General features: G+C 37.2%; 1 protein-coding gene across 1 annotated transcript; it reads left to right on the top strand.

Moving 5' to 3' along the window:
- Positions 1-36,763: 36,763 nt before the first annotated feature.
- On the top strand, positions 36,764-71,496 carry LOC149187319 (F-box/kelch-repeat protein At1g80440-like). Its single transcript, XM_089409619.1, has 3 exons — positions 36,764-36,824; positions 70,158-70,286; positions 70,381-71,496. The coding sequence occupies exons 1-3, from the start codon at positions 36,764-36,766 to the stop codon at positions 71,469-71,471; spliced, it is 1,281 nt and encodes a 426-aa protein (XP_089265745.1). The 3' UTR covers positions 71,472-71,496.
- Positions 71,497-72,089: the final 593 nt, after the last annotated feature.

Here is a 72,089-nt window from a genome sequence, read left to right as displayed (position 1 = left end):
AAGGCTCTTGAGAAACCAATCTAGATAAACATGGTCTTCAAAAGGTGGGGCACAACATGTGCTCCTCCTTCAACGACATTCTTGAACATGGTCAGAAAGGCGAGTAGCGGAGGATTGACGGAATGTGGTCAAACGCTCATTACCAGTGTCGTACTAGAGAGGTAACTACAAATATCATAAGAATTCTTTAGCAAGCGTCTCGAAAATGGAATGTCAGGCAGAGGACTAGTCTACATACCATTTTGTAGCATCTCCAGTGAGCGTGCATTGGAAGAGATGAAGATGAATGGAGTCATCGGTTATGGAGTTGGATGAACACCACATGTGGAAGGATCAGACATGGTTAGTAGGATCCTCTCCAGCAATACCCTCAAACTTTGGGATGTCTGAGGGAATCTTAGTCGGCATAGAGGGCCAATCAACATCATGGTGTATGTGGTCATTTATTAACTGGCTAAGATCTAGTAGAGTTAACCCAGCCATAAAGGGGAGCATGGCAGCTACCTGAACGGTTCCAGAGATCGTTCCACCTGATGTGACCATTGGTATATTACTTGAGCTACCACCAGATTGGGTTCATGCACCAGCTGTGGGTCCAAACATGGTGACGATATGTGGTGAAGGAGGTTTAGAATTAGAGGAGGAATCATAAGGACTAGGAGAAGAGTTAGGATTGGGACTCGGAGGGTTATGAACTCGAACCCAATGGGAGGAGTAATACGCCCAAGCGAAAATTGGTGTTGAAGACCTAATAGTCTCCGCGACACATGCCTTGGTGGCACAATGGTGGAAGGACACACGAAACACGTAAATGGTGAAGGGAGATCAACACCATATCTTTTGTCTCTGATGCAATGAGAAAAATTTATTATGTTAAGTCTTGGCTTGGCAGTGTAAACCAAGAGCCCTTCGCTTAAGGTGTGCTTATGTGTGAAAGTATCTTAATTGATTAAGCCTATATTGTGTTTCTAAAAAAGAAAAAATCTTGCTGCAAATAAACTAAAATAAATAATTGAAAATAAATAGCAAAAGAATTAACTAAACCCCACCCAAACTGGGTTTGCAAACACTGTACTAATTAGTCGCTAAACTGATGGAAAATACACTAAAACGGTCAAGATATCTGAATGTCAGTGTGACTAGGATAAAGTGACTCCAAGCTGCTGGAAAGTGGTGCAGCAACAAGAAAAAACCAGAGGGGAAGATCGCTGCAAAAAGATAGGGAGATGGGTGAAACTCCTATGGCAACCGATGGGACCCTTAGGGAATGACCAAACAAGTTTGAATGTGAAACTATGGATGGTAGGAACCTATCTTATCATATCTAAAACAAAAGGTTATACATCTAGAAAATGTGGCTCAAAGTGTTGTGGAAACTTAGACTTCTCACTCAGCTAAACTCCTCCTAAAAGGGGGAAGTGTACTAGAATCCATAAGGGAGTTTAAATTCAACTTCAACGAGTAAAATAGAATGGATCAAGGTCTAAGCAGGATGAGACAGAGGTCAAACACCTATCAGAAAGCTCTCAGCAAAACTCAGAAACAGATTTGAGGAAAACTCTAAAACCCAGAAATCACAGGTTCTGACTTGTTTTTTGATGAAATCACACATTTTGGGCAGAAAGCTGCTTTCTAGAGCCTAGATCACACCTTTTGGGCTAAAAACTGTGATTTCTACTCTGAGACTTTGGGTCTGCAAATTTCAGAAAAAAATGTTGCCTTTGTTGTAGCTGGTTCCTGTGACCTGCGGAAACGACCAAAAATCTTGCGGAAGTTAGAAATTTATCAGATCTAGGGTTAAAATACTAGGAAACATTAATAGAATTTAAAAAAGAAGAAACCCTAAGCAGAAAACCAAAGGTCAACCAGGTTTGTAGATCTGAAGTATAAAACCCAGTTTAGTTGCCAATTTGTTGTAGTGTTTTCTTCTGAACGATGTATGAAAAGAACCCACTTAAGATCATGGATGACAAACGATCTCAACAATAGAAGTGACTGCTAAACATTGTAGATCTCCAGCTATTGATAGAAACAAAACCTGCCAAAATTCTGATCTATGCTACAATCATACTTAAACAGTGAAATAAAGAGTAATAACTTCAAAACATCCAATGGAAACCAGATATGTAAATAATGATTTTATTATAACACCTTTGCAGGAAACAAAAAATATTTTACCAGTCCCCCTCTATGGGATGGGTTCTTGGGTATCCTGAAACACTTTCAGCTTCTGTAGAGTCTCTCTCCTCTATAATGCATAAACCCAACAAAGATATGGTGTGCGACAATGAAAATAATTAGAATTACAACAGTGAGTGCAACAATGAAAATAATCAAAAGTGAATAATGAATGGAAAACCCTCATATTTATAACAAAATATTGAGTTATCCTCGAATAATGAGCAATAATAAAATATTATTGATCTCATTCTTGGAATTACCACTTGGAATACTTTGTTATATTTGTTTAGGAGGGAAAAAGTATTTAAACTTTTATTTAGAAATAATAAATAAATAAATAATTTATTTATTATCTCAATGAATTAGTTAATGAATAATAAACAAATAATGATTTATTTAATTATTCCTAGGGGATTTAGTCAAATTTAACAAAGAATAATAATTAACTAGTGATTAATTAATTATTCTTAGAGAAAAATAAGATAAATAATGATTTATCTGTTTATTTTTCATGATTGGGTCAAATTTGACAAGGAATAGTAATAAATCGATGGTTAAATTAATTATACCTAGAAGAAAATCAAATAAATAATGATTTATTTAATTATTCTTCATAGGTTTAACTATAAATTACTTAATAAAGGTGGTTTATTAGGTAATTTCTCACAGTGAAAGCCATTTTACTATGGTAAAATTGGTTTTACATGGTGTACTTCAATCCATTCAGTAAATTAGGTTAGATAATCAATTTTTTGGTGATAACACATGTTCATTATGTTTTCTTAAGCTTTCAGACCCTACACTACATTGACCAAAATCCTAAATTCACCACAAAACATTGTTATCTTGCTCCTCTCTATGTCTGGTATTGCAAACCTTTAACACCTTTACCTAATTGTTTGCTCTCATCCCTGGTCCAACAACCTAAAAAACCTTAAATTCCCAAATACTCAAACAAAACTTATACATCTAGCCTAAAGCCTATTTCTTTTTTAGTCATTGACTAAGAAATCCTTAGAGAGATCCCTCTTTGGTTTAGGAGGGCTAGCTGCTAAACTGCAAGTGGTTTTGAAGTTACATCTTTCGATCTCCTCCTTAGCTTGGGACATTGTAGCGAATAACAAGGTGGACGATAAATATTTAACCTTCACAAAATATCCTAGAATTTTAACAGTAGTATTCACAAAATATCCTAGAATTTTAATAGTAGTATATAGAAATCGAAGACTAAGATTTATGTTCAAAGTGGTTATTACCTTCTTCACTTTTAGTTAAATTAATTAATCGAAAGATAAAAATTTTATATGAACAAGTTCCATATGAAATGAATAATAGTTTTTTGAACATGTCATATTAATAAGACAAAATATAGACCCTCAATATCATAATATAACTTATTTACAAATTAAAAAAATTTATAATTAAAAAAAATCACAAAAATTAAAAATAGTTTCCATATTATTTTAATTATTTTCATATTTAGTTTATGTTTTATTATTCAAAATAAAACTATAATTTAATTAAATTTTTGAATTTAAAAACTTTAAAGCATAACCTATATTATATATTAAATATATTAATACTTATTTTAAATTAATTACTATTAACATTTAACAACTATTAACTAATATAACATTATTAATAAAATTAATTCATGCTCTCAAATTCTATATATTTCATATCTCTATAATTTTTACTATGATATAGTAATAACAACTAATCTTTACGGAATTTGTTTTGCCTCCCTCCATTCAAAATTTCTAAAATACGTTAATTCAATTTGGCATAACATATAATTATTTTGTGGCAATGAAGTTCGAATGTCGTCACGCATTAAAAATGGATGGATATATATATATATATATATATATATATATATATAATTATTAATTTATTATTATTATAAAATTTAATGTTAAAATGGTTGAATGTTGATTTTAAATAATTATCAACATTATTTTTATTATAAAGTAAAATGGACAAAAATAATAATTTAAATATAATTAACTTATCATTAAAAAACGTTTTAATATTTACATTATGCAAAAGCGTAATTGTACAAAAAAATAATTACTACAAAGACCCACTTTATTAAAGTAATATATAAAATTTGTAAGATATTCCTCATTAAAAGAATCAATTTTCATAGTAAAAAAATATGATTACATGTTATGTATTACATGTCATAGAATTTATGCATCTTGTGACATGGCTTATCATAGTAACACTTAAAGGATATGCATCTCATTGGAGACTAACATCCCATTTCTAGTGGTCTCTAGATGTCTCGGTCTAAGGATGAACTATGAGTTTATGATATATGTGGTTTGTTGGTTATTGCATATATCCCAAGATATCTAAGGAGGTTGCTAGTTCCCCATCTAAAAAAAATACATAACATGAATATATAAATGAGTGTAAACTCTGCATATAAGATTATACCTTGATACATTCACGTAATCAATATTGTGTTTAGTTCTATAACAAATTTCCATAACGGAAAGGTATGCCTCATCTTGTTGTTGACCTTATTTATATAGCTCCCTTCTCATAGCTTGAAAAAACATCTTTTTGTTATTGTGGATCTTATCATTGGGACAATTATTTGCTTGTTGATCTTCATTACTTGTTTGAACCTATGAGGAAATTTTCACAATATTGTTAGAATTTTTGGAAGGGAACCTTGCTATCCTCTATATTGAGTTTGACCTTGCTATCCTCCATATTACGTTTGCACACATTTCAAAATTGTTGAGATTGTGCCATGCATATATTGCTTACTTCTATCTATTTCATTGTTGTAAAATGTGCTTTCTTAATGGCATTGACCTTGATATCCTCCATATTGAGTTTGTATCTATCCTAAAGTTGTTGAGATTGTGTTTGCATACATTTAATAGAAAATGTACTTGTTGATGTTGACCTTTCTATATTCCATATTGAGTTCGCAACCACTCCAAAGTTTTCGAAATGGTGCCATGCATGTGCTGGTTACTCGTGTGGATTTCAATTCGAAAAAAAGGTGCTTACTTGGTGGTGTTGACTTTGCTATCTTCCACATGGAGTTTGCACTTATTCCAATTTTTTTTGAGATTATGCCATGCATGTCTTGCTTATTTATTAGATTGTTGGTGGTTTTGAAGGGGATATCCTCCATATTGACTTTTCAACCATTCCAATGTTCGCTACAACAATGCACCTCAATTTCATTGTCAGTAAATGTATTGACCTTGATATTATCCATATTGAGTTTGTAGACATTCCAATGTTCCTGAAAATAACACAAGCTTATTTCATTGTCGAAAAAGATGTTTGTGTAGTGATGTTAACAATGCTAGCCTCCATATTTAGTTGCACACATTTCAACGTTCTTGAGAATATCTTGAAAAGGTGTTTGATTGGTAGTGTTGACCTTGCTATCTACCTTATTCAATTTTCACACATTCCAATGTTCTTGGGAAGTAGATTTTATTGTTAAAAATATGCTTGTCATGTTGACCTTGCTATCGTCTATATGAAATTTGCAATCCAATATTCTTGAGAATAATAAGCCATTACATAGGACTACCTAAACTACATTTCATAATATATACATCATGTTGATAGGTTAATATTAACCTTACTATTCTCCAAATATAATTTTCATGAAACTCAATATTATTCAGATTTTAAAATTTACGATGATTATATGAAATTAAACATTCTGAAATGATTATAAAATCCATTTATAAAAAATATATTTAGTTAACAAATTTAGGTAGTAAAAAAGTGTATAAATTTTATAACAATTTAAAAAATAAATTACTGAGATTATGTTATAGGAATTTTAAAATTTACAATCATTATATGAAATCAAACATTCTGAAATCATTATAAAATCCATTTATAAAAAATATATTTAGTTAACAAATTTAGGTAGTAAAAAAGTGTCATAAATTTTATAACAATTTAAAAAAAAATGGCATTCTCAATTAAACAAAAATATATATTTAGTTTTTATATATTTTTTAGAATCAAATTGGTTATAAATTTATTTCTCAAATTAGGTTTTACTCAATAGCTACTACAAGTGCGTACACTAAATAGTTATTGATTCTCTAGCAAGTAACCACTGGCTCACCAATGCGTAGTGCCCATCTTTAAGTTATTTATTATTTCTCGAATCCTACCCACAACACAAGGAACCAACCACATGAGAAACCAATCATTTGTTTGTTCACCATGCCATTAGGGTTTACCTTGCACAAATTGCAAAACACTACAGGACAATCACAACCCAATTGTTCTGTTGTTCATTAGTTAAGGGTGGTGCCTCATTTATCCGATTAAGTGATCTTTGTTATTGACATCTAATTTCTTCGGCTAAGATAGGAATGATTATTTGTTATGAATTGAGTTTTCCTTCATATTTATTTCAATCTATCTCACTTCGTTCGACCTCTCTCCGCTGTGACTCTCTGTTTGGTTCGATCTGGCCGAGCTCGGCATCAAGCAAGAAGTTGGGTTTAACCATTCTAGATAAGAAGATTTTGATTCTGTACGTGACTTGAAAAATGTTAAAAATTTATCCAATCCAACAATGTTCAGATTATATTACTTAAATTTTAACTTTATCCATTATTATATGAATTTAAAAAATCTCAGCTTTTCAAGTGACTATAGAGATTAAAACCATTTCAATTTTTGAAAAGATGAGTATATAAAGTTAAAAAATCTCAACTTTTGAAATGAATATAAAATTCAGTAATAGAAAATATAAAAAGTATTTTATTTTTATAATAAATTTAAAAATAAAAAATAAAAAATTATATATTAAATTAAGTGATGATAAAATGCCTAAAGATTATAAATCTATTTTTCAAAACCAACCAAGATCGTTATTGTCTTTCCTAAATAGTTACTATGTCCAGTCCTTAGATATTTGTCTACCAAATTTGATGTTGTGGTAGCATCCACAGAAGAAGCCAAGGATTTGGCATCATTGACATTTGATGGGATCACTTGTATCACATGAGGCAAGGATAGAAAAAAGATAATGATTCCATTTTAGAAACCGCTTTCAAAATTCAAGTTTCTATTTCAAGAGACAGAGGTCGAGGCAGATGTAGATCGAGAGGCAGAGGCCGAGGCGGAAGATATGGTGGTCAAAGAGATAGTAGAGAAGAGCATGAACATGAAAGTGGAAGCAACTGCAAAAACTTCAACAATAATCAAAGATTTGAAAAAGAAAAGGTAATATGTTATTATTGCAATAAATTTGGTCACTATGCCCATGATTGCAAGAAGAATATAATTGATCAAGGGAACCAAAGAGCTAATGTCACTACAGAGAGTACTAACTCCATGTTCCTAGATTGCCATACCATGCATGAGCATTATGATAATGTGTGTCTATTGGACTGTGGTTGCAGTAACCACATGACATGCAACAATAATCTGGTTGCAAATTTGGATCAATCAGTTAAAATAGAGGTAAATTTGGGGACTCACAAGACTGTGGATGTAGATGGAAAAGGAGTTGTCAACATTTTAACCAAGCAGGGGGAACCGAAGACAATGTCAGAGGCATATTATGTTCCTAGTCTCAAACATAATTTGATAAGTGTTGGTTAATTGACACATAAAGGATACAGAGTTATCTTTCAAGGACAAGAATGTGCTATATATGACAAGCCTCCAAGCAAGCAACTGATAGTGAAGGTGCATATGACAAGGAAGATAATCTTTCCTCTAATTATGAATTATTGTGACCAGGTCAGTTCTTTTACAATTGTATGTTATAATGATTATTGGTTATGTAACTTTCGATTTAGACACTTGCACTTTTCTAGTTTAAGATTGTTGTAATAGAAACAGATGGTCAAAGGATTACCTCCCATCAAAGAACCTACTAGTACTTGTGAGTGTTTCATCTCGGGAAATCAACACTATGAAAGGTTTCCAAATGGATTTGCATACTGACAAAAGAAACCTCTTGAGCTAGTGCATACATACTTCTGTGGACCTATAAGGACACAGTCAATTGGTGGAAGTAATTACTTCCTCACTTTCATTGATGACTATAGCAGAAAGAAAACGTCTGAAACTTTTGTAAAGTTCAAAGAATTCAAAGCCTCAGCAGAGAACAAAAGTGATCAACAAATCAAGGTATTGAGGTCATATCATGGTGGAGAATATGATTCAAAGGCATTCCATGATTAGTGAAAACAACATGGAATCAGAAGAAAGTTTATAACCAGATACACAACGTAGCAAAATGGTGTAGCAGAGAGAATGAACATGACAATTATGAACATGGTAAGAAGCATGTTGAAAGGGAGAAACTTTTCTAATGAGTATTCGACATAAACAGTTGCATGTGCTATTTATGTGATCAACATATCTCCTACAAAGAGTATGATGAAAAGAGTACCATAAAAAGAATGGTCAGGTATATCTTGCAGTGTATCTCATCTCTAAGTGTTTGGATGTGTATCTCATGCACATGTGCCTAAGGAGAAAAGAGGCAAATTGGATGATAAAAGTGAAAAATACATATTTATTCGTTATAGTGAGCAGTCAAAGTCTTAGAAAATTGTATAACCCTCTCACAAAGAAGACCATAATTAGAAGAGATGTTGTGTTCAAAGAACAAGAGTGATGGAATGGAACTATAGACAAAACAATTGATGCACAAGTGCCACTTATGGAAGAATATGATGTAGCTGAAAAGGAGCAACAAGAATCACAGGTGAAGACACAAAACAGAGACACTCCAACAAGGACTCCAAGATTTTCAGAGTAGCATGGATCTTCAAGCATATCAATAGATCGAGACTCTCCAAACAATCAATCAGGTGATGAATCAAGGACTGATAAGAGAAATATGAGAAGTCTAAAAGATATTTATGATGATTTGGATTTTAGTTCAAATTTTGCATTGTTATCATTCCAATCTTCTTCATTTGAATAGGACATCAGAGATGAAAATTGGGTGCAAGCCATGGATGAAGAAATTGAAGCTATTGAAATGAATGATACAAGGGATCTGGTTGATTTACCAAAGGACAAAAATCACATTGGTGTAAAGTGGGTGCACAAGACAAAGTTGAATGAGAAAGGTCAAATTGACGGATTTAAAGATAGACTTGTAACAAAAGGATTCTTGCAACAACTGGGAATATATTTTGGAGAAACATTTACTCGATTAGCTAGATTGGATACCATAAGAATTTTAGATGACAGGTCTTGGTCTCATGAAATATTTTCTTGGCATAATAGTTGAGAAATCTGAAAAAGGAATTTTTATTTGTGAAAATAAATATGCCAAAGATTTGTTGAAAAGATTCAGGATGTAAAATTACAAACCTGGACCTACACCAGTTGCAACATGTACAAAGTTAAGAAAGGTTGATGAAGGATCAGATGTCAATCCAACTCTATTCAAAATATTGGTTGACAGCCTCATGTATCTCACAACTACAACACCGGATATCATGCAAGGAGTGAGTTTGATTTCCAGATTTATGGAGACTCCAAAAGACACGCACTGGAGTGCAGGAAAATAATTCTGAGATACATAGCAGGAACTAGAGATTGTGGCATAATGTATGCAAGCACAACAAATAAGGATTTGATTTGATACACAGATAATGATTTTGCTGGAATTTTGGTTGATAGGAAGAGAACTTCTAGTTTTGTGTTACATCTTGGTTCAGGTGTGATTTCATGGGCATATAAGAAGCAACCCATTGTGACACTTTCGTCGGCAGAAGCAGAATATGTAGTAGGAACATCAGAAACATGTCATGCAGTGTCGTTAAGAAGAGTATTCGATGGACTCAAGCAGAAAAAACAAGGATCAACAAAAATATATTGTGACAACACCTAAGCGATCACACTATCCAAGAATAGTGTGTTTCATAAGAAGAGCAAGCATATTGATACTAGATATCACCTTATTCGAGAACTGTTGAGCAATGGAGAAATTCACTAGAAGCCTTGTAAATCTAGTGATCAATTGGCTGATATATTTACTAAATCATTAGAAAAAGATGTGTTTGAGTTTCATAGAAGAAACTTGGGTGTTGTAAGCCTGGCTGAGACATAGACCAGTAGGCATGTTTGAGTTGTTCTGAGTCTGTCTTAGTTTAGTGCTCATAATTAAGGGGGAGTGTTAAAATAAGCTAATTACTCCCACATGAGGTGTTGCCTAAAATTAGAGAATCAGTTAACTAATTGTTGAGGGTTGAGCATTGAGTCAAGTCGAATTAAGTGATAGATGAATTTTATTGTTTGCTTGCATGTTAAGATATTTTAGGTGAGTCGCTAGTAAAAAAGGTTTAAATACCCTTCACCGAGTTCGTTGTAAGTATCAAGTTTTACATGATCAATAGAAGAGCTACAACTCGTGTGAGTTGTGTGTGAATTTGTGTTTTGGCTCCTTTGCCTTTCCAACACTGACTGTCGTGGTATCTAGTTCATTACAAATGTATGCATCTTGTGCTTGGCTTTGCAGGTTTTTCAAATAGTCTATATCTTCCAACTTCATACTCACTCAGCCCTGGAGCATAAATATCGATTATTCTCCTAGACGATGATCTAGAAAATGTGGTTTCTGTGTTTGACCCTCTACGAGGCACCCGTGAAACGCTTCCTCCCCTTCCCTATTTCCCCTGTACTCATAATGGGATTCCACTCTTCTGTCAACTGAAGGCTGGTTTTCATGGGTGTCTGATCTCCACCTAGCGGAGGCACTACATTATTTTTCTGTCTGGAAAGTGGAGTCATGACACAGACATGATAGAGGTTTGAATCTTCGATGCTTTGTCTGTATCACCAGAGCTTCAAATATCTGTTACGCTGTCCGGATTCCTTTAAGTTGCAAGTGGACATGATGATTTCATGTGATCTGCAGTTGTCTACAATGTGTATGAAGATGAATGGAAGGTTCTACCTGAGGTCATTTCTAGAATCAAACCAGACTATTTAAACTTCCACTTTACGTAATATGTTATCACCATCCTAGCCTGTAGTGAGATTCAGTAGTTTCTATATTCAATTTGTATCATGATTTTGGTTTTATTTTTATGTCATGGTCATTAATCTGTGAAAAAAGATAATAAGCTGCAACAAAAGATATCTAGTGCTAAAACGTGCGAGAAAAGATATCTAATGCTTAAAATATAATAACCTTTAGTTGTTTCTCAAATGAATAACTTGCGAGAAAAGATATCTAAGGCTTAAAACGTAAATTCTCATTACTTTTATTTATATCATCAAACCGGCAGCAATTCCTTATTCCCGAGACAGGCTAGAAATAGTAAATTTCAAATCAAGAAAAATTAAATATCCAGAAGATTTGAAAGCTATTGCCTATGTGAATATAACTTCAATTTTAAAATTGAAGGGAATCCCTTAAGCTTTTAATTCCTAGCTCTATTAAAAAAAACAAATTATATTTCACTAAGATTAACTACAACGTACTTTAGCTTCCATTGTAAAAATTTTGAGGATTTTGCCATAGTATAAAACATATTAGTTAAGTTGTGTGTTACTTGTCGAGTACATCGATAACAAATTATGGAAAAGCAAGCACCCAATTATGATTGACTAGTGCAACACAGAGAAAAAACAATGGAAGAGTAACACTGACAAAAGAATATTTTATTATTTTTTTCTTTTCCCTTTTCAAGATTATTTTCTCTATTAGTCATAATCAACCCTTATCTAATTTTATATATATAAAAAAAATATGAACTAATATATAATAATCCATCTATTTGACTCACCAATTTAGACCTTCTTAATTATTTTTATATATATTCATATAGCGATTTTATTTTTATTTACAATAAATTAATATTATCTTTGAAAAAGAATTGGTATGTTAAGTACTCTCATCCATTAACCACATTAATAATTAATTAATTTTTTTTTTCCTAATTTTGAATATATTATTGATTTATTGTTATATTCAACCCTAAAATAAATTTATAGTTTCTCTAAATAAATAAAAATTTTATTATTAAAAATAACTATAAATAAAAATAACAATAAACTTTTTATAGCGTCCCCATTATAATGAAATAATGTGAAATAACTTTCTCTTTTTGTGATGCCTTCATAATCATCCAGACATTTTTTAATTGAATTATTAATAAATTGTATAGATATTCATATTAAATTTCCTTTTTCACTATAAAAAAACATCATCTTTAAATTTTAGACTGGTTTAATTATTCATAACTAATAAAAAATATTATATTTTATGTAGAAATTAAATTAAATATATTATTCAATTATAACTTTTTATTCTTTAATTATTATAATTAAATTTTATATTTATACTAAAAATCTATAATTCAATTTTAGTGTTTGACCATTATATCTTTAACCTTATTAAGTCTTAAGTTTTTCCTTTTAATAATATTTTTATCTCTCATTTCTTATTTATTTCTTATTTATTATCTTTGTGATGGGCTCTTTTCTCTTAATCACTCCTAATTTAATTTATTATATTTTTTATCCTTATGACTATTACTCTTATTATGTCAATCAACTTTTACACTCACCGTCTATGAGATTTCACTATTATCTTGTCATATTACTATTGATTATGTCAATCAACTCTTACACCACTAGAGATTTCACGTCATATCCTGAAGATTCACACAAAATTATCAACATTATTTTTATTACCAAATGAAACTAAGAAAAATAATAATATAAATATAATTGATTATCTAGATTAAAGAACCTTTCAAATTTAAAATATTTAAACTATGCAAAAGCATAATGGTGTAAAACATAATTAATACAAAAACCCACTTTATTAAAGTGATACATAAAATTTGTAAGACATTCTTCATTAAAATAATCAATTTTCATAATTAAAAAATTGTTTTGACCTATTGTGTTTTACATGTTCTAGAATTTACAGGTGCCGTGACATTGGAATACACAACATCAATTTATAGATGAGAACAAAGTCTACATATAAGATTATACCTTCATAAATTCGCATAGTCAATATTGTGTTTAGTTCTATAACAAATTTCCATAATGGAAAAATCTACATGATGTTGATGTTGACCTTATTTTATGTAGCTCTCTTCTCATAGCTTGAAAATTGTATTTTTTTTATTTTTTTTTATTGTTGATCTTATGATTGGGACACTTATTTTCTTGTTGGCCTCATTACTTGTGTCAAATTGAGAGTGGAGATTTTCACAGTCATACTGCTAGAATTTCAGAAAGGGAATCTAGTTGTCCTCTCTATTGAGTTTGTACCCATTCCAAAGTTATTGAGGTTGTGTCATGCATCTCTTAAAAAAAATACTTTCTTGGGGGTGTGACCTTGCTATCCTCCATATTATATGTGTAGTTGTACGTAAAATTATTTTAGGCAAGTAGCTAGTTGGAAAAAGTTAAATACCTTTCACAGTGTTCATTATAAGAATAATGTGTTTTATATATGTGTGAATTTCTGTTTTGTTTTCCTCAGTCTTTCCAACAAATTGGTATTAGAGCTCAAATCAAAATATAAAATCACACTAGCAACTTGTAGAACCCCACTTTGTAAGCGATAAAAAACCCTCCGCCGCAGTGCGTCAGCAATAAGTCACGGTGGAGAGTCGTCGGGCCGTGAAAACGCAAACTGCTACCAGCATCGAGCTGTAAGAAAAGTCCAGCCACAGAAAATCTCCCTCCAGAGATATTGTATAAAAGGCGTTGTGTAATTTTTTTTAAATGGTTTGAACAAAGTACGCCAAAAATTTATATTTGGGTAAATGGTATTGCGATCTTAAACTGCGTGGGTAATTTTGGAAACAGTTTTTTTTTTTAAGTTTTATTTTATATATTAACTGCGTGGGTAATTTTGGAGACATTTTTTTTAAGTTTTTTTTTTTTTTTTTATATATATATATATTAAAAAGAAAAACACAAAGTGTTAAGGGTTTGTTTAATTAGAGATTGTTTTTGTGGTTTCGAGAATTTTTACTGGAAAAAGAATTTAGGGTTTTGTAAAGTCTATCTATCTATAAAATTATTTGGTTTCTTGTCAAGCTGACAGTGTTTTAGGTGAAGATTGTGCCTTACGAGGGCACATATTGAAAATTATAATTTCTTTAGGGGGTGATATGGAAGATATCCTTGTGCAATTAGGAAAGAAACTGTAAGGCAGAGGAAAGACTGCAGTCATGGGTCGCAAAATGCGACTGAAGCATATGAAGAAAATAAAATCAAAAAGAAAAGGCAAAGATCATTGCTATGGTTAGAGAGGTTCAGGCCGCAGCCGAGGAACTGAGAAGTCTACTAGAAGACAAAGAAGAAACCAAGGGTGATTGGTGTAGCGTTGATATGCTACCACCTTCTATGTTTACAACAAAAGCTACAACTTCCAAGGAGGCATGGAAGTTCCTGGAAGCAGAGTTTGGTTCAAGGGGGAGTGACATGCAACATCAGGTCATGTCACAAGCAAAAAAGTCAGCCACAAATGTGAGAGTCTATGAGCAAGACTCTGAGAGGAAAACAAAGCTTGGAGAATCCCACTCAAAAGTGGATGATGGTTGTCAAGACCATAAAATTGAAACCCATTATGCAAGGATGCATATGGATGAAGAAGATGCAGCAAAGATCATAGAGAGAGAAGTTGAAGCCTCTGCGTGTGGAACAAAGTAAGAGAAAATAAATGCTCAAGGAATCCAGTGTAATGTGGATGATGCAGATGATGGTGAATCCCACTATGATGAGGCACATGTGGATGATGACTGCAAAGTTATATGTGAATCCGTGAGTCCAACTGCAACTGATCGATTTGGTCAAGTTGAAATTGTCAATGAAATTGACAATGAGCACATGCATGCTCAAATATCCCACGATAGTGTGGATGAACATTATGTTGATGATATGTGTCGTTTTCTTCTTGAAACAGGGATTGATTGTGACAATATGGTAAGCAAAATGTTTGATGAAACACTGAAGGTTGAAGCTGCCACTGCAACAACAAGATATAAAGCAGTTAAAACTACTCATGAAGCAGTATGTCATCTAACAGCAGATGATGATAAAGAACATGATAAAGTGATTGAAGAGATTTTAATGAAAATATCTACTAACACCATAATAGTGGAAGACAACATCCATGCAGTTGAAAAGAAAGCAGATGTAGTGCAGTAAACTCTCACTGAAGGGAGTCATATTAAAGATGTTTTTAACATTGTTTTTGAATATGCAGGTGTTCAAAATAGCATGGGAGCAGAAGCTGAAAGAAAGGTTGTTAATAAATTTCATGCAGATTTGAAGCTCATTGAAGAATGGATTCAGAAACCAATAGAACAAATTGATGCAAGTCTTAAAGTAGCAGCTTGAATAAAAGAATTGAATGAAATGGTAAATGATGTTCTTGAGTGTGCAAATTATAGGAAAAAAATAGAGAAAATAAGATAGATTGAAGATGCAATGTTGTGGCAGCAGTCCATGGTTGTACAAATATTTGAAAAGGAATGTGTAGTAAACAGGATCAGATTGTGCTTGAGCACAAATTCAAGAAAAGTCGAAGAAAAATTGCAACAAAACCAAGTAAAGGAATATGGAGCCTACAAAAAGAAAGTTCAATAGAGAATGAAGCAAATTCAAGGATATAGAATCCGGAAGTAGAGAAAAAGAAAATGCAAAATTGAAAATTCTTGAGTCATTGTAAGTCTAGCTGAGACATAGACCAGCGGACATGTTTGTGTGATAGTTAAGTCATGTTGAGTCATACGGTCATAATTAAGAGTGAGTGTTCGAAATAGTAATTACTCCCGCTTCAAGAGTTTGTTAAACATAGAGAGTCAGTTAACTGAGTGATTGAGCAATTGAGTGTTTGAGTGTTGAGTCAGGTCGAGTTAAGTGATAGATGACTTTTAGTGTGTCGTTGCATGTGGTTGCATGTCAAGATATTTTAGGCAAATAGCTAGTTGGAAAAGGTTAAATACCCTTCGTCAGGTTCATTGTAATAATTATGTTTTGTGTGATCAATAGAAGAGTAGCAACTCATGTTTTATGTGTGAATTTCTATTTTGTTTTCCTCTATCTTTCCAAAAATCGATGATACAGTAGTAGTAATCAAATTCCGAAAATGATAAGATGCCACCAACCATATTGCCATATCAACCAATATGTCATCACAATTTGGTTATTTGGATGTGGACCTTAATTTTTTCTTACTCAAGAAAATTCAAAAAATTAGATGATGTAAGGATGATTAAGCGATTTCCAAAATTGTTCCAGGTAGGTATATGCATTGTCTTTCCTTAATTATAGGGTGTTTTTGTATTTAAAAAACATTTTTGTGTTCTTTTTTATAGCAAAGGGTTGATCAAAAAAGAGGATGTAAATGAAGTTGCATTTAACAAGCGTGTTTTCTTATTGGATGTAAATGAGTTGTGATAAAACAAGTGCCTTGTAAATGAAGTTGTGATTAACAAGTGTGTTTTCTTATTTGTAATTGCATCCAACACTTTCCTTCGGATTATGATCGGGTAGACATTGTCGTGGAAAATGTAAATGTCAAGTACATCAGTCCAATGCGCTACATCAGTCCAAAGAAAGATTCAACAAGCTTGAGCAAGTAACTATAAAGTATGAACGATTGTTAAGTATAATGATATCCAAATTGTATTCCTATCTAATTAAAATTAGAGGGAAACTTATTAATTTATTTATTTTAACATTATTATATATTTTAGGGCTTTGTTGTAATATTTTTCACCCTATGCCCTATTCAATACAGTGTGTGTATTCATTTTCAAGGAAATAATGTGTGCTCTCTTATCATTTCTAACTAAGACATTGGTTTTCTAATATGAAATTCTATTATATAAATGGTGTTAAGGTCATTAATCTGAATGAAACTACACCACCACAATGATGATCTGACAACAAGGATTCTGGTGTGGAGAATAACTCCTCGCTTCTAACCTGTGTCAGCATGGTGACATTTTCTACAAGTGGCTACTAAACTGCAGGCATATGTACATACATACATTCACATATATAGTAACAAGACAAAAAATTCTCTTTTTATTGACTGCAACGAAAGATTACAAATGATATCCTAATCTTTGCAGATATTGGGATGTAGAGATCCTTTCTTCATATGATGAAAATGTGGATGCCTTAGCTTAGGAAAAGGTGATAATTTTCTATTAGATATGGTAAAATTCACTCTGGTGCCTTCACAATTCATTTAATCTAATACACTTCCACAATTGGTTAACTCTTATAAGCCTTAGTGAAGTATTTGTTATGTCTATAAGGAAAATTGAGTCTCTAATACTTCAACATGATATATGTAAATCTGAAGTATGATTGGAAAGACAAAGTGTCCTAATATCAAGAGGTACTAGTTTCCATTAGGATATTAGAACTCTTGATATGAATGGTTTTACCTGCAATCCATGATTAGATAGGTTATAGTACAACATATGATAAGTTAGTATTAATGTTAGGAAGTATTATATGTTTCAAAAATGTTAATTACCTAACCTAAAAAATCTACCAGAGTTTCTTCAAGTTATTTGTCATTGTTGAACGTGTGTATAAATACAAAATGAAAGAGTCCATAGTTTGTTATTTGGAAAAGATCACAATACCACCATTTTTGAAAGATGCCAAGAGAAGTTACTCAAATGTATTGTCTTTTTGTGTGGAGAGTTAACGTTATTCAGTTTCATGGCGTGTCCAAACAAATTACACATGATGTGAGTCAGGATAAATTCAAAGGAAAACGTAGAATTGTAGGAGCACAATTATACAACCATGGTTGTAACTTTTAATTAGCTCCTCAGACACATGGTTAATAGTTTTGATTTTAGAGTACCCCAAATCCAAGGAGAAAGGTCAAAAACAAACACCAATCTCGAAATAAGATGATCAAATGTGACCCTTGAATATGTAAAAAATTTCATCATTAAAAAATTATGAATTTTAGTGCTTTTATTTATCAAGAGACCGATATTATATCAACAATGGCTCGATGGATTGGTGAAATCAAGGTGGTGTTATTTCCCCTAATTAGGTGAAAGGTTCTTCCATAACATGTCAGGGTGATCTTGTCCATTGGATAGCTAAAATAGATTAATTTTTGTTCTCTAGTGTTCATTGGAAGTGTCGTGTCAAAGAAAAAGTGCAAAATTCAAAGAAAAAGGCACTTGCAAAAAATGGGTGGAGCCAAGTTCAAATCTTGAGAAACTCCACCTATGACGTTCTAGCCAAAAAAATCTTAGATAGCGTGGAAGACATTTATGTCTATTCAATATCCAAAATATTGCAATTTCCACTTGTATGGACGAAATTTTTTTAAATCAAAACATAAAAAAACAACGAAATTTATATGAGATCGTTCAAAATGTACCCTTATTCTCACAGTTTGAAAGTGTACATGGAAAATATGTTTAAAGAAGAAAAATTTTTGTTGGGAATTGGGGTATAATTGATGAAGCGCACATAGTATAATGGACAAAGAAATGGAATAACTTTTGTATATTTTTTTGAATGTGTGTAATGAGAAATTATTACAACTAGTCATTATTTTCATGTGAACATTTGAGGAATTAAGAAATGAGCTAAGATTTCATGTTTGTATGTTGGAAATTAATCCAAAGCCTAATTTTTTGAGAGAATTCAGATTTCGATCCAATAATTTTCCATTGTGGTTCAATTGTATCATTCAAGAGATTGGAGTTGTTAAAGAATATGTATCGGTTGGTGCCTTTCTATGAAGCTATGAATTCCTCATCTGTGAATTCGATATTTAGAGATGTGAATGGCTTCTACACCACCGTGATACAAGGCATAGAAAATCTAGAACATCTAATCTCTCCAAACAATTTCATGTTAATGGATTAACTTCAATAGAGTGTTTATTGTTAAGGTCCATCCACAGGAAAGTCATCTAATTAGTGCAAAAATTGTAGCTTATAGTGGAAAATAGATGGCTTGACGAATACATGAAGAAGAGATCAAATATTTGGGATGTGTTGTTGGCTTATATGGGCCTGAACCAGGTTCGGATGAGTTATTTAGCCCAACAAATCCCGTAGCTACTGGCCCTTTCGGTAACAGCTCGTGGAGGGCGAACTGAGGTCTCACTTGAGGTAGCAGGGGAGGGTGATGGAACTAGGTTTCCACACCCATGAGATGTCTTGATGTGGTCTGGAAGGTTTGCACACCCTTATTTGGCTTCACGCCACTCTGCTTCGCGTAGATTCGACTCGTTAATACTTATTAATGCACTATTATAAACTAGATCTACCTTTTATGGTCTTTAAGAAAACATTTAACATAAAGAACTAGTTCATGCACCCAGACAGATATAGATTCACAGAAACTCACAATATAAGCATATGCGCATAGATCAAAACAGATATTTCAATCATAAATTTTCGAGGCCCACAACAATTCAAATTTAACACAGGAATTCAGAATCAACTTATCTTTATTCAATTCCTCCACTAATACATCCAGATCCGCCCTCTGCACTCAGTTGTAGGGGTCCGAGCACACAGTTGCGGGCTCTACGAGGCCTCTGCACACACAACTGCAGAGCCTCTATCTACCTACCAACACCCTTGACTCAGACTTAAAGATGCTTCAAGACGTCGCTCTTCAAAAACCCATTACATTTCATATCCAAAAGTACATATCAAAAGCTGACTTCTATCCTTAGAGCCTCGCTCTATCTATACCTTCCCATGGTCATCGAACCATGGGCAAGCCGACTTACTGCCTATTATTTTACATTATTTTTAGATGGACAACCCTTTGACTGGACTGATTTACAATTCGCACTCTGCGCACTTCGCGGAGTTATTACCATTCCATTCCCAAAATTGTGGTCTTTAAGCCCCAAAACTGTTACACGAGCCCTTTGCTACCTAACAGTCCCCCAACACAATCATTGTGACTAGTCCCAAGTCACTTGGTTGGTGTGACAATCTTTGCGCGGAGGTTAGACAGCAACTTCTGTGCTTCGCTGGTACTTGCATCAAACTCATCCCCCATCTGTTGTACTCATTCGACACATGCCGCCAACACATCAGTTTTTGTCGTAGCTTCTGCCCTAGGTGCATATTCTGCCTGCATGTATGACACCTTGTGCTCAATGGCTATGGAAACAGTGAATGCTTCATCAATCCATGGTTGGAGGTGTTCTTTAATCACTACTTCTTTTTCGCGGGAAGCATTAGCTTGGATTTTTAGAGCCTAGGCCTCCTTCATCTTGGCCAAGCGTTGCATGACCACAACAGTCTATGTGGTCCCTCTGATATTATCATAGGCTTTCTAGAGCTCTCTCACCTCGGTTTCCAATCGTTGTAGGGTAGGATCTTCCTGATGTGAAGTGAGCGTAATGAGCGACTGTCGTAGATTTGGATGGACAAATGGGGTAGTTGGGTGACCCAGTGTCAAAAGTTGGCTTCCATCAGTATCCAAAAAATATTGATGCCCAGGATTCTTTCAGTGTCCCTGGTCGCCCAAAGCGACACAAATCTAGTGGCTTCTGGCCAATCCTTTTCCAAGGAGGGAAACTGACTGTCTTCAAGTAGGTCAGTGGTAACCAGCACAATGGACAACAGAAACCAGGCATAGTGGAAGGTCTTTCCCTCCTCTTGGACCTCCCTATAGTTGGTTAGGAATTCTTCAAAAAGGAACTGCACCTAGTTGAATTGTTCTCCAGCTGCACATTCCTCTGCTAGTGCAATGACGATTGCTGGAACCTCGATTCTGCGGCATTTCCACATCACTTTCCCAACCAGCAACTAGGTAGCAACATGGACTGCTCTATCCGAGATACTATCAATAACATACCCTCGCTACCCTTTTTCTAGCTTATATTTATTTTTCAGGGTTTTGGTCAATGTCACATCATCACTTTTATCAACAATTTCCTTGGGGTCCCTTCCTTTGCAAGGAAGCAGTGAGATCCTATGTATGAGTTCTGGTGTGATTCATATGGGTTTGCAAAGCCATAAGTATCTATCATGTACCAGACACAACCACTATCGGATGACCAAGATTGTAATAGTGGGCTCGAAAAAGTGGGGAATGGACAAGAGACAAAGCAACCCAACATTCTCCACCTTTTGCAGCCATTCCTTTGGCTGAAGTGTCGTAACCATCCCTTCCACACTCTGCTCCGTCAATTCGCTAATCGCCAAATGGGGAAATTTTGTTGTATCTGCAAGGTCCAAGTCTTCAAATTTCATCGTCGCAATACATCCAGTCACCATCCTTTCAACCAGAACCCCTTTTGGAAGAGATGGGGTGGTGAATATATTGTCAACGTCATCCAAATTAGTGGGGACCTTAGCCTTCCCTTTGCTTGGAGGAACATACTTGGGATAGCGCACTGGCTGGACAGTTTCCTTGTCAGGTTTTATTTCTTCGACATATGTTGTGGATCCCTCGTCCTCCTTGTCGCTCTCAATCGTAAGAGTTTTTCCTTTTTCTTTCATGGTGAGCTTGCTAAAGCGCAGATATCGTGGCGATCGTCTCAGTGGGCCTGGTATCTGGGGGTCCTTTTTGGTCCACAGCATCCTGGGTGATTTAGGGAGTTCGGTTGCTTGCGGCATGGGGTTTTGTGGACTCTCTGTGGTTGCGTTTCTTGACTTGAGGAATGACTCTCAATATTCCTTTTGCAGTGCCTAAAACAATGGAATTTCCTTCAGTATCTTGTCATTCATCTTGCTCCATTCGGCTGGAACCCAGGGTGTCTGATTCTGCGAAAGATCAATTCTTTTGGTATGCCCCTTTGCTTGCTTAATATATATAAGTTCGAATTCAAAGTTGGTAGCTCGCCCCCTCATGGCTCATTAATGCAAATTTGGCAGTCATCCTTACACCTTAATTGCCCACTGTTTGCTCCTCTATTTCTTAAATGGTACATCTTGTCATGAAGAGTACCTGCAATGGTCACCTTCCATCTCATTCCCGCAATCATACAGCCCCTGGTGGGTGGGTGCATCCTATGCATTCGACCATTCTTGCGCAACTTTTCTCCAACCTATTTTATAGTGCCATGCCCTCTTCCAACTACGTGGAGCGCTAAGACTGGGCCTTTTACAGATAGTTAGGTGGTCGCACCCGTCGTGTGAGCCTTCCGCTTCCCTACTAGACTAGGCTGTGAGCACCATTCACATTCCTTGGAGTCTGATGGCATATCATGGTCTGGGTTTCTATGTGTCCTTGGGTGTAGGCGCAACCATGCTAGCAGGGTTCCAGTGTGTCCTAATAGTGTAGGAGAGTCGACTAGGTCTGGTGCCTTTGACAGCGCTTGCACACCATTTGTGTGGGTGAGTTCTAATTTGATTTTAGAAATTTCTTCATCTAGCTTTACACTTTTCTTTCGTAGCCTGGCCCCTGTTTTTTCCAATTCAGGAAGTCTCATTTTTCCGCGCCAAACGGCTTTCCATAACTATTGAATCTCGTCATGTAGGTCTTCGAGTGTAGGGCGGGCTGTGTGGGACATGGCCCCTCTGGCCGTGGATAGAGTTCCCTTGGCATACTCTTCTCTGGGTATGGTCATATTGGCCTAGCGGCCCCTTTCTACGCACAGATTCAATTGGTTCGATGGTTGTGCAACATACAGCCATGCCCTTTGATGTAACGGGATGACTGCCCTACTCCAGTGCACACGTCCTCCAATCCGTACATGGAACCGTCTTCTCTTGCTCAGCTTCTTCTGCACATGCGGTGCTTTGACCGACGCACCATGCTACTTTCGGGCGACGATTAATGTGCCAAGGTTGGCGAATTACCCCTTAGTGGTTGCATCGTTATTTTCTGACCTTTGGCTTGCTTCAGTGGTTACACGCCGCAATGATCGAATCATCATGTTACAGTTGAGTGTGGTGACTCCCTGCAATCTATTCTGCCATCTTTCCATCTCAACATCTATATCTGATGTGTACAAACTATCACGCTCCCATGAGAATCTTCCGTCTGCTGAGGGATTCGCCCAACCCTAATCTTGCGCTGTTATCTGGTATATGCAGTCTAGTTCATCGTCATTGTCCTCATCATGCACTGGCTCGGTGTAGCGCTGTCTTTCAACTGGGTCTAGCAGGACAATTACCTGTAGTGACTTCTTTTCGAACATCATTTTCCACCTTTTTAAGTTGATGATCCCATTCATGTTCGTGGCCCAATCAATTCCTAGAAACACAGGGTAGGGATTAGTGTCATCCACAATTTCTATTACCTCGAAGTCAGTCTATGTACTTATGCCTTCAATGTCCACTGTCACCCCTTGTAATCGGCCCATCGGTAGGATATTTTGTTGGTTGGCCATCCTTAGTTGAATAGGAGAACACTACAGTGCGGGCCTACCCATGCATTCCAACGTTTGCTTAGATAGCAAATTCACATCCGATCCTAAATCCAGAATGACCTGGTCCATCTCATACTCACCAATTTTCATTGTCATACGCATCTCCCGTCTAGTACGCAAAGCATGTCTTCCCAGTTTCTGGACTATGCGGGGCTCGCCCAACCTTACGCACTTAGTGATTAGCTCTTGTAGTCCCTTAACAATTGTACTGTCGTGCAGCAACTTCATAGACGTCTCTAAAAAGGTAGTGAACATAGAGGGATCCATCCCTGACTCAATTGGGTCCCTCCTACCTGGAGAAGAGACTTCCGTGAAGCTCTTTAGAGCTTCCTTAGGCATCTTCGTTCTTTGTTGCACTTCAAATTTGGGTTCCCCTGTCGGGGTATCGCGACCCTTCGCATCTTCCGTAAATTCGTTCCACGCATCTCCTCCCATGGGTGTGCCACTCCTCAACACCATATTTGTGTTGGGGTCTTCTTCGTGTGGTTCCGACCTCATCATTTGGAAATTTTGAGTTGGTGTGTGCTGTAATACTCCCTTTTCACGCATCTGGAAAATTAATGTCAGGCAATCTACCATTTCATGGTTGAACTGCTCATAGTATGGGCAAGATATCCTCATCAGGTTAGTACAGTCACGAGCATAATCTCTTGGCCCTCTGCAATTATAACAAATCAGCTGCCCGCACCCTCGGCCAGGCCCCATTCCTCTTGCTCAGTCGCGTCCTTGAAATCCCCCGCGTGGATAGATGGCTGGGTCGAACCCTCGCGCCTCAGTCTACACTCGATAAGCTGGGGTCCTTTCCATCATTAAGTCGTAGCTCTGACATGTTCACTCATCATGACCTACTGATCTACAAAAGTTGCAATACAGTTGTTGCGGGGTCTGGGTATACTTCTGCAATAGGTGGTAGTTGTCCATTGCGTGCTTTCTGCCCACTTCACAAATCATGCGCTAGAGCGCGGGTGCCACACTTGGCCCTGCTGGTACTTCCCATTTTAATGGAATCGAGTCCCCTCCCACTAGGTAGTTCACGAAGATGGGGCAATGGTCCTTGTTGTGTGCTTGGCTTTTACATTTAATGCATCCTACCTCTGTATGCACCTGTCGCCCTTTCTTGCTTCAAGCTTTGCATTTCTAAGCTTAGGTTTTGTAGCTACGTGTGGATTTGCTGAACTCCCAACCCCAGATCCTTTATTAGGGTTTCATGCAATCTCATCGCAGTTTCTAATGCTTCGAATTGGGTTGAGATCTTTTGTTGTGATAGCGCCATCATTAGATGTGGTGTCAAGGATGTCACAAACCATGCGCAATGTTGCGCATTCGTCAGTGTCATGTTTGCCTCGTGGATTGTGCTCTTTAATATCTGATCTAGATCCCATGGGGTTTCACTTGGTAGCATCGCTATCTCTTTGAACCCAATAATCGACTGTGTCTCTAATTTTGGCCGACCAAATTCTTTGTTCAATGCATCCTGGATCACTGTTATTTCAGCATTCAAATGATTGTTTGAGTACTTTATATACTAGATATCATTTTTGGGATTCAACTGCGTTAAGTAAGTCATTCAAACGTATGACCATTTCCATGAGAGGTAGTCGTAACTGACTAATTTCTCATGATTTTTGAATAGTTCACTTAGCACTCATTGCATCGGGTGATGCTCACAGGGGTGAAGAAGTGGGATTGAAACTAGTGAAATGTGGAGAACGAATCACATAGCATCAATCATCACTTCCGGGGCTTGCACCCGGTAACCAGGACTTCCCAGGAGGTCACCCATCCCAGAACTCCTCTGGCTCAAGCGCGCTTAACTGTGGAGTTTTTCCCCACAATCAATCCCACTTAGCTTGCCACCCCATTTGCAAAACCTTAGCAAGTATTGTGCCTCATGAACCATTCAAGTAGAGATCCCTTGACTCTTTTTGAATTTAAGTATGGGGGATTTACGCAGTGCATTATATTAGATATCATTTTTGGGATTCAACTGCGTTAAGTAAGTCATTCAAACGTATGACCATTTCCATGAGAGGTAGTCGTAACTGACTAATTTCTCATGATTTTTGAATAGTTCACTTAGCACTCATTGCATCGGGTGATGCTCACAGGGGTGAAGAAGTGGGATTGAAACTAGTGAAATGTGGAGAACGAATCACATAGCATCAATCATCACTTCCGGGGCTTGCACCCGGTAACCAGGACTTCCCAGGAGGTCACCCATCCCAGAACTCCTCTGGCTCAAGCGCGCTTAACTGTGGAGTTTTTCCCCACAATCAGGCCCACTTAGCTTGCTACCCCATTTGCAAAACCTTAGCAAGTATTGTGCCTCATGAACCATTCAAGTAGAGATCCCTTGACACTTTTTGAATTTAAGTATGGAGGTTTACGCAGTGCATTATATTAGATATCATTTTTGGATTCAACTGTGTTAAGTAAGTCATTCACGTATGACCATTTCCATGAGAGGTAGTCGTAACTGACTAATTTCTCATGATTTTTGAATAGTTCACTTAGCATTCATTGCATGGGGCGATGCTCACAAGGGTGAAGAAGTGGGATTGAAACTCGTGAAATGAATCACATAGCATCAATCATCACTTCCGGGGCTTCCGGGGAGATGGTCCAGCTTTGACCAGTTCTGAGTAGTTTTTTCATGGAGAACTTCTAGGAGATGATGTAATCAGCTGACCTTGTTCTTTTAGGGGATGGAACAAAAATTTTAGGGACTTAGGAGCCCTTGGTTTATGGACAGTTTGATTGGGGTTGCAGTGCCCAAAAATGTCTATAACAGTTGCACCCTAAAGCATGAGGCCGTTAATCTTTTGATTTCGGGTGAAATTCTTTATCATGAGGATCCGAAGTTTTCTCGAGCTGGAATGCGACCTGTAATAAGATACAATACAATACATTATCTTCATAATATTTTCATGATATAGCTGAGGGGGGAATTCCCATGCTCAGATTTATAAATTCATTTTCATGTACATAAGACAGACAATCGTCTGTGTGCAGACTGATGATTCTGGTAGAGCCATCATCCCTTAGGTTGGATGATTATTTATGCAGCAATGATGTACATTTGATGTCTTTATTTTCCTGAATATATATCGCAGCCCGGAAGGATGAAACTAGATCTGGGGTCTTCAATCTCATTCGATCTTCACTCAAAGTACAAGTCGATCCATGTGAGAGATGTTCTGGAGTCGAACATGGAAACACATCACCTGATTACCGACCAATGATGTAAGCTGTTAACAGGCGCGAGAGGAATCATCGATAATGATGATGACCCTCAAGGTACTACAGTACAATTCACGTGGTGTGAAAAAGGGACTTGGTGTCGAACACCACGCAAAATCTTTCGGTCATAGGCCATTGATGTAAACCTATCGCCAGAAGTGAGAAACTTGCCATTGAGGCATGCAAGCTTCAAAGTACTGAAAGGGTTGTTCCTAGATCAACTTCTTGGATAATGAGCTGATGTCGACAAGAAGCAATCCGTCATAGGAGGGCCTTATTGAATCCCACATCTATGACACGGAACAGAGCAAATGATTTTAATGGAGGTCAAAACAATCTGATGATATAAGGTTCAGGGTGGCGGTCATGAAAGAATGGAGCGTAAATGTATTGTAGTGGATGAGACACAAGCTAATTCTCTGAGCGACTTCTCTTGAACATATCGGAGACACTAACATGATGGATTGGTAGTGTTAACCCCAAATGTGGATAGTATGATGGACCAATGGTGATATGACCAGTGAACGGAACAACCCAACCCGACTCGGATGCGGAGTGAAAGTGTCATGTTCAAGAGCGACTTGCTACCAATAAAGTTTCTTGAAGTTTTCTTCCCAATTTTTCCCCAGTCATTGCTGACCAATACCTCTTTATTTTTGTCAAGCTTGAGGAGGATAACATATGCTTGTTCTATAATTTTCCCTTCGGGCAAACCCATCGCTATGTTTTAACGAGCCTAGTGATAGTGAAACTCGTTCTTGTCTGTATGGACAAGTTTGTCGCTATTCAGTTTTAACGAGTTTAACGACAAAGATAACTCTGTCCTTTTCAATTTTAGAGGGTCTGAAAGGGACATAAAGAAAAATCCAACAATCCTTTTTCGTCATATAATCCCTTAAGTCCGAAAAAGTATAAAATAATACAAAAGGGATGAATTTTCGATAATTTTAACGAACCGAGCAAAACAAGCGCTCGATCTTTTTGTGTAATAATCCCTCAGGTCCAAAAAGATTAAAATCTAAAGGAGGGATAGCACTTCCGGTCACTTTAACAAGCTGGAGAGGCCAATTACTTGGCAATCTTTTCATATTTTACGAGTCAGATGAAAAGAGCTTAAAGGAGACTCGTTTTTCGAGGAACGAGTGATAAATTCGGGTAGCAGCTGATTCAAGGTAAGGTTTGGAATTTTCCAATCACGGCTGTGTCACAAGGATGGCTAACAGGATCACTCTTTGTAGCTGTTCCTCAAAAAAGGTAAACAATAAAATGGAGGTGAATGATCGGCCAAAATAGAGTGGAGGTGATGATGAGAACATGACCAAGGCTTCAAAGGCTGATGATAATGCATTCACAATGGTTATTTACCGGAAATTGGTTCATTTTTTAATGAATGAGCTTAAACTCTGGGGGAAACATTTGCTCACTACTTATGTTTAATTTTTAATGAGCTTGAACTCCACATAAAAACTGCTCGATCCAGTCATATAATAAGGATGTCTCATCTAAGATGGTATTTTTAGAAGCTTTGCCCTGCATCCTTTCTTTATGCAAGTTAGGAAATGACCAATCCTATGAGTTTAAACGGTTAGAGGACCTACAAATTTAAAAAATAAATGGTCGCTCTTTTCTTGCATGCCAAAAGGTTTGCGCGCCCATAGATATAGCGAAAAATTTATAGGTTACCAAAGATTGTTCTATCCGCACTGTAGACAAAACACTTCCTCGACGATGTCTACCGAAATAGACAAAGGTGAGTGGCGCAACTTGCCTCCACTCACATAACTTTAACAGAGGAATCTTATTCCGGTCTAATCTCATAAACCAGTCATATATCCTTCGCGGAAACCTACCTTATACCCAAGGTTTTCCTGCCGAAACAGACTAGGGTGCATGCCCCCTGGGTTTCAGTCATGTCCTCCCGAATCACTCGCGCTCATCAGGTGGATGGACTGGGCATTGATGAGACATTCCTTGCATGAAAAGACCATTTAGGGATGGTATTTGAATATTTTCTATGTGTGAATGAGGGAATGAAAGCTGGTCTACGAGCTTGACCACTCTTCCTTCATGTGAAAAACACATTACTCTAAAGAGTGAGGAGACAATGGCTCCCATGCAATAAATATAGTCGCATCCAAGGAGTAGATTATAATCCAGGGATCCTTGGACTACCATTACGTTCATGTGAACGATTTTCCTTCTCAATGTTATCGGCACATTAGGAAGGATCCCTAACGGTCAACTGGTTCCTTTATCAAAGCCCATTAGATTTCTCATTTCAGGCAAAAGCGATGGCGAACCAAGCACTTTCCAAGCATTTGAGGAAAGGATACTCATAGAAGCCACTTCATCTATGATGGTACTAGCCATGACCATTCTGTATATTTGAGCAATGATTCGAAATGGTACACTAGCCAGTAAACGGATTCTACCTAGTAGATTCCAATCGAAGGAAACAACTAGGTTACTTAGAGGTGGGACCGAATAGATGGCCGGATATGACTCTAATGAACTTCCTTCCTGCGGTAAAGGAATGGGTAGACTGCCCCCATGTTCATTGGAGTCTATGTTTACTAAGAGAATTTGAACGGTGTCGTTCTTGTTCTCTCCGGTGACTGTATCATCTGAAGATGGACCTTCTGAAGGAAAGACCGGGTCAACTGCCACCTCAACCTTTTGACTTTCATCTGGTGTGAATTCAGATGGTTTATCTTCAATGATAGATGCTTCAACTGACCACAATGGCGTGTCAGTCAGATTTTCAACTAATGATGGACTTAGCAAGAGTTTCTTATATCCAGGAGGGAGCCGTAATGGTGAAACCGGACGGTCATCCAAAACTCTTTTAGCCTCATCTAGGAAGGGACAACGGTGGATGGCGTGATCGCCTTCACACAGTTTACAAGAGAATTTACTTTTCCTTTTCTGTCCTGACATTTCACTTTCAATAGTTGACGGTGTACATTCAACATGATCATTAGAGGTTGTCGACACCAGATTGTGCAAATGAGGAGACCAGTCCTTTAAGATCCGAGGGATGCAGGGACAATTTCGATGATAGTGATCTCCTTTGCAAATGACACATGGAGATTTAGGCTTTGACAATGCAGTGTGTGGATTTTCACTAGATGATGCCTGGTTGCCCCCTGTCGTCTTCGGCTCCTTCTTCTTCTTCTCTTTCTTCTTCTTCTTAGTTACTTGACTTTTGGCTTTACCAGCTTCATCAAGCGAAGAGGAAGGAGGAGAGGGAGAATCGGACGAAGTAGAAGTTTGGGGGGTAGCTTTGGTATCGTCTAGTTGCTTACTAGATTGCTTAAGAATCACGGTGTTCTGAATGACAGAGGTCGAGAAGAGCCATACGGGCAGGCCAATAGTCAATCCTGGAAGCGACAATGTGGCCATATGGGGTGCACCAACATCTCCCCAAGAGGACAAAGGACTAGGATTTCCCCCAAGGGGAAATCCTTGGTTGTGGACTCCACTTTTCTCAACCTAAAACCAACGTAGGAAAGGTGATATTTATTCCGCTTAAAATAAACTTTAGATGCTTTGACACAACTTGTTTTTTCAATTTTTAAGAGTCGAGAAAAAACAAAAGATGACTCTAGTCGCCTTCGATTTTTAATGAGCCTGAAGTGACAAGTACTTAGATGGACCTTTTCCTTTAATGAGTCTGAAAAGGAATGAAAGATACTACTTTGGAAATATAGACAGAGGGATTACCAAACCAATCGCAAAACTGTAGAATACTTTTTATGGTACGACTTTCAATCTTCCCGAATGCTGTGTTCAGTGCATTACGATCGATAGGGTGGCAGACATGGCTTCCTATGGATAAAGGATATAGCCTATTGTGGTCTTCCAATATATACTCGATGGTATGTGGGAGCACAAGTCCGTACTGGCACTTGTCGTCTCAAGGTGAAGGAATCACCCAACCAGCAATGAAAACAACAGTTACCAGGCTTTACGACGTCGGAATACGTCTCTAGCCTAGACTTTTAAATGTTGTGCGTTAGGTTCCAAAGTGTTTTTAGGTTCATTAAATTTATTTACAGTTGACCTTTTTTAAGAAATTTTCCTTTTAGGTTCACCACTTGATGTAGATATACAATTCCTAAAATGCAATCTAAGATGATAAACAATCATTTAATCTTCTTTTTGCTATGAAAATCCTAGCTACTAAAGAAATAGAGATGATATTCTTTCAACATAGAGCAGAGAGCACACACTATATGCACTGTCCTAAATCAAACCAACAAATAGTCTAAATGCAAATGCACATGCATGTATTTGTTTTTAGCCTTCTTAATGTGTGAAAGATAAAAAGAAAGCTAAGCGCAAATCTGAATTGTTTTTCAAAGAGACATTACTAACAAGCTTCTTTTCAAGACAAAATAAAGACAATGACGACACTTTGTGATTTGGAATTGAAAACTTGCTTTCAAAACTTGAAAAACTACTAATTCAAATCAAATACAAGAGTAACAGTGTAATCGACTATTAAGAACAATTGGATTCTCTTCTATGACTGAAAACGACACTTGCGACACTTCAAAATCAAGAAACGATAGTTCAATTACGCTACTTCTTTGTAAAAGAGAACTGAAAATGGCTCACAATACATAAAAACATTTACAGTTCTTTGCACAATGGAGGCGGAATAATGGCAAGGAAGGGGGTTTCCATAGGGGTATACTGATTACAGATAGCAAAACTCCTTAATAGAGCTGAAAAGAGTGAAGAAAAACCAAAGTCTGGAGGCAAAATTAGCCTTCTCTGATCAGCGCACTTGTTACACAGGGATTCCAGTATGCATCCCACCTACAGCACATGGGAAGTGTGATGCATACCGATATCCTTGAAGAGAGGGTGCGATGGTACAGTGCGAGACTTTTGATCCAGTTCTTGATCATAGTTTGCAGTACAATTCAGGGATTTAGGCCGAGCAAGTGATAATCAGTAAATAAATCACAGGGGTAGATCTAAGGAGGTTACTAGAGCCACCACAAGGGAAATTAGAGAGTTTGTAAATTGATTGTTCAGTTCATAAACAAAACCCAGAGATAGACAGAAGCAACATTGATCTACTTTGCACTTGCATAACAAACGTAGTTTGAAGGCTAGCTGTCTTGACTTCAGGTTCCGTCTGTAAGTTTATAAAAAAATATATATATAGATAAACAAACAATCTATTTTCTCCCCAGTGGAGTCGTCATTTTTTTACCAGGAAATCTAGTGTCTATGCAGAGCTGATAGTCCCACTAAGACTGGTAGCTATCTTAGAAACAAACAAACTAAAACTACTTTCGTTTTCCTTTATGAGAAGTAGATAAGAGGGGAACAAAGGAGACCAACCTCTGTCTTGCGCTTGGTTCCTTGCTTGATTCCTCTCCCTTCTGATAGATCTTTGCCACTCGCTTCCTCGTCTACCTAGCTTCAAAGAGCACCTGTGGAATCAAAGCAGCATAACACTATCCAAGAACAGAGATCTACTATCATAAACAATATAGGACAAGATATATATGGAGCACACAAATGCATATATCATCAATCATACAAGAATGTGGAGGAAAAATTGAATAGCTTTATTAATATCAAGAATAGCAAAGAGGATTACAACCAATTGTTCTGACCCAGTGTCATCCTCTCAGCAAGAAATCCCTTCTTCACCTCATCAAAAGCTTAGATCACCCAACACTGTGAGGTTACACCAGGAAACCAGCAGCACTTCCTTACAAGATACAAAGATCCAGCCTCTGGATCTCTGGGATGAGGGATCCATATATAGATGATTGCAGGGAGGTGAGTCAGCTTCTGAGATTTGATTAGTGTCCTCTCTCTGATAATTCTTGATTCCACTTGGATATTGATGATCTCTTACTCATCCCTAGGCGAATGCAGAGAGGCAAGTGTCACAGGAGAAGTTTCTGGAAGATTCCATGATCCTCCACCTCCAAATTGACTCTTCCATTTGTCCACTCTCGCCCATTGCACCCCATAGAAGGGCTTTTCAGTATGCATCGCACCTCCCGTGTGCATTTAGGTGGGATGCAGTGCACTTTGACCATGGAGCAGGTGACATGGTCTACCTTTGACCAGTTCTGAGTAGTTTTTTCATGGAGAACTTCTAGGAGATGATGTAATCAGCTGACCTTATTCTTTTAGGGGATGGAACAACACTTTTAGGGACTTAGGAGCCCTTGGTTTATGGACATGTTTGATTGGGGTTGTAGTGCCAAAAAATGTCTATAACAATAAATGTTATATGATGAAAATTATTTCGGAAACATTTGACTTAGCACATTTCATATCCTACAAGGTCATATTAACTTTAACTCGTATTATTATTTAACTCCCAAGAAAATAAATCACCCCTTTCCCGTATTATTATGAAAAATCCCCAAAAAATGTATCCCGCCCCATTGGTTTGCAAAACAACCATAATAAAGCTTAATAAACAGGATTAATTAATCGACCCACGATTAATTAGGAGCCAAACCCCCCGCCATCCTAATAAAGGATTAATTAATCATCCAGATTAGTTAATAACTTATTGTCCAATTACATCACCCCCGATATGATTAAGGCATTTTATGGTTGGGACCCTCCATTTAAATCCCCGCCACATTCCAATGCCGACTACCGTCCAATCAGATCTCCAAGATCTGACAGTTATCGTTCATATCGCGCGGGCCCATCGGTCGAAAGTTAAGCACACGATATGGGCGGTTTTCCAAAACTCGTCATTGCAACGTGTTAATCAATCAATGGAATCGCACGACCCTCCTCCAGAACCACTCGCCTCTCAGAAGCGGTGCATTGAAACCCACTTACTGCCTCCAATAAACGACAAAACGTCCCGTCATTCAATTGATACCAACTGTCATTTTCATTAACCCACCAAAATATTGACTTATGCATAAAAACAAAAATTTTCATTTTTTTCCCTTTTTGTTCGAGAAAACGACCTCTGCCTCCCATACATGCACATAGTACGTCCTAGTCCAGAAACTGACTTTCAATCATCAACCACCATCAGTTGCTGAACTCCAAAACTACTCCAGTCTACTGTGCACACCCACAGAGCTGTCACCATAGCCAATTGTCCCTTCGACCATCTGAAATCAGGTATTTACCTTACTTTCTTCCTAGAAACCTTGTTGTGAATTGAAATTCCTCTAAATTGCTTTAAAAAACCCAAGTTTTTAGTGCATTTGAGTCACTAGCTTAGTCCCAATACTTCCTGGCACCTCTGTGTTAGCAATTTATTTAAAATCCACATTTTCTTCCCTGAACACACAAAAACCAGGGATGGAAACCCCAGTTTCCCTAAACGTTGCTCCAATCACTACTCCTCACAGGGATTTGGAATACCTTCGCTTAGCTAATAAGGATTTCCAAATTAAATACCTTACATTTGGTGACTCTCCCCTGAAGCTATACTGCAAATACTAGGACAATTATCTAAATAATGCCGATAAAATTGGTCTTTGGGAATCAAACCTCCCTAAATACCAATTTCCCACTGTCCATATCTTCCCAGATATTGTCCACCAATGCCAGGAAAATTATAATCCTAATCTAAGAGCTGTGATGTCTCCCAACCAGCAAATCCTTTTCACCATCACAGCAAAATCTATCAATAACATGTTGCATCTGCAGCCTAGCCAAGACCTTGCCCCCCTATTCATTGTTGATTTACTTGAGAAATCCTCAAAACTATCCAGCTCAGAGATCACTCGAGTCTGCCAAACCTTCATGGAAGAGAGATACATAGCAAAGGACACCCTCACTACATGACATGTGCTTTTACTGGCCTGGGTAGGGACATTATCTCCATGATTTCTTGAATTCTAGGTTTTTCAACTGATGAGTATGTAGATGAACTGACCTTTGCCCACATGACTATCTTCACCCCTGGTCATCCTTCTACTGCCAAATATGACTATGCTGCATTCATAGCTCACAAGATGCATGACCAATTCATGAGGCTAGAGAATGAGAGAGTGTTCAAATATTCCACAATTCTGTATCACCTCTTCCTGTACTACCAAACTGACAAATACCCCTTCTCTGTGCATAAGATTGATACCAAAGGGAACCCTATGTCAGTCATTTTCTGGACCTCTATTTTTCACTACTCGCCTTCTTCTCCCTATTCATATATAGATTTCATTGATCAATTTTCCCATCCTATAACTACCATGGTGATAGGAAATTTCCCCCCTAGAGTCAATGATGACATCAAAAGAATCCTTCAGTTATCAAAGCAGTATAGGATAGGTGATTGGTACTTATACCGGAATCATACTGAGATCAGATTCTGTGGGTGTGAACTGCCTCCCTACAAATTGCCCAAGTATGTCCCCATGAGATTATTTTCCCTCGAGTACTATAGAAAAATCATCAACTCTGATCAAATCCACTTCATGAAAGCAAAAAAGAAAGCCAAGCTGAGGATCAAAGACCACTTAGGCCCATTTGTGTGCAACAACAGGAAAGCAGGAAAATAAGCAGAAGAAATCCTTGCGAGAATGAGTTTGAAAAAGAGTTTTATCTGGCCATATGATCCTCACAGTTTCATCTGTGATAGAAGGATGAAACACAAGTTGTGACCCTACCTCCACCACAGGATTCTTGAAATAGAAAAATATGCCAATTTAAATGAATGCAGGGAAGGGACATTGATAGAACAAGATAGTGATGAGGTTGAAGTTGAAAATGTGATGAAAGATTTGGAGAAGAGACTTGACCTGGACTCCTTTGTATAGGTACCTATAGAGTCTCCCCAAAGGCCAACACCGAAACCTAGTGCTCCCACAGTAGAGCCTTCCCAGAGGCACACTAAGGAACCAAGTGCCCCTACATCAGAGCAACCAGAGACAACAGAGTAGCTAGAGGAATCAGAGCAACCTGAGATCTTGGAAGAATTGGCTCCACCACAACAACTACCAACTCAAACAAACATGGGTAATCCTCTAGTGCTACAGACTCCTCTAAGTGAGGAAAGAAAATTGAAAAGAGAAAGTGAAGTAGCTACCCCTTCTAGCATACCCACAGATCAACCCTTTGCTAAGAGGCAAAGGTTGAATCCTTATTCAGAGGGAGAATTAATTGGATCGACTACAAGGAGCATAAGGAGGGAAACAATAGACATCTTATAGACTTTCCCAACAGGTGGGACACCCTCAAGCACACATAGGCAGGAACTAGAAAGGCAACCCAACATAGAAGTATAATCTTTCAGGTATTCTTCAAAGAAGATCATAGATGTAAAGGGGAAGTATAAGGAGATCAAAACAAAGAATGAGCAATTAAAGGACCAAACCTATGCTCAATACTTAAAAATGGCCCCCACAAACTAGACCAGACTGATGTCAGCCTTTGACATCAAAGAGGGTAAAATGTAGATGCGTTTCCTGAAGCCCATAGTGCAGCAGCCAAAATCTTTGGCTGATTATCTTAAAACTGATTTTGAAGTTTTAGCTAAGGATATCCACCCAATCGACCAGATTGAGCTTCATAAGCAAACGGGTGAGATGGTCTACTCAACACTGACCAGTAAAGAGATGATGGCTCATAGGTTGCAAAATTCATTGAGAAACACTACAACTCAATCGCAGTTGGAAAAAGCCTCATCACAAGCTAGAGATAATACAATAAAATAATTGGAAGAATTAGTAATTGAGTTGGATCATGACCCATAGGATGTTAAGGCAACAAAAAGCTTAATCAAGAAGAAAAATGAAGATATAGCTGCACTTAGAAAATAACTGAAATTGCCACCCCTCATACACCATCAACCTACTGAGGTTATTGAGAAAAATAATGATGAGGAACTTATGGACTTGGTCCTTAAGTTAAATGAACAATTAAAGGAAATTGAGCAAGAATTAGAGAAAACGTTGCAGTCAAGGCAAAGTGAATCAACCTGTCAGCCTCAAAACTACAGTGCCAATAGTTTCCATAGCAGTTCGTTCAACTATGGCAATTGTTTTAGTGACAAGCATTCCTTTGGCAACAGCCACACCAGTGGAAGCAACAGGTACAACACAGTCAGGCACATTAACACAAAGCACAAAGGACTTAATTAAGTCAATGGAAGAAATGAATCTCCATGTAACAACGCTACAAAAGGTAAAAGAGAAATTTACTACCTTGGAGCAAAAGTATGATCTTTCAAAGATAAATAATGCAGAGGAGAAAAGAAAAAAACAAAGGCATGGTTGAACAAATCAAGACATTAGAGAAGGACTTGACATTTGACAGGCCTTTAGCAGAGATTAGGAAAATATTGTGGACCAATATCATTGATTCCATCAATGATATTTGGTCATCCATTCAAATTATTTTTGAAACAATTGATTTGGTTAAGCTTGCTCTTGAGGCAATTCAGAAGACTAGAGAATAACTGGGTGGAAAGCCTGAAGAGGCAGTCCAGTTAATAAATTTCCTAAACACTAAAAGTAGGCAATAGTTGGAGCAACTAGACATTGAAGATAGGACTTCTACTGTCCTTGAACTGAAGAAAGTTCTGACAAAAAGGAACTTAATGCAAGGCCTGGAGAGAAGATGTCAAAGTATGCAGGAAGACATAGATGTGTTCATGAGAAATTTTGACATCTTAAGGACTAAAGGACTCCCAAGCCCTTTATTCATCAATGATAGGCTAATGGTTCAGATAGACTACATCAAAAAACTACATCAACACGCTGAAAATCAAGCTAGTTCATCCTCAGCAAGGGCACTACCCATAGGAAAAGTGCTTTATGATGGTTTAGAGAACCTATTCTTCATTGAACATGAAGTAAAGCACTTATTCATAGTCCAACCTAATTTTGTGAAATATACTGAGGCTGATGAAATTTACGGGAAGTTGATAAGGACTAAAATACCAAAGGAAGAATGGTGGACTAACATGACAGACATTCATTAAATTACTATGGTAACAACAAGGTAAATAGAAATATTTACCACAATAAAGTTTGTTAAAAAGGATGAAAGCTAGTGGATAGGTAAAGTGTATTAGTAACAGGTAAAGAGTATTAGTAGGGAAAAGTCAATTCAGATCTAGCACACAATTACCAGAGCAACAACAAGAGCCAAAATCAAGTTTCAACCTCTAGCTCCTTCAACAAAAAGAGGGACAGCAACAATCTGTTTACCATCTGTCTCTATATTGTTGTAAAAGATATTTGTATTTCCTAGAATAAATCTCATTTAGTTATGAGATCTTTGGATATAGTTTTGTATAAATACTTCTCCATCTGAGGTGTTGAAGGTGGATTCTATAACATTTCTGTAACTCTATATCATCAAGCAGAGAAAGCTTTTGTACTCAAGTCTAGATTTTTGCTGGAAAAGGAATAAAAGTTGAGGACATTTCATCATATTCATGTGCAGTCTAATTGCAAATAAGTATTATATCCTTGTGATTTATGTGTTTCCTACATGTTTCAATGTTTCATGCATCTTAAAACCAAATGGTAAAATAGTCAAAGTATATCATAATTATCATTATTGCTCTCTGCTATCAACAATATACCATTTACATGTTTTCTGCTAAATTATTTTGATAAAGGAATTCTTAATTGCTCCTCTATCCCTGTAATTTTTTCTTATAAGTCCCTGGTATAGGATTATTAATTGCCTTATGCTGGTTGACCTATCTTCCTTTCCTCTTTCTAATCCTAACTTGAGGATTCTTGAAATCCCAAAGTTTGTTTTTACTCTTTTATCTTACTTGTTGAAATCCTACCTCAGCAATTTCACTTAATCCAGTGAATTATCCCTGATTGACTCCATAGCCCAATGGCCTGAAGCCTAGTTTGCCCATTTGTTTCAGAATTCCACCACTCTTAGACAAAACAACCATGAACATTAATAACTAGCCTAATATCACACCAAAACAAAGCTAAATTATAAAGAGAGAACCCTCTCTGAGTACAGATTGGCTAGATTTTGTACTTAAAATATTGGTTTGTGGTTACCTCGGACCCCTTTCATTCTTCCCATAACTTCTAAGGAAAACCTGAGTGATAACATATTGGTGACCATACTGGGGAATGAACAATTCCTCAGTTGAAATAAACCTTTAAGAAACCAAAAATTTTGATTTAAAGCATCTTAAATGATTTTAAAAGTTATTTTGGAAATTTTATATAAGAAAATTCATAAAAATTTAAAATATGGCTTCAGAAAGGACTCGTTACACTAGAGCTAATCCTGATCCCAACCCACCCCCTGTGTTTGAGAATCCTAACCTAATTCCTAGAATCATCTAAAGACAAGAAAGTTCTGTCAGCCCTCGACCATTGTACAGATCCTGTTCATGTCCTGTTGAGTGGCTTTTCCTATAAGAACTCCCTTTTGATGAACATTTTGAACTCTCTTTGTTTAGAACCACATCTGACAGTGAACTCTTTGACCCAGTCCAAGATCCAAAATTCCTTAGAGAGTTAGAAACACAGCAAGAAAATTTGTCAATTGATCACTATTTGCAGAACTCTTCTTAGTCATCCCTTACCACCGAAAGCATACCTAAATTTTCTGAAACCACCTCACTTTCTGCTAGTTCATCATTATTCCCTCCCTCTTCTGAAATCCATTCCACTTCTCCCTTCATTCCTTCACTTCCCCTTCGATCAATCATCACTCAACACCCTACAAATACCTCTAGTTCTTCTTCCATAACCCAGACACCTGCTGGTACCCCAACTTCCATTCATACTACTACCCAACCTAGAATCATGGCTGATAGATATGTTCCCCTAGTGCTACCTGCTAACCTAGGTGCAATGCCTCAAGACTATCAGAGTATGATTACCACCTTTAATGGCACTGGAACCTACATTGATCAACAACACACTAAGAATGTGACCGATTACTTTGAGATATATGAGATAGACATTGCTAATGTTCAAATGAGAATTTTTGTTCAAAGTTTGTCTAGAGAAGTTAGATAATGGTTTAGATCCTTAACACCCAATAGTATATATAGCCTAAGAACTCTCTACCAACAATTCTTGAACAGGTGGGAAAAAAGGAAAGACCCCCTTTAGATTTTATCTGAATACGAGAACCTCAGAAGGGGACTTGATGAAACCGTCTAGGACTATTGCACTAGATTTTCAGCAAAATCAACTTGAAGTCAGGATATAACTAGGTACCAGTCTAACCCTTTGATGTGTGGAATACTGCATTCACAGCTAAGGAGGGCCTTTTCGAATGGTTGGTTATGCCTTTTGAGTTCACGAATGCTCCTGCAACCTTCATGAGGCTGATAGATGACATCTTGCGGCCATTCACCAACTCTTTAGTAGTGTTATACTTAGACGACATCCTTATCTTTAGCTAGAGTTGGGAAGATCACATCCATCACATCAGACAGGTTCTCCAAACACTGCGACAACACAAGTTATGTGCTAATTTGGAGAAATGCACTTTGGGCATGACCCAAGTGCAATATATGGGATAAATTATTGATGAATGAGGGGTGCATGTGGATCCAGCCAAGATCCAAGTCATTTGGGATTAGCCAACTCCAACCACTCTGACAGAGCTCCATAGTTTTTTGGGTCTTGCCAATTTCTACCACAGGTTCATGTTGGGATTATCTCATATCACTTGGCCCTTGAGTCAAGTCACCAAGGAAGGAGCGAAAGAAAAATTCTTTTGTTCTGAATCTCAACAGAAGGAATTCACAGAGTTGAAACATCACCTTTGCTCAGCACCAGTGCTCGCATTACCAGACTTGCAACAACCATTTGAGATCAAGACAGATGCCTTAGACTATGCTATTGGGGCAGTCCTTACTCGACACGGGTATCCAGTGGCATATCACAGTGAGACACTTTTAGACATAGTCCAGAAGTATCCCACTTATGACCAAGAGATGCATTACATTGTAAAGGCCTGCTGATAATGGAACCATTACATTTTGGGGAAGGAAACAGTCATCCACATAGACCACCGACCCTTGCAGTTCATACAGAAGCAAGGGAAGCTGCAGAATGATCACCATCAGAAGTGGTCCACATACCTGCAACAGTTCCATTTGAATATCAAGTATAAGAAGAGCAACACCAATAATGTTGTAGATTGCCTCAGTCGACCAACGATCATGGCATTAACCACTGTGCTCAACTCTTGTGGGCATGAGACTTTTGATTGGCCACTTCTCTACAAAAGCAACCCAGAATTCAGCCACACATACCAAACGCTCTTGGAGGGTCAGCATGTTCCAGATGTTCACCTCTAGGATTCCCTGTTATGCCACCTGGGTCACCTTTGTGTTCCTTCAAGCGAGCAGGCCAAGATGATTTGGGAAGTGCACTATAGTTGGGCTGCTAGGCATTTTGGGGTTGAGAAAATGGTGGCAGTACTGCAAAAGTATTTTTATTTTCCGAATCTTTGATACGATTTTGTGAAGTGCATCCGATCCTGAACTACCCGCGCCATTGCCAAATCGACCATCAAAAAGCAAGGCCTCTATACTCCGATGCCTACCCGTAGTCGACCTTGGGAATCCATATTCGTGGATTACATGTCAAGCATTCCTTCTACTAAGCATGGAAACAACTGTGTTTTTTTGGTCGTCGACTGATTCTCGAAGATGGCCATTATGGCGACCTGTAAGAAGAATATCACAGCAAAAGCTGCTGCTAAAATATTCTTTAAAGGAGTGTTCGTACACTTTTCGATCCCACAGTCAATCATCTTAGATTGGGACAGCAGGTTCCTCAGTACATTTTGGTCCAGTCTCTGGTTGATGCTAGACACCAAACTCACTAAGTCCACAACTTTCCATCCCAAAATTGATGGCCAGAAAAAGGTGGTCATCAAGATGATCGTACACATTCTACGCATGTAGAACTCGAAGCATCCACACACATGGGATGAGAGCCTCCCTATGTTCAACACAGCTATAATCCAGCTCTCCGCAGCTCGACTGGGCACAACCCTCTTTCGGTGGGCTTAGGATTCCAACCACTATATCCCATTGATGTTGCCATGCCATGTGCAACTACTGTGGTAGATTCGGCTCATGTCCAGTCTGAAACCGATAAGGCAAACAACTTCAATGAGCACATCGAACATATCTTCCATCAGGTCCATGAAAATCTGGAGAAATCAAATGCAAAGTACAAGCAGCGACATGATCAACATCAGGTGCCACAGAAGTTTCGGGCGGGCGACAAAGTATAGTTACATTTGCAGAAGGAACGCCTTACCGAACACTATCGTAAACTCAGACCACTATGATATGGTCCTTACACCATTACCAAGCTTGTGGGCCACAATTCATTTGAGCTCAGCATTCCCCCATTCCTTGGCCTGCACCCAGTGTTAAATGTGGACCACCTACGACCATACTCCCCACCATTGTTGGACACATCAGACATTGTAGAACAACTAACACCTACAGAGTTAAATCCAGATTGCATGGAGAAAGCCACAACTAATCAGATCATGGATGCACAGATCAAGAACACTCGCCAATAGAAGATCCAACTGTATCGAGTTGTCAAAGTAGGCAAACTCCTTCACCACGGTAAGTGGCTCACCAAGGACCCAGTTCAGCAAAAGTTTCATCATCTCATGGAGGAACTCAATGCAATGTCGACCATTGCTTCCTAAGGGGATAGGAATGATCTAGGTGGATATTGGTGGCCACCAACCAGTTCCACTTGGATACCCACCATTGTTCTTTCAGTTTTTCAGTTTCCTTAATTGTAGCACAACTTATTATTTTTAGCAATTTTTCGTGTCCTAAACTTCCGAAACCATTTTGAGGCCCTAAATGACATTTTTTTTCCAATATATCTCTAGTGATTTTCTGTCTAAACTCATCTTTTTCGTCGTAGTCATCAGAGATATCTTTCCAATGGGTTATCATGCACGTCAAATAGAGATAATATGATGAAGTCGTAACCCCGGGAAGTTGGTTGTACAACTCACCCCAACGGGGCCCATAAACCATTGGTGTTACATCTCCTTGGGTTAGGGTAATGGTTTTTTAGGGTTTTCTCTTATTGTTCAATAATAAAAAGGCCCTTGAGCCTCATTTTAACGTAGTTCAGAGGCATGTAGCCGCCGCATCTCTTTTCAAAGATAAGCTACCATCGTCTGAGCTAGTTTATTTCCATTTTTGTTTGTAAGCATATTTCAGTACTTTACATCAATGAAATGAAGTGTTATTTCTGTTGCATCTCTATATTTATGGTCATATCTGTAATTTTTTGCATTCCTTTTTAAATCTGAATCAAGTATGCTTACATGTTATGTATTACATTTCATAGAATTTAAACGTGTCATGACCTTGAAATACACAACATTAATTTGTCAATGGAACTTCTTAGTTCAAGTGGTTGAAGTCTCTCATGAGGTGGTTTGGTTTTCCATCTCATCCACCTGGGTTCAAGTCTCTCATGACATGGCACGTTAGAGTAAGAATTATAGGATATGCATCTCATTGGAGACTAACATCCCATTTCCAGTGGTCTCTAGATGTCTCGGTCTGAGGATGAACTATGAGTTTATGATAGATGTGGTTTATTGCTTATGGCATATACCCCAAGATATCTAAGGAGGTTGCTAGTTCCCCATCTAAAAAAATACACAACATCAATATATAGATGAGTGTAAAATCTGCATATAAGATTATACCTTGATAAATTCACATAATCAATATCATGTTTAGTTCTATAACAAATTTCCATAATGGAAAAGTATGCCTCATGTTGATGTTGACCTTATTTATATAGCTCACTTCTCATAGCTTGATAAAACATCTTTTTGTTATTGTTGATATTATCATTGGGACAATTATTTGCTTGTTGGTTTTCATTACTTGTTTGAACCTATGAGGAGATTTTCGCAATGTTGCTAGAAATTTTGGAAGGGGACCTTGCTATCCTCTATATTGAGTTTGTATCCATTCCAAATTTGTTGAGGTTGTGTCATGCATCTCCTAGAAAAACACTTTCTTGCTGGTGTTGACCTTGCTATCCTCAATATTAAATTTGCACACATTTCAAAATTGTTGAGATTGTGCCATGCATGTATTGCTTACTTCTATATATTTCATTATTGTAAAAGGTGCTTTCTTAGTGGCATTGACCTTGATATCCTCCATATTGAGTTTTTATCTATCCTAAAGTTTTTGAGATTGTGTTTGCATACATTTAATAGAAAATATACTTGTTGATGTTGACCTTTCTATATTCTATATTGAGTTCGCAACTACTCCAAAGTTTTTGAAATGGTGCCATGCATGTGTTTCTTACTCATGTGGATTTCAATTCAAAAAAAGGGTGTTTACTTGGTGGTGTTGACTTTGCTATCTTCCATATTGAGTTTTCACTTATTCCATTTTTTTTGAGATTATGCCATGCATATCTTGCTTATTTATTAGATTGCTCGTGGTTTTGAAGGGGCTATCCTCCATATTGAATTTTCAACCATTCCAATGTTCACTACAACAATGCACCTCAGTTTCATTGTTAGTAATTTTATTGACCTTGATATTATCCATATTGAGTTTGCACACAGTCCAAAGTTCTTGAAAATAAAACAAGCTTATTTCATTGTCAAAAAATATGTTTGCCTAGTGATGTTAACCATGCTAGCCTCCATATTTTGTTGTACACATTCCAATGTTCTTGAGAATAACCTGAAAAGGTGTTTGATTGGTAGTGTTGACCTTGCTATCTTCCTTATTCAATTTTCACACATTCCAATGTTCTTGGGAAGTAGATTTTATTGTTACAAATATGCTTGTTGTGTTGACCTTGCTATCATCCATATGAAATTTTCAATCCAATATTCTTGAGAATAATAAGCCATTACATAGGACTACCTAAACTACATTTCATAATATATACATCATGTTGATAGGTTTTTAATATTAACCTTACCATTCTGCAAATATAATTTTCATCAAAGTCAAAATTATTGAGATTATGTTATTGAAATTTTAAAATTGATGATAATTATATGAAATCAAACAATCTGAAATGATTATAAAATCCATCTATAAAAAATATATTTAGTTAACAAATTTAGGTAGTAAAAAAGTGTATAAATTTGATAACAATTTAATTCTTTTTTACTGAGATTATTTATTGAAACTATAAAGTTTATTATCATTATATGAAATCAAATAATCTGAAATGATTATAAAATCCATTTATAAAAAATATATTTAGTTAACAAATTTAGGTAGTAAAAAAGTGTATAAATTTTATAACAATTTAAAAAAAAAATTGCATAGTGAATTAAATAAAAATATATATTTAGTTTTTATATATTTTTATAGAATCAAGTTTGTTATAAATTTATTTCTCAAAATATGTTTTACTCAATAGATAAGACAAGTGCATACACTAAATAGTTACTAATTCTCTAGCAAGTAACCATTGGCTCACAAATCCGTAGTGCCCATATTTAAGTTATTTATTGTAGGATCTTTCTCGAATCCTACCCACAACACAAGGAACCAACTGCACGAGAAACCAATCGATTATTTGTTCACCATGCCATTAGGGTTTACCTTGCAAAAATAATAAAATGCTGCAGGACAATCACAACCCAATTGCTATGTTTTTCATTAGCTAAGGGCGCCGCCTCATTTATGCGATTATGTGATCTTTGTTATTGACATCTAATTTCTTCGGCTAAGATAGGAATGCTTATTTTTTATGACTTGAGTTTTCCTTCATATTTATTTCAATCTATCTCACTTCGTTCGACATCTCTCTGATGTGACTGTCTCTTGGGTTCGATCTGGGCGAGCTCAGCATCAAGCAAGCAGTTGGGTTTAACCGTTCCAGGTAAGAAGATTTTGATTCCTGTACGTGAGTCCAAAAATGTTAAATATTTATCCAATCCAACAATGTTGAGATTATATTACTTAAATTTTAACTTTATCCATTATTATATGAATTTAAAAACTCTCAACTTTTTCAAGTAACTATATAGATTAAAACCATTTCAACTTTTGAAAAGATGAGTATATAAAGTTAAACAATCTCAACTTTTGAAATGAGTATAAAATTCAGTAATAGAAAATATAAAAAATATTTTACTTTTATAATAATTTTTTAAATTAAAAAAATTATATATTAAATTAGGTGATTAGAAAATACCTAAAGATTATAAATCTATTTTTCAAAACCAACCAAGATAGTTATTTTTTTTCCTAAATAGTTATTATATCGAGTCCCCATATCTTTATCTACCAAATTTGATGTTGTGGTAGCAACCATAGAATAAGCTAAGGATTTGGCATCATTAAAATTTTATGGGATCACTTGTATCACATGAGGCAAGGATAGACAAAAATAAAGATTCCATTTTAGAACTGCTTTCAAAATTCAGGTTTCTATTTCAAGAGATAGAGGTCGAGGCAGAAGTAGATCGATAGGCAGAGGATTAGGCAGAAGATATGGTGGTCAGAGAGATGGTCAAGAAGAGCATGAACATGAAATTGGAAGCAACTGCAAAAACTTTAGCAATAATCAAATATTTGAAAAATCAAAGGTGATATGTTATTATTGCAATAAATTTGGTCACTATACCCGTGATTGCAGGAAGAAGATAGCTAATCAAGGGAACCAAAGAGCTAATTCCACTACAGAGAGTACTAACTCCATCTTCCTAGATTGCCATATCATCCATGAAACTTATGATAATGTGTGTCTATTGACAGTGGTTACAGTAACCACATGAAACACAACAATAATTTGGTTGCAAATTTGGATCAATTAGTGAAAATAGAGGTAAATTTGGGGACTCACAAGACTGTGGACTTAGATAGAAAAGGAGTGGTCAACATTTTAACCAATCAGGGGGAGCCGAAGACAATCTTAGAGGTATATTATGTTCCTAGTCTTAAACATAATTTGATAAGTGTTGGTATGTTATGTTACAGTTGCATGATCTAATGATTATTGGTTATGGAACTTTCGATTTGGACACTTGCACTTTTCTGGTACAAAGAGTGTCATGAAAAGAGTACCATAAAAAGAATAGTCAGGTATATCTTTCATCTTATCTCATCTCTGAGTGTTTGGATGTGTATCTAATTCAAATATGCCTAAGGAGCGAAGTGGCAAATTAGATGATAAAAGTGAAAAATGCATATTTACCGGTTATAGTGAGCAATCAAAATCTTACAAATTGTATCTATGTCACAAAGAAGACCATCATTAGCAGAGATGTTGTGTTCAAAGAACAAGTGTCATGGAATGGAACTATAGACAAAATAATTCATGCATAAGTGCCACTGATGGAAGAAGATTATGTAGCCGAAAAGGAGTAGCAAGAATCACAAGTGAAGACAACAAACAGAGACACACCAATAAGGACTCCAAGATTTTCAGAGTAGCATGGATCGTCAAGCATATCAATAGATCGAGACTCTCCAAACAATCAATCAGGTGATGAATCAAGCATTGGTAGGAGAAATATGAGAAGTCTGAAAGATATTTATGACGATTTGGATGTTAGTTGAAATTTTGCATTGTTATCATTCCAACCTTCTTCGTTTGAATAAGCAATGAGAGACGAAAATTGGGTGCAAGCCACGAATGAAGAAATTGAAGCTATTGAAAAGAATGATACATGGGAACTGGTTGATTTACCAAAGGACGAAAATCTCATTAGTGTAAAGTGGGTGTACAAGACAAATTTGAATGAGAAAGGTGAAATTGAAAGATTTAAAGCTAGATTTGTAGCAAAAGGATTCTCGCACAACCGAGAATATATTTTGGAGAAACATTTACTCGGGTAGCCAGATTGGATACTATAAGAGAAATTCTAGCTACAACAACTCAGAACAAGTGGAAATTATATCAGATGGATGTGAAATCAACCTTGTTGAATGGAATTCTAGAAGAGGAAATTTATGTGTAGCAACCTCCAAGTTATGAAGTTGAAGGTAACGGAGATAACATTTATGTGTTGAAGAAATCGTTTTATGGACTCAAGCAAGCGACTAGAGCTTGGTATAACATAATTGAAAAGCTACATGATTAAGAATGGATTTTGCAGAAGAAACATTGAGCTTACCTTGTACACAAAGGTAAATGAGCATGGGAAAATTTTGATTGTTTTCTTATATGTTGATGAGATGATTCTTACAGGTGATTTAAAGCATCCATGATAAAAGAATTTTAGATGACAGATCTTGGTCTCATCAAATATTTTCTTGGCATAGAAGTTGGGCAATCTAAAAAAGGAATTTTTATTTGTGAAGATAAATATGCCAAAGACTTGTTGAAAAGATTCAGGATGGAAAATTGCAAACCTGTCCCTAGACTAGTTGCAATAGGTACAAAGTTAAGAAAGGATGATGAAGGATCATATGTCAATCCAACTCTATTCAAAAGATTCGTTGACAGCCTCATGTGTCTCACAGCTACAAGACCAGATATCATGCAAGGAGTGAGTTTGATTTCTAGATTTATGGAGACACCAAAAGGCACACATTGGAGTGCAGGAAAAAGAATTCTGAGATACATAGCAGGAACTAGAGAATGTGCCATAATGTATGCAAGCACAAAAAAGAAGGATTTGATTGGATACATAGATAGTGATTTTGCCAGAATTTTGGTTGATAAGAAGAGAAATTCTGGTTTTTTGTTACATCTTGGTTCAGGTGTGATTTCATGGGCATCTAAGAAGCAACCCATTGTGACACTTTCATCATTAGAAGCAGAATATGTAGCAACAACATCAACAACATGTCATGCAGTGTTGTTAAGAAGAGTATTTGATGGATTCAAGCAGAAACAACAAGGATCAAAAACAATATATTGTGACAACACCTAAGGGATTGCACTATCTGAGAATAGTGTGCTTCATCATAAGAGCAAGAATATTGATACGAAATATCACCTTATTATAGAACTTGTGAGCAATGGAAATGTTCTCTTGAAGCCTTGTAAATCTAGTGATCAATTCGCTGATATATTTACTAAGTCACTAGCAACAGATGTGTTTGAGTTTCATAGAAGAAACTTGGGTGTTGTAAGCCTAGCTGAGACATAGACCTATAGGCATGTCTGAGTTGTTATGCGTCAGTCTTATTTTAGTGGTAGTAGTTAAGGGTGAGTGTTAAAATAAGCTAATTACTCATGCATGAGGAGTTGCCTAAAATTAGAGAGTCAGATAACTAAGTGTTGAGGGTTGAGGGTTGAGTGTTGAGTCAAGTCGAGTTAAGTGATAGATGAATTGTATTGTTTGGTTGCATGTTAATATATTTTAGGTGAGTCTCCAGTTGAAAGGGTTTAAATACCCTTCACCGGGTTTGTTGTAAGTATCAAGTTTTGCATGATCAATAGAAGAGCCACAAATCGTGTGAGTTGTGTGTGAATTTGCGTTTCGGCTCCTCTGCCTTTCCAACACTGACTGTTGTGGTATTCAGTTCATTACAAATGTATTCCTCTTGTGCTTGGATTTGTAGGTCTTTAAAATAGTCTATATCTTCCAATTTCATATTCACTCGGCCTTAAAGCGTAAATATCGATTATTCTCCTAGATGATGATCTAGAATTTGTGCTTTCTATGTTTGACCCTGTCTGAGGCACCTATGAAACGCTTCCTCCCCTTCCCAATTTCCCCTACACTCACAATGGGATTCCACTCTTCTGTCAATTGAAATCTTGTTTTCACAGGCGTCCGATCTCCACCTAGCGGAGGCACTACATTGTTTTTTTGCATAGAAAGTGGAGTCGTGGCACAGACATGCTGGAGGTTCGAATCTTTGGTACTTTGTCTGTATCACCGAAGATTCAAATATCTGTTGTTTTGTCTGGATTCCTTTAAGTTTCAGGTGGACATGATGATTTCCTGCGATCTGCAATTGTCTATAGTGTGTATGAATATGAATGGAAGGTTCTACCTGACATTATTTCTAGAATCAAACCAGACTATTTAAAATTCCACTTTATCTAAAGTACATCCATTTGGCCGAATATTCGATAGGATGTTGGGAAGTACATCAGATCCTCTACTAAGCGTGGAAACAACTGTGTTTTTTTGGTCATCAACTGATTCTCGAAGATGGCCATTATGGCGGCCTGTAAGAAGAATATCATAGCAAAAGCCACTGCTAAACTCTTCTTTAAAGGAGTGTGCATACACTTTGGAATGCCATAGTCTATCATCTCAAATCGGGACAAGAGGTTCCTCAGTACATTTTGGTCCAATCTCTGGTCGATGTTGGACACCAAACTCACTAAGTCCACAACTTTCCATCCCAAGGCTGATGGCCAGACAAAGGTCGTCAACAGGATGATCGTACAAATTCTACGCATGTACAACTCGAAGCATCCACACACATGGGATGAGAGCCTCCCCTATGTTCAACACAGCTATAATCGAGCTCTCCACAGCTCGACTCGACACAACCCTCTTCAGGTGGGCTTGGGATTCCAGCCACTATATCCCATTGATGTTGCCATGCAATGTGTAGCTACTGAGGCAGATTCAGCTCATGTCTACTCTGAAACCGATAAGGCAAACAACTTCATTGAAAACATCAAACATATCTGCCAGTAGTTCCATGATAATCTGGATAAATCAAATGCCAAGTACAAGCAGTGACATGATCAACATCGAGTGCAACACAAGTTTCGGGTGGGCAACAAAGTCTAGTTGCATTTGCATAAAGAATGCCTTACCGAACCCTATCGTAAACTCAAACCACTACGATATTGTCCTTACACCATTACCAAGGATGTGGGCCACAATGCATTTGAGCTCAGCGTTCCCCCATTCCTTGGCCTACACCTAGTGTTAAATGTGGACAACTTGCGACCATACTCCCCACCATTGCTGGACACATTACACATTGCAGAACAACTCACACCTACAGATTAAAATCCAGATTGCATGGAGCAAGCCACAATTGATCAGATCATGGACACGTAGATCAAGAACACTCTCCAACAGAAGATCCAAATGTATCGAGTTGTTAAAGTAGGCCAACTCCTTGACTAGGGCAAGTAGCTCACGAGGGACCAAGTTCAGCAAAAGTTTCATCATCTCATGGAGGAACACAATGCAATGCCGACCATTGCTTCCTAAGGGGGAAGGAATGATCCAGGTGGATATTGGTGGCCACCAACCAATTCCACTTGGATTCCCACCATTGTTTCTTTCTGTTTTTTAGTTTCCTTAATTGTAGCACAGTTTACTATTTTTAGCAATTTCTTATGTCCTAAACTTCTGAAACCGTTTTGAGGCCCTAAGCGACATTTTTTTGCCAATCTATCGCCAATGATTTTCTGTCTAAACTCATCTTTTTCATCGTAGTCATTGGAGAGATCTTTCCAATGGGTTATCATGTGCATCAAACAGAGATAATATGATGAAGTCACAACCCCGGGAAGTTGGTTGTACAACTCACCCCAATGGGGCCCATAAAATATTGGTGTTACATCTCCTTCGGTTAGGGTTTTGGTTGTTTAGGGTTTGCTCTTATTGTTAAATAATAAAAAGGCCCTTGAACCTCATTATAACGCATTTCAGATGCATGTAGCTACCACATCTCTTCTCAAAGATAAGCTACCATCGTCCGAGCTAGTTTATTTCCATTTTTGTTTGTAAGCATATTTCAGTACTTTACATCAATGAAATGAAGTGTTATTTCTGTTGAATCTCTATGTTTATGGTCATATCCATAATTTGTTGCATTCTTGTTTAAATCTAGATCAAGTATGTTTACATGTTATGTATTACATTTCATAGAATTTATACGTGTCATGACCTTGAAATACACAACATTAATTTTTCAATGGAACTTCTTAGTTCAAGTGGCTAAAATGGTGGTTTGGTTTTCCATCTCATCCACTTGGGTTCAAGTCTCTCATGACATGGCCCGTTAGAGAAAGACTTAAAGGATATGCATCTCATTGGAGACTAACAGCCCATTTCTAGTGGTCTCTAGATGTCTTGGTCTGAGGATGAACTATGATTTTATGATAGATGTGGTTTGTCGGTTATTGCATATATCCCAAGACATCTAAGGAGGTTGCTAGTTCCCCATCAAAAAAAAAATACACAACATCAATATATAGATGAGTGTAAACTCTGCATATAAGATTATACCTTGATAAATTCACATAATCAATATCGTGTTTAGTTCTATAACAAATTTCCATAATGGAAAGGTATGCCTCATGTTGATGTTGAACTTATTTATATAGCTCACTTCTCATAGCTTGATAAAAAATCTTTTTGTTATTGTTGATCTTATCATTGGGACAATTATTTTCTTGTTGGTTTTCATTACTTGTTTGAACCTATGAGGAGATTTTCGCAATATTGCAAGAATTTTTGGAAGGGAACCTTGCTATCCTCTATATTGAGTTTGTATCCATTCCAAAGTTGTTGAGGTTGTGTCATGCATCTCCTATAAAAACACTTTCTTGGTGGTGTTGACCTTTCTATCCTCGATATTAAGTTTGCACACATTTCAAAATTGTTGAGATTGTGCCATGCATATATTGCTTACTTCTATCTATTTCGTTGTTGTAAAAGGTGCTTTCTTAGTGGCATTGACCTTTATATCCTCCATATTGAGTTTGTATCTATCCTAAAGTTTTTGGAATTGTGTTTGCATGCATTTAATAGAAAATATACTTGTTGATGTTGACCTTTCTATATTCCATATTTAGTTCGCAACTGCTCCAAAGTTTTTGAAATGGTGCCATGCATGTGTTTCTTACTCATGTGGATTTCAATTCGAAAAAAGGGTGTTTACTTGGTGGTGTTGACTTTGCTATCTTCCATATTGAGTTTTCACTTATTCCATTTTTTTGAGATTATGCCATGCATGTCTTGCTTATTTATTAGATTGCTAGCGGTTTTGAAGGGGCTATCCTCCATATTGACTTTTCAACCATTCCAATGTTCACTACAACAATGCACCTCAATTTCATTGTCAGTAATTTTATTGACCTTGATATTATCCATATTGAGTTTGCACACATTCCAATGTTCTTGAAAATAAAACAAGCTTATTTCGTTGTCAAAAAATATGTTTGCCTAGTGATGTTAACCATGCTAGCCTCCATATTTAGTTGCACACATTCCAATGTTCTTGGAAAGTAGATTTTATTGTTACAAATATGCTTGTCGTGTTCACCTTGCTACCATCCATATGAAATTTGCAATCCAATATTCTTGAGAATAATAAGCCATTACATAGGACTACCTAAACTACATTTCATAATATATACATCATGTTGATAGGTTGTTAATATTAACCTTACCGTTCTCCAAATATAATTTTCATCAAAGTCAAAATTATTGAGATTATGTTATTGAAATTTTAAAATTTACAATCATTTTATGAAATCAAACAATCTGAAATGATTATAAAATCCATTTATAAAAAATATATTTAGTTAACAAATTTAGGTAGTAAAAAAGTGTATAAATTTGATAACAATTTTTTTTTTTACTGAGATTATGTTATTGAAATTATAAAGTTTATTATCATTATATGAAATGAAACGATCTGAAATGATTTTAAAATCCATTTATAAAAAATATATTTAGTTAACAAATTTAGGTAGTAAAAAAGTGTATAAATTTTATAACAATTTAAAAAAAGATTTGCATAGTGAATTAAATAAAAATATATATTTAGTTTTTATATATTTTTACAGAATCAACTTTGTTATAAATTTATTTCTCAAAATATGTTTTACTCAATAGCTAATACAAGTGCGTACACTAAATAGTTACTACTTCTCTAGCAAGTAACCATTGGTTCACCAATGTGTAGTGCCCATATTTAAGTTATTTATTGTATGATCTTTCTCGAATCCTACTGGTGAGCCCCAATATTGCAGCAATAATGTTGCAACTCCTGAGACTCCCTTCTTTAATTTTATCAACCCGGTAGTTCGTAACAAACTTGGAAGCGACGATGCTGTATGCACAAGTAATAGCTCTTGTCATAGCTGTCACTTGGTCAGCTGGCACAAGTCCACTAGGAGCTTAAGCCAACTTCCATGAGCTCTTAGAAGAAGCTTTTTAACTGATGAATGAAAGCTAACTCAATGGGGCTAATTTACTTGCAGAAAGAAACTGGAAAGTGGAAAGGAAATGCAAACCCTAGCAAACCCTAATTTTACTAGCTAGCCTTTTTGATGCGAAAAAGGGGATGCAAGCTACTAAAAGAGATGCCATTGACTTCTAGGAAGGTAAAATGCATGTTTCTAAGTTATCACTATATGAAGAAAACATATTTTTTTATTTTTGAATAAGTTGTCACAATTATCATGCATACAATTTAACTATTTTTGACTGTGCAGCGGTGGATTGGCGAGAGGAAATGTTTGGAAGAGGTCGGGAAGGTTCAGAGAGGGCCTAAGGGGTCCCTAACACCCTTCCAAAGAGTTTCACAGAGTTTGGCTATCAAGAAACCTCATTCGTGAGCTTCTATAGGAAGTTTGCAGGGGTTCTACAGGATGTTTCAGGAATTTCTACAGGATGTTCAGAAATTTCTACAGGATGTTTAAAAATTGGATTTTGGAGGATAGGTGAGTGAGGGAAGATGCATGAATGGATATGGAGGTAGGATAGGGGTCTGGAGTGGCCTAGGGATTGGTGGATGGAGTGGTGAGAAGGTGTAGATGGCTAAATTGGCTCAGGGTTATGTGAGAAAATGTGGCAAACGTGAGGTAAGTATTCTAAGTAGAGGGTAGAGTGGATGGTGCTGATGGAGAATAAGCAGATGAAGGAGTGGTACAGGTGCTCCGCAAGTCGTTTTTCCAATCTAAACCAACAAAGACTTGTAAATTCAAAGACCTAGTTTCGTTGACCTAATTTGCTAGCTGTCTGTAAAGAGAATGATCAGAAGTGTGACCTGCAATGAAACCATGTATTTTAACTCATGCAACTAAGCAAACGAAAGTCTAAACTTGTAACCAACTTCTACACATGAAGATCAAACACTAGTGATTGCATGGCAAAGCAAAATCAGTGTTTTTGTGGGCAGCAAAGTCATCCTAGTCACAGCTCCTGATCCCACTGAGGGAGAGGTGAAACCACAGATGTTTGTTGGCCCTTTTCTTGAAGCTTTCTCTGTTAACAACCTATGAACTAAATCTGAGCATGAAAAGCTATTTTACTCATCAAAAACAACCTAAATAATAAAACAAGGTTTAAATCTAAATAATAGACTTTATTCTAAGAATGCAACAAAGACACATGAAAGTAAACAAAGGAGGTACTAGGCACTTGAGATGGGACCAACCCCAAGAGCTACAACCTCCTAAGAGAGATTTAGAGCTGGATTCATCTTTATTGATCAAAAGAAATGTTACATTCCAAAACTGTCCACAAGGAGAAAAAAATGTGCTGAAAGCAAAGCTAATCTACTGCCTAAAAATCAAACTACAAAATGACTACAAAATGAATACAAAATGACTAAATACTGGCTGACCAAAATGAGGCCCTAAGCCTTCTTATTTATACAAATTGAGGACCCAAACATTCCTCCTAAACTTTAGGAACTCGGCTGCCAAAACTCGTAGTTAGCAGCAGTCCTAGTTGACTTGCTTGGCTACCCTTGTGATAATCGATTTGGTGGCCCTTGAACTCTGAGTTGATGGTGGAGAATTCAAGGTAAGGGCCCATAAATGAAGGGGACACCTTCCTACAAATCCTCTCCCTTGTTCTCCCACGAATTTGGCTGCCAAGTGCTCATTAAAACCTTCAATTTTGTCTCCAAGTTGACCAAAAAGACTACACAAAGCACACATTAGACTTTTTGGCATAATGACTAACCCAATTCACTCTATTAGCATAAATATAATAAAAAAAATGCAATAAACTAATGAGAATGGTGGATTAAGTCAAATTAGGAGGTTGAATGAGCCCATATAATTATCCATTTTTTTGGCTCCTCATCACCCCCTACTGAAAGTGTTGCTCATCCTCTGAGCAACCAATCTATCTCCTCATATTTGATGGCCTTGGTGGCCTCCCTGTCATGCCAAGCTTCTAAAGTGATGTCCTCTTCTCGGTCATGAAACCATGCTTTTCTCTTTGCTTCTTCCCACTGCCTATGCTCTTTTTCCTAGAGGAGTTTTGTTAAATCTTTAACCTCAGCTGGCAGCTTGTCCTCTCCTTGATGTTCATCAGATGTTTCCGTGTCTTTCCTTCTTCCTGTGATTGTTTGGCCACATTTTCCTCCAATTTCTCGGCCTCTTTTAGCTTAGCTCAAGTTTCCTATAGAAAATTCTCAGCTTCCTGTAGAACTGTCTCAACTTCCTGTAGAGCGGCCTTTGAGTCCATCATCTGAATTCTCTCTTTCGGCTTCCTCATTCATAGGTGATGGACATCCTTGAAGGAGGCTCCTCCTTTTTTTTTAGCTTTTGTGTCCTTAATGACAATTTTCTCCTTTGTTTGTGGTTTGGGTCTGCCCACTTTTATCTGTGTGCTCCTTCTTGCCTTAAAATACATGGAAGGCTCCCTCTTTCACTTCTCCTTCTTCTTGGGGGATGTGCTTAGGGTGGCCAGCACAGCTGCTGCCTCCCTAGCAAAAATTTCAGGCGATTTCTCCTTCTGTTTCCCTTTCCCCAAACTTCCTATAGAAAGCCCTGTAGTGGCCGTTTTTGTGCTTCCTGTAGAAACAGTTTTCTGTCTTCCTATAGAAACAGTCTGCTAGCTTCCTGTAGAACCAGTTTTCCCGATTTGGCTTGCTTGGCTAGGGGTGCCTTCTATTTGACTTGTGTTGTGGTTGCCTTGGGTGTGCCCTTACTTGTTTGGACTTTTTTTAGTCCTCTCTGCTCTATTCTGAAATCTTTTTTCTTGGGTGTTTGTGCCATTGTTCCTCCCACAGTTTTAGGCTTCAGAAATTTGGCCTTTGTTTCTTTTCCTCTTTGTTCTTGCCTTGCCTAAATGTCTTGCGTTTCTTCATCATCGGTTTTCTCATATATTTTTTTAATGTGTTCTTCTTCCTTGCCATCCTTTATTTTTCTTCAGCACTTCCACTAACTCATCAACATTAGTTCTTTGAGTATCCAGCCTTGTCCTCCCCCTCTCGCTTTTATTTGGATCCTTGTATTTCTCTTGATCATGTAAAATACCCCACCTATTCATTGTATGACTGTACTATGACAAGACACAAACTTACTGTTCCTGGTTGGTTAATTACATGCCTTGAATGGTCCAACCTATGACTGATTTCCACCTTACACTTATTTCATCTCATTGGTCTTATGGTCAATTTTAAGTCGCACCAATGTTTGCTAAACCTTCATTTGTACAATTTTGGGCACCTTCAATTAATCCTTCTTGCTGTAGCCGGTTGTCAGCTGCCAAGCCTGATCCGTCATAGTAAATAAATTTTGCATTCCCAGCCTGATCTCTTTTATAAGCACTCTCAAAGTATTGTTCCCATGTTCTCGATTTAGACAGTTCCAAACTAGCTTGGATCGGTGACATAATCTTCATTTCTCTCCTTTGATGTGAGACTCTAATTCCATTCTCCAAGTCCCCTACCAACTTTAAGATTTCCATCCTTTTACAATCCTAGATCACCTGCATCAAATTCTGATATGATACCTTACTCTATTTTAACAATTATGTTCATGCCTGCAAAAGACTCTAACCAAGTTTTTTCTTCGATTCTCTTCTTTTTTTTGGTAGAAAGAGATCTCAAGGACATTAAAAATTCTTCAGCTATCTGGTTATGAGAGGAAGAGTTTTGATTCTACAGATAGAGGTCAGAGACCAAGTTTTCTTCTCAGGACACATTCAGATATGCAAATTTTAAAATTTTCATCCACAGGCTGGCTCTCACAGCTGAGCATGCAGAAAAACTGAGAAATTCCGTGCAACAAACAATCACACTACTATTTTTGACTTACAGGTGGACTTGTTTCCAATTCTCCTGCTCCAGACAGTTCAATTCACCACCTTTCAAAATATATCATGCATGGAGAAGTTTTTCGAGCCTACCTTGTTTAGAGCTCCTAATTCGATGAAGAAAAAGATCCCAAGCCTCCCTGCTCCAGAAAGCTGTGCAATATTTTTTGAGGATTCTTCTTGTAGAAGACCTTCCCAGTTACTGTAGAATGTTACTCTGCCTTTGAGCGAGCCTCATACGCGGGATAATGTAGAAAACAGGTAGAAACCAGTGGAGGACGACTTGTTCATCATTTTGTGGAAGCGGAGGATGCATACTTCAGTCAAGTGCAAATGGACAACAGGTGGTGTGAGTTTCAGCCGAGAATTTTACATTGCGGCGTGATTCTTGGTGAGGGAGTGAAGTGGCCAGGTGTACGTGGCCACATGCAGACTGCAATTCTATTTATTAACTGTATGTTTTCTTCTTGATCAGTTGCACTGCAGTTCAAATGGCTAACACTCCCTTTTTTTTTTTTATAATTTCACGTGAGTTGTCTAACATGTACGCTACATGATTCCTGGCTGATTGCTAGACAATTGGACAAGGAACTATCAGCGTAATCCCACCACTTCATTCGTTATGCACTTTCGAATCATATTGATGCAAATAGAGGAGCTGGTTTAGACACATACCTGCAAGTCGAATGGTTGTTGTGAGGTGCTATAGCCTTTCATTTGCTGCATGCACTGGTTTCTGTGGTTGCATTCCTGGATCCTTTATGTTATCAGCTTTTTGCTGTCTGATGTGTGGTTATTTTTCTTGTGCAGGTATCCTCTGTCCAGATCTAGGCTGCAAGAGTTCATTTCCACGTTCAGATCTGCACCCTCAAGCTGCTGCTGCTGAATTTTCACTGCACCAAAACTTGTTTTCGCCATTGCTCCTGAACGATAGATCAGATCGATCTGAAACTTTCTGAGCATGTTCCTACCATCATTATGTACCTCCCATAGCAAAATCGCGATCAATGGATGCACATATTTCAAGGAAAACAGGAAATGGTTGAAGATTACCGAGATCAATTTCTCGGAAACCGTGCATTGGAATCGGCTGAAAATGCTTTCGTAAGCTACTATCATCAATGTGCATCTCCCCATGGAACAGGTTTTGAAACGGATGCACGGATGTGGAGAAAATTCAAAAATGGCTGAAGGTGATGGACGCTGATTTCTTAGAGACCGCGCACCGGAATTGGTTGAAATTGCTCGGGCATGTTGCCATTGTACCTATACAACTCTTCCGTAACAATTTTGCAAATGGATGCATGGTTTTCAAGCTAGGGAAAAAACAAATTCTATTCTATGTATTTTTTCTTCAAAGCATTCTGCAAGTTTTTGCATGGAAGGAAAAACTGAGCTTTGGCTGTGATGCAGGCATGGAGATGATGGAGGAGGAGTTTGAAGATTGCAGGAGGACTTCTGAACCCTTGCGGAAGCTATCGTGTTCGCCAAACTACTTTTTTTTCAATCCATTTTTAACTTCTTGTAATTTCTACAGGAACTTCCTGTAGAAAACACAGTTTTGAGGAAAGAAGCACAATGACATGGAAAAAATGATGGAAAAGGGTGAGGAATGGAAAAATGGATGCTTGTAGGCATAACCAATAGATTCCAAGCTTTAGATTCCCTTCCAAAATCGAATCTGGCTCGCTTGAAGGTTCTACAGGATGTTTCCTGTAGAAATAGAGAACTTCTTGTAGAAGGCACAAAAATTCCTTTGTCTTTGTTTTGAGTGATCTTCCTGACCTGCAATTTCTTTCTTGCAACCTGCAATTATCCAATGGAAATTAGGTTTATTTTTATTTCTCTTTTTCTCTTTTTTTTTTTTTTTTTGAGAAACAACTAGGGCGCCTCATGGAGGTTTTCACCCTAATTGCCTGCCCCGGGCGCCTCCAAGGGAGGTTTTGACCCAGGGATCTTATTCCCTTTTTGTTTTCTCTTCTTTCCAACCCATTGACTACCTCATGAGGTTTTCAATCAATGAGCCAATCTAAGGTGCCTCCAAGGAGGTTTTCACCTTAGATTTTTATTTTCATTTTTTTTCTTTTTCTTTTTTCTTTTTTTTTCTACCCTACCCTACTTGAAAAACAAAATTCTTTTCAAGTATAAGAATACTTCCAATGGAGCCATGTGCACATCGAGATTAGAGACAAGATGATGTGGAGGCTTGAAATGCATGTTTTGACAGCTATCCGGATTTCAGAGACCAAATGATTTGACTTTGAAGGGATCAAACATAGCTGAAGAAGAGAGTACTGCTACCACTTAGTGACCGTCTGAAACCATATTTCATTATAGAACTGATATCCTTAGTCCTTTTGCTGATCTGGATCATGTTTCATATCGCCTTCTACCATGACTTTCTCATCTTCCTCTTTTTGTTGATCTTTCTCTTGATTACATGGAAGATTTGATGGTAACCATGAGGGAGCTTTCTTGATCTCTAATTCTGATGTTTTCTCTTCATGAAGTGCAACCCATGGTTCTTTGATCCCTTCTTTTGAATCCTCTTGTGCCTTTGGCCCTTCAATGTTGTCAATATAATCTTTGTTTTTCAATACTCTTCCTGAGCTACGGTGAAGATCATCGAGCTCAAGAGGAGTCATTTGGACATGTTGTGCCTTAGCATTGTAATTGGATTGAGCTACTCCATTGTATGGTTTTGGGAATGGTGGTACGGGTAGCTGAGTGGGGATGTATATTTGAGATGGATGTGGATGGGGTTGTGGTTGGGCAGGCATTTGGGGCTGCCTTGGTGGAGGAGGAGGCGATGGTTGTGGATGAGTAGGTGGTGGAGGAAAATAAGTGGGAGGAGTGTTGTATTGGGGCCTCCACCCCTGATGAGGTGCATTCCACTGAGGCTGTGGCTGAGCATAAGAGTGAAACGAATGAGCAGCTGGTTGGGCATAATATGGATCTGTGAAGGAACAAGGAGGAGGTGTGAACCAGGAAGGATGAGTAGGGGGACCCCAAGAAGGCATGAAAGTGGCTTGATAGGGGTCATAACAGGTCTCGGATGCCCCTTGCAGTTCCTGCTGGTAAGATCTAGGTCCATGTGGCCTCCTTTGGTTCATATAACGGAGTGATTCAATGGCTCCTTTGGTTCTCTGATATGCAGCTTTAATTCCGGGCATGGAAGGGCACTGATTCGTAGGATGGTATTCTTCACAGATGAAACACACTTCTAGGGAGTGCATTGGACATTCGTTCCTAGGACGTTTTCTAGTGCACCTGGGACAAAAGATGACCAAATCCCTCTCGGATTCCTCTTGCTTCTTTTGGATCCATAGGGTATCCAATTGCATGGCAAGAAACTGCCTCATATCACTCTTGAAATCTTCCATCTGATCTTCAAATTCATCTTTGGACAAGGGACTGCTCCTAACATTTCTGCTTGTAGCCGTTTGCTCCAGAGGAATGGTTTCTTCTTCTTCTTCCCTTGAGGTTCTTCAAATATGTCTTGTTGTCCACCTAAGGGTTCTTTAATCACAACCATCGAAGAAGAGAGAATGTTGGTTGCGTGAAGCAGTGGGGGTGTTGTGCAATCATTTTTCTAACTTATCTCTACTCCTACAAGGCATGAAATGAAATCTTTTTGGTTGATTTTTGCTTTTTTCTACTTCTACCTACAAAACTGAAATAGATTGAACTGCGACTAACTATCTTACTGAAATGAAAATGCGAAATTGAAATGAAAGCAGGAAAGGACTAATCTATTTTGCTCAAATGAAATTGCAGGAATGAAATGCTAGTCTACGCTTGCGGAATTGAAATGCTAATCTACGCTTGCAGAAAATGAAATTGCGGAATTGAAATTCTAATCTATGAAAGCGGGAAATTCTAATCTACTTTTTCATAAACGAAATTGCCTAATGGAAATGAAATAAGCTACTTAGCAGAAGGTTGTAGTGGAAAATAGAAGAAAAGAAGCAATCACCAATACTCTGACGCTTCCCCGGCAACGGCGCCAAAAAGAGTGGTGAGCCCCAGTATTGCAGTAATAATGCTGCAACTCCTGAGACTCCCTTCTTTAATTTTATCAACCCGGCAGTTCGTAACAAACTTGGAAGCGACGGTGCTGTATGCACAAGTACTAGCTCTTGCCACAACTGTCACTTGGACAGCTGGCACAAGTCCACTAGGAGCTTAAGCCAACTTCTATGAGCTCTTAGAAGAAGATTTTTAGCTGATGAATGAAAGCTAACTCAAAGGGGCTAATTTACTTGCAGAAAGAAACTGGAAAGCGGAAAGGAAATGCAAACCCTAGCAAACCCTAATTTTACCAGCTAGCCTTTCTGATGCGAAAAAGAGGATGCAAGCTACTGAAAGAGATGCCATTGACTTCTAGGAAGGTAAAATGCATGTGTCTAAGTTATCACTATATGAAGAAAACATCTTTTTGTATTTTTGAATAAGTTGTCACAATTATCATGCATACAATTTAACTGTTTTTGATTGTGCAGAGGTGGATTGGCGAGAGAAAATGCTTGGAAGAGGTCGGGAAGGTTCAGAGAGGGCCTAAGGGGTCCCTAACACCCTTCCAGAGAGTTTCACAGAGTTTGGCTATCAAGAAACCTCATTCGTGAGCTTCTACAAGAAGACTGCAGGGCTTCTACACGATGTTTCAGGAATTTCTACAGGATGTTCAAAAATTTCTACAGGATGTTTAAAAATTGGATTTTGGAGGATGGGTGAGTGAGGGAAGATTCATGAATGGATATGGAAGCAGGATAGGGGTCTGGAGTGGCCCAGGGACTGGTGGATGGAGTGATGAGAAGGTGTAGATGGCTAAATTGGCTCAAAGAAGACTGAAATAATGATGTACAAAAACTAGGGTTATGTCAGCAAATGTGGCAGACGTAAGGTAAGGATTCTAAGTAGAGAGTGGAGTGGAGGGTGTTGATGGATAATAAGCAGATGAAGGAGTGGTACAGGTGCTCTACAAGTCATTTTTCCAATCTGAACCAACAAAGACTTGTAAATTCAAAGACCTAGTTTCGTTGACCTAATTTACTAGCTGTCAGTAAAGAGAATGAACAGAAGTGTGACCTGCAATGAAACCATGTATTTTAACTCATGCAACTAAGCAAACGGAAGTCTAAACTTAAAACCAACTTCTACACATGAAGATCAAACACTAGTGATTGCATGGCAAAGCAAAATCAATGTTTTTGTGGGCAGCAAAGTCATCCTAGTCACAGCTCCTAATCCCACTGAGGGAGAGGTGAAACCACAGATGTTTTTTGGCCCTTTTCTTGAAGCTTTTTCTGTTAACAACCTATGAACTAAATCTGAGCATGAAAAGCTATTTTACTCATAAAAAACAACCTAAATAAGAAAACAAGGTTTAAATCTAAATAACAGATTTTATTCTAAGAATGCAGCAAAGACACATGAAAGTAAAAAAAGGAGGTACTGGGCACTTGAGATGGGCCCAACCCCAAGAGCTACAACCTCCTAAGAGAGATTTAGAGCTGGTGCAAAGCTGGATTCATCTTTATTGATCAAAAGAAATGTTACATTCCAAAAACTGTCCACAAGGAGAACTTGAAAATGTGCTGAAAGCAAAGCTAATCTACTGCCCAAAAATCGAACTACAAAATGAATAGAAAATGACTAACTACTTGCTAACCAAAATGAGGCCCTAAGCCTTCTTATTTATACAAATTGAGGACACCAACAGTCCTCCTAAACTTTAGGAACTCGGCTGCCAAAACTTGTAGTTAACAGTAGTCCTACTTGAATTGCTTGGCTGCCCTTGTGATAATCGATTTGGTGGCCCTTGAACTCTGAGATGATGGTGGAGAATTCTAGGTAAGGGCCCATAAATGAAGGAGACACCTTCCTACAAATCCTCTCCCTTGTTCTCCCACGAATTTGGCTGCCAATTGCTCATTAAAACCTTCAATTTTGTCTCCAAGTTGACCAAAAAGACTACACAAAGCACACATTAGACTTGTTGGCATAATGACTAACCCAATTCACTCTATTAGCATAAATATAATCAAAAACATGCAATAAACTAATGAGAATGGTGGATTAGGTCGAATTAGGAGGTTGAATGAGCCAATATAATTATCCATTTTTTGGGCTCATCACCTACCCACAACACAAGGAACCAACCGCATGAGAAACCAATAGATTATTTGTTCACCATGCCATTAGGGTTTACCTTGCACAAATTGCAAAACACTGAGACTATCACAACCCAATTGATATGTTTTTCATTAGCTAAGGGCGTCGCCTCATTTATGCGATTATGTGATCTTTGTTATTGACATCTAATTTCTTCGGCTAAGATAGGAATGTTTATTTGTTATGACTTGAGTTTTCCTTCATATTTATTTCAATCTATCTCACTTTGTTCGACATCTTTCCAATGTGACTATCTGTTCGGTTCGGTATAGGCGAGCTCAACATCAAGCAAGCAGTTGGGTTTAACTGTTCCAGGTAAGAAGATTTTGATTCCGGTACGTGAGTCCAAGAATGTTAAATATTTATCCAATCCAACAATGTTGAGATTATATTACATAAATGTTAACTTTATCCATTATTATATGAATTTAAAAAATCTCAACTTTTTCAAGTGACTATATAGATTAAAACCATTTCAACTTTTGAAAAGATGAGTATAAAATTCATTAATAGAAAATATAAAAAATATTTTATTTTTATAATAATTTAATATATATATATATATATATATATATATATATATATATATATATATATATATATATATATATATATATATATATATATATATATATATATATATATATATATATAAATTAAGTGATGAGAAAATACCTAAAGATTATAAATCTATTTTTCAAAACCAACCACGATAGTTATTGTTTTTCCTAAATAGTTATTATATCGAGTCCCCATATTTTTATCTACCAAATTTGATGTTGTGGTAGCAACCATAGAATAAGCTAAGGATTTGGCATCATTAAAATTTTATTGGATCACTTGTATCACATGAGGCAAGGATAGACAAAAATAAAGATTCCATTTTAGAAACCGTTTTCAAAATTTAGGTTTCTATTTCAAGAGACAGAGGTCGAGGCAGATGTAGATCGATAGGCAAAGGATGAGGAAGAAGAGATGGTGGTCAGAGAGATGCCTGAGAAGAGCATGAACATGAGAGTGGGAGCAAGTGCAAAAACTTTAGCAATGATCAAAGATTTGAAAAATCAAAGGTGATATGTTATTATTGCAATAAATTTGGTCACTATAACCGTGATTGTAGGAAGGAGATAGCTAATCAAGGGAACCAAAGAGCTAATGCCACTACAGAGAGTAGTAACTCCATGTTCCTAGATTGCCATACGATCCATGAACCTTATGATAATGTGTGTCTATTGACAGTGGTTGCAGTAACCACATGAAATGCAACAATAATTTTGTTGCAAATTCGGATCAATCAGTGAAAATAGAGGTAAATTTGGGGACTCACAAGACTGTGGATGTAGATAGAAAAGGAGTGGTCAACATTCTGACCAAGGAGGGGGAGCCGAAGACAATCTTAGAGGTATATTATGTTCCTAGTCTCAGACATAATTTGATAAGTGTTGGTCAATTGACACATAAAGGATACATAGTTATCTTTCAAGGTCAATAATGTGTTAAATATGATAAGCCTCCAAGCAAGCAGCTGATAGTGAAGGTGCATATGACGAGGAACATATTCTTTCCTCTAATTATGAATTATAGTGATCAGGTCAATTCTTTTACAGTTGCATGTTCTAATGATTATTGGTTATGGAACTTTCGGTTTGGACACTTGCACTTTTCTGGTTTAAGATTGTCGTAGAAGAAATAGACGGTCAATGGATTACCTTCCATCAAAGAACCTACTAGTACTTGTGAGTGTTTCATCTCGGGAAAACAACATCGTGAAAGGTTTCCAAAGGGATTTGCATACCGAGAAAAGAAATCTCTTGAGCATGCATACATACCTCTGTGGACCTATAAGGAAACAGTCGATTGGTGGCAGTAGTTACTTCCTCACTTTCATTGATGACTATAGAAGAAAGAGTTGGTTTTACTTCTTGGAGAAAAAGTCTGAAACTTTTGCAAAGTTAAAAGAATTCAAAGCTTTAGTAGAGAACCAAAGTGATCAACAAATGAAGGTATTAAGTCATATCGTGGTGGAGAATATGGTTCAAAGGCATTCCATGATTAGTGCAAACAACATGGAATCAAAAGACAGTTTACAACCAATACACATTGCAACAGAATTGTGTAGCAAAGAGAATGAACAAGAAAATTATGAACATTGTAAGAAGCATGTTGAAAGGGAGAAACTTGTCTAATGAGTATTCGACAGAGACAATTGCATGTGTTATTTATGTGATCAACATATCTCGTACAAAGAGTGTCATGAAAAGAGTACCATAAAAAGAATAGTCAGGTATATCTTGCATCGTATCTCATCTCTGAGTGTTTGGATGTGTATCTAATTCACATGTGCCTAAGGAGCGAAGTGGAAAATTAGATGATAAAAGTGAAAAATGCATATTTACAGGTTATAGTGAGCAATCAAAATCTTACAAATTGTATCTCTGTCACAAAGAAGACCATAATTAGCAGAGATGCTGTGTTCAAAGAACGGGAGTCATGGAATGGAACTATAGACAAAACAATTCATGCACAAGTGCCACTGATGGAAGAAGATTATGTAGCCGAAAAGGAGTAGCAAGAATCACAGGTGAAGACAACAAACAGAGACACACCAACAAGGACTCCAAGATTTTCAAAGTAGCATGGATCTTCAAGCATATCAATAGATCGAGACTCTCCAAACAATCAATCAGGTGATGAATCAAGCAATGGTAAGAGAAATATGAGAATTCTGAAAGATATTTATGACGATTTGGATGTTAGTTGAAATTTTGCATTGTTATCATTCCAACCTTCTTTGTTTGAATAAGCAATGAGAGACGAAAATTGGGTGCAAGCCACGAATGAAGAAATTGAAGCTATTGAAATGAATGATACATGGGATCTGGTTGATTTATGAAAGGACAAAAATCTCATTGGTGTAAAGTGGGTGTACAAGACAAAGTTGAATGAGAAAGGTGAAATTGATAGATTTAAAGCTAGACTTGTAGCAAAACGATTCTCGCACAACGAGGAATATATTTTGGAGAAACATTTACTCGGGTAGCCAGATTGGATACTAGAAGAGAAATTCTAGCTACAACAGCTCAGAACAAGTGGAAATTATATCAAATGGATGTGAAATTAGCCTTGTTCAATGGAACTCTAGAAGAAGAAATTTATGTGCAGCAACCTCCAGGTTATGAAGTTGAAGGTAACGAAGATAACGTTTACGGGTTGAAGAAATCGCTTTATGGACTTAAGCAAGTGACTAGAGCTTGGTATAGCATAATTGACAGCTACATGATTGAGAATGGATTTTGTTGAGGTAACATTGAGTTTACCTTGTACACAAAGGTAAATGAGCATGGGCAAATTTTGATTGTTTGCTTATATGTTGATGAGATGATTTTTACAGGTGATTTTGAGTTAGATGAATTTAAAGCATCCATGATGAAAGAATTTTAGATGACAGATCTTGGTCTCATCAAATATTTTCTTAACATAGAAGCTGAGCAATCTAAAAAAGGAATTTTTATTTGTGAAAATAAATATGCCAAAGATTTGTTGAAAAGATTCATGATGGAAAATCGCAAACTTGTCCCTACACCAGTTGCAACAAGTACAAAGTTAAGAAAGGATGATGAAGGGTCATATGTCAATCCAACTCTATTCAAAAGATTGGTTGACAACCTCATGTATCTCACAGCTACAAGACTGGATATCATGCAAGGAGTGAGTTTGATTTCCAGATTTACGGAGACACCAAAAGGCACACAATGGAGTGCAGGAAAAAGAATTCTGTGATATATACTAGGAACTAGAGAATGTGGCATAATGTATGCAAGCGCAAAAAATAAGGGTTTGATTGCATACATAGATAGCGATTTTGTCGGAATTTTGTTTGATAGGAAGGTAAATTCTGGTTTTGTGTTACATCTTGGTTTAGGCGTGATTTCATGGACATCTAAGAAGCAACTCATTGTGACACTTTCATCATTAGAAGCAGAATATGTAGCAACAACATCAACAACATGTCATGTAGTGTTGTTAAGAAGAGTATTCGATGGACTCAAGTAGAAACAACAAGGATCAACAACAATATATTGTTACAACACCTAAGGGATTGCACTATCCAAGAATAGTGTGCTTCATCATAAGAGCAAGCATATTGATACTAAATATCACCTTATTAGAGAACTAGTGAGAAATGGAAAAGTTCACTTGAATCCTTGTAAATCTAGTGATCAATTGGCTGATATATTTACTAAGTCATTAGGAAAATATTTGTTGGAGTTTCATAGAAGAAACTTAGGTGTTGTAAGCCTAGCTGAGACATAGACCTGCAGGCATGTCTGAGTTGTTATGAGTCAGTCTTAGTTTAGTGGTCGTAGTTAAGGGGAGTGTTAAAATAAGCTAATTACTCCCGCATGAGGAGTTGCCTAAAATTAGAGAGTCAGTTAACTAAGTGTTGAGGGTTGAGGGTTGAGCATTGAGTCAAGTCGAGTTAAGTGATAGATGAATTTTATTATTTGCTTGCATGTTAAGATATTTTAGGTGAGTCTCTAGTCGAAAAGGTTTAAATACCCTTCACCGGGTTCGTTGTAAGTATCAAGTTTTGCATGATCAATAGAAGAGCCACAACTCGTGTGAGTTTTGTGTGAATTTTTGTTTCAGCTCCTCTGCCTTTCCAACATTGACTGTTGTGGTATTCAGTTCATTACAAATGTATTCGTCTTATGCTTGGAATTGTAGGTCTTTCAAATAGTCTATATCTTCCAATTTCATATTCACTCGGCCTTGGAGTGTAAATATCGATTATTCTCCTAGATGTTGATCTAGAATTTTGGTTTCTGTGTTTGACCCTCTGTGAGGCACCTGTGAAACGCTTCCTCCCCTTCCCATTTCCCCTGCACCTACAATGGGATTCCACTCTTCTGTCAATTGAAAGCTGGTTTTCACGGGTGTCTGATCTCCACCTAGTAGAGGCACTACCTTGTTTTTCTGTGTAGAAAGTGGAGTCATGGCACAGACATTCTGGAGGTTCGAATATCCGATGCTTTGTCTATGTCACCGGAGATTCAAATATCCGTTGCTCTGTCTGGATTCCTTTAAGTTGCAAGTGGACATGATGATTTCCTGCGATCTGCAGTTGTCTACAATGTGTATGAAGATGAATAGAAGGTTCTACCTAACGTTATTTCTAGAATCAAACCAATCTATTTAAACTTCCACTTTATCTAATATACTATCACCATCCTATCTTGTAGCGAGATGCAATTGTTTCTATATTCAATTTTTATCATGCTTTTGGTTTTATTTTTATGTCATGGTAATTAATTTGCGAAAAAAAATAATAAGCTGCGACAAAAGATATCTAGTGCTAAAACCTGCGAGAAAATATATCTAATGCTTAAAAGATAGTGACCTTTATTTGTTTGTCAAATGAATAACTTGCGAGAAAAGATATCTAAGGCTTAAAACGTAAATTCTTGTTACTTTTATTTATATCATCAAATGGGAAATGAGAAGGAACAACAGTGGCTGCTTAGTAGCAATTCATTGTTCATGAGACAGGCTAGAAATAGTAAATTTCAAATCAAGAAAAATTAAATATCAAGAAGATTTGAAAGCTATTGCCTATGTGAATATAACTTCAATTTCAAAATTGAAAGGAATTGCTTAAGCTTTTAATTCCTAGCTCTACTAATAAAAAACAAATTATGTTTCACTAAGATTAACTAAGACGTACTTTAACTTTTATTATAAAAATTTTGAGGATTTTCCCATAGTATAAAACATATTAGTTAAGTTATGTTACTTAGTGAACACCGATAAAAAAATTATTATTAAAAATAACTATAAAATAAAAATAAACTTTTTATACCGTCCCCATTATAATGAACTAATGTAAAATAACTTTCTCTTCTGTGCTTCATCGAGACATTTCTTAATTGAATTATTAACAAATTGTATAGATATTCATATTAAATTTCCTTTTTTACCATAAATTAACATTATCTTTAAATTTTAGATACTCCAGCGAGCTACTCCTGGCTCACCGGTATGTACTGCCCATGCTAAAGTTATTTATCGCTAGATCTTTCTCGAATTCTACACACCGCACAAGGAACCAATCGGACGAGAAACCAATCGATGATTTGTTCACCGTTGCAGAAAATGTGAAACACTACACGACAACGGGAAGCTAATTGGTCCGTTTTTTATTATTTGACGGTGGCTACGCGTTTATGCGATGACGTGTCATCTGTTATCGACTGATTTTTCGCTCTAGCTTCTTCCTTTAAATAGGAATGCTGATCTGTTATCAATTGAGTTTTCCTTCATATTTATTTCGATCTCACTCACTTTCTCCGCTGTGGCTATCTTTTGGGTTCGATCAAGCGGTTGTGTTTAAGCGGCAAGAAGAGTGTAATTCTTGTACGTGAGTCTTTGGTCTTGGAAGGTAAGCATTGGCTTATGTCGGTTATCAGACCGTATTTCGCTACCTGTTGTGTATCTGATTATGGAGGGTTTTGCTGTTATTCCATGGGAAATAGGTCGGCGGTGTCTGCTGAGAGTGCCTTACGACTCCCATGAAAACCTCAGAGCTGTGTGCAAAAGCTGGAAGGCCGCTGTGAACCACCCCCAGTTCTATGAAGACAGAAAAAAGTTTGGGATTTCGCAGGCGTGTATATGTTTAGTGGAACTCCGGGAATACCCTGCTTACCCTGAGGATGATCTAGAATTTGTGGTTTCTATCTTTGACCCTCTGCGAGGCACACTGGAAATGTTTCCTCCCCTTCCCTATTTCCCCGGCACTCGTAATAGGATTCCCCTCTTCTGTGACTGCGTTTGTGTCAATCGAAAGCTGGTTTTGATGGGCGGATGGAATCCGTCCGACCTCCACCTAGGGGAGGCACTCAACACCGTTTTCATCTACGATTTTTCATCAGGAAAGTGGAGCCGTGGCGCCGACATGCCGGAGATTCGAATCTCCGGTGCTTTCTCGGTATCACCTGAGGGACTCCTTTACGTTGCAGGTGGACACGATGACTACGAAGATTTCCTGCGATCTGCAGCGGTTTACAATTTGTTTGAAGACGAATGGAAGATTATTCCTGAGATGGGTGAAGAACGCGAAGAATGCTGTGGTGCTTTCATCGACGGCAAATTTTTCGTTATTAGCGGTTATACTTGTGAGTCGCGTGATCGATTCAAGTGGAGTGCGGAAGTTTATGATCCAGAAACAGGGGCATGGACAACGCTGGAGAATATGTGGACTATCGGGGAAGGGAAAGGCCCACAGTCTTGTGTGGTTGCTGCTTCTTCTGGGCGCTTGTACTCGTTCCAGAAGCAGCAAGGAGTGATGAAATATCACTCCGATGAAAACGTTTGGAGGGCAGTAGGTTCTCTTCCAGAAACCCTTACAAGGATGACATGTTGTGTAGCGTGGCGTGACAAGATTTTTGTTTGCGGTTATGCTGAGAGTAATGGTGAGGTTTTCTATATGTTTGAGCCTCCGCCTACGATAAGTGCAGCAATTGCTCCAGCGGAAACCACTGGAGTGTGGACTGCCATTGAGAAACCAGAAAAATCTCATGAGGAGTATGTTCAGTGTATTCAGTCCACCGTTACTTTTGAGATTTAAAGTTAAATAATAGTGATAATTACCATATTGCGCGTTGGACACAGTAAGAGATTTTACATTCCTGTAATCTGGTAATATGTCTCAGAGTGTTCCTGCATCAGAAAATGATGTGATATTCTTGGACGTAGTTAGACATTCTATTGCATGTGGATACTATTGATCAATGTTACTTGGTTTTTAAAATTGTAGAGTTTTATGGCATTTGATCAATAGTATCCACATGCAATAGAATGTCTAACTACGTCCAAGAATATCAAAATCAATATTTCCCTTCTCACATAAGATTTCCCTTCTCACATAAAAACTATATACTGAAAGAAAATCAATATTCACATAAATGTAATCTAGGAAAGCTTATGAGAAAGTAAATCTTATTTCAATTTAATCTAGCTCATGGAGAAGAGACTCCTAACTTAGGAGTTCCTGGTTGTCCTTCTCACATCAAAGCTAGCTACTGAAAGGAGATCAACCTTCACACAACAAAACATGGCCATAAAATGAATTCATATTGAAATTATCTACAAGTATTTACAACAAAGAAATAAGATGAACATCATAATTGAAATTAGTATATTCACAACATTACTTTACAACAAAGTGTACTTATCTCAGTATGGG

The sequence above is a fragment of the Pinus tabuliformis genome, chromosome 3_1, assembly GCF_031772625.1.
Source record: "Pinus tabuliformis cultivar Carrire ecotype Pingquan chromosome 3_1, CPIR1, whole genome shotgun sequence".
NCBI classification, from domain to species: Eukaryota; Viridiplantae; Streptophyta; class Pinopsida; order Pinales; family Pinaceae; genus Pinus; species Pinus tabuliformis.
Note: the sequence above shows the minus strand (reverse complement) of the source record. Positions and strands in the feature narration are given on the sequence as shown.

Coding starts and splice junctions, on each gene's coding strand:
- LOC149187319 (XM_089409619.1), top strand. CDS start 36,764: ATGGCAATTGTTTTAGTGACAAGCATTCCTTTGGCAACAGCCACACCA. Junction 36,825..70,157: donor CACACCAGTGGAAGCAACAG/GTACAACACAGT, acceptor TTATCAATTGAG/TTTTCCTTCATATTTATTTC. Junction 70,287..70,380: donor TGAGTCTTTGGTCTTGGAAG/GTAAGCATTGGC, acceptor CATGGGAAATAG/GTCGGCGGTGTCTGCTGAGA.